Source organism: Mixophyes fleayi, chromosome 4 (assembly GCF_038048845.1).
Source record: "Mixophyes fleayi isolate aMixFle1 chromosome 4, aMixFle1.hap1, whole genome shotgun sequence".
Classification (NCBI taxonomy): domain Eukaryota; kingdom Metazoa; phylum Chordata; class Amphibia; order Anura; family Limnodynastidae; genus Mixophyes; species Mixophyes fleayi.
In genome coordinates, this window is record NC_134405.1 from 186,873,584 (window position 1) to 186,945,672 (window position 72,089).

General features: G+C 40.2%; 2 protein-coding genes across 2 annotated transcripts; both read right to left on the reverse strand.

Annotated features, from left to right (window-relative positions):
• Window positions 1-3,150: 3,150 nt before the first annotated feature.
• CAV1 (caveolin 1) lies at window positions 3,151-41,196 on the reverse strand. Its single transcript, XM_075208985.1, has 3 exons — window positions 41,077-41,196; window positions 29,122-29,286; window positions 3,151-5,729 (listed from the first exon to the last, which is right to left on the reverse strand). Exons 1-3 carry the CDS (start codon window positions 41,104-41,106, stop codon window positions 5,388-5,390), a joined length of 537 nt encoding a protein of 178 aa, XP_075065086.1. The 5' UTR covers window positions 41,107-41,196; the 3' UTR covers window positions 3,151-5,387.
• A 14,479-nt stretch (window positions 41,197-55,675) lies between these two features.
• CAV2 (caveolin 2) lies at window positions 55,676-61,046 on the reverse strand. Its single transcript, XM_075208986.1, has 3 exons — window positions 60,637-61,046; window positions 60,114-60,301; window positions 55,676-57,083 (listed from the first exon to the last, which is right to left on the reverse strand). Exons 1-3 carry the CDS (start codon window positions 60,778-60,780, stop codon window positions 56,933-56,935), a joined length of 483 nt encoding a protein of 160 aa, XP_075065087.1. The 5' UTR covers window positions 60,781-61,046; the 3' UTR covers window positions 55,676-56,932.
• Between the last annotated feature and the right edge of the window lie 11,043 nt (window positions 61,047-72,089).

The window sequence follows — 72,089 nt, forward strand, 5'->3', positions numbered from 1 at the left end:
AAATGTATGTAATTATGGCATATGGACATCCGAATTCAACTACAAGCGGCTCTGAAGAAACTTCTCTGGTTGAATACGGGTCTAGGTATGCTCTGCTCTGACAGATACAGTGCACTGTAGAATATGTCCAATACATATGTGGAATATAAAGTCCCAACAGAACACACAAAAAAAAGGAAATTCAATTATCATCACCTGTTAATAATATTGGGCCTGATTCATTAAGCTCTATGTCTAATGGAAACATTTTCTGATGTCTGCGGATACCCGTAAGGATGTTGGTAGGGTGCTCATGTCTTTAGAATCTATATGTCCACTACATGCTCATTTTCTTTACTTAACTTTTCTCCTGGACAAAACCATGTTACAATGCAAGGGGTGCAAATTAGTTTTTTATTTTGCACATAAGTAAAATATTGGCTTTAAATTACAGTGTACAAATAAGCTAACAAGTATTTGTGTGCTACATATAAAAACAGACAGTATTTAACTTATGTGCAAAATAAAAAAATCATTTGCACCACTTGCATTGCAACATGGTTTTGCCCAGAAAACTTAAGTAAGAAAACAATTTCTTGCTTAACTTCCTTAATGAATTAGGCCCATAGTCATTAATAAAAAATCATTTAAAAAAAAAATATGTTTTATTTCTCCCCCATATAATACATTTATCAGGATGTTATTAATGTCTACTGTACATGTTATAACATGCATATGTGATTGTCATGACTATAACTTTGCACTTACACCCAACCTGTAGTTGGTGCAAGTGATACGACTGAAAAACACCTTGGAGATGCATGAAGCTTGAATTGCACTCTGCTGCATGAGTTCGGACTTGGCACGCCCTTATTGTACATTGACTACGTGTATACATCCTTTCCCCTCCTCATTCCACCCACTAAATTGTAAGCTGTGTTCGAAGATTACCTGTGCGTGTGCGGTACGATTTTGCATTTAGCATTTATCGCCATTCACGTTGCTTAATGAATCAGGCCAGTTACGTTTTCCCTTATTAGCCCAACTGCTGCATTTTCTTTCATGTCCAATTAATTACTACTATATATATTTATATATATATAAATACAAAAACAGACATAGGTCCTCTGCACTCACCATGTAAGGACTGGGGTGCAAGAGGGGGTTGCCCACATTGTATAGGCAAGAAAACAGGGATACTCTGCACTCTCCAAACACATAATCAATGCTATATCAAGTACTGTTCTATATTAAAAACAGGGAATGTTAGTTCCACATATTGCAATATATGTTTAAGCTGACCAACTCACGCCAAAGTCTATATATATATATAATATGTATATTCATGCAAAGAAAAACAGCTTAAGATGGTGCAATGCGATACCCATATTTTGCATTTGTGAATTGTGTGTAGCTTATGTGAATTTGTCAGTAACTTTGACAGCCTTGTTCATTTTTTTTGTGTTCACTTGTTGTCTACATTTTTTAAGTATATTTATATCTACACTTTTATTGTAGCAACACCCTGTTCCAAGTTACATCTTGGATTTTCCTGTCCTGGACATTGCTAAAGAGATTCCTTTATTCCTTAGGGTAACATTACACTCTATGATTAGAGACATTTTAAGTTCTTTAGCCAACTTCAGCTACAAAAAGATTATCTATGGGGTTTGTCTGAATTTGGACCTTCTACTTTACTTATATACTTCTGGAGTCTGGTCTCAATCTGCTCTACTTATTTATTTCAAAACCAGGGAACTTTTTAATAGGCTCGTTTTGGCAAATGTGTATTTAAATCTTAGCAAACTAAGAATGTTTCCGAGAAATAAATCTGTGTAGTGTTGTCTGAACTGGCATACTGAAAGCATTAGGATCAAAGATCAAAAGACCTCAAAGACCACATATAGTAGATGAATGACGTTCACATGTTTGAAATATATACATATATGCAGTGTACTTATATATACATGCTTAACCAATAGTAGTAATAAAAAGTGCTTAAGAATGAGAAACATTTTAGATAAGTTTCAACAAAGTTCTCCTTTAAAATGTTTTTTTGATTCTTCCATGTGGTTTGGACTAGGCCTGTCTGACCATTCTTCCAATTACGTTGATGCAATTCTTCAGTCTGCCTGTCCTGTCTACACTATTAATCCTCACCTTCCTTGGTTGTGCCAAATAACAGGATCCCATAGCAAAACTTGGGGGGTGATGCAGATCCATGCCTGGGCCCTGCTCGTCTAAGATTGGAGACAAATAGCAGAGCTCACTAACTGCAACCATGGTAGTTCCGCCACTGCACATAAGCCTAGGAAACCTCAGAATACCTAGTAATTGAAGTTGTGTGGAAATGGGGGTAGTTGTAGGGAGAAGAACCCAGATATACACACTTTGGTTCTGGTAGTAGTCAGTTTTGCCTGGAACAAAACTGAAGAACATACTTTACATGATTGTCCCCTTTAACAATGATAGCAATGTATTACATTTTTGCAGGGTAATTTAATTATTAAAATTATACTTTATAATAATATTGATCCTATGCTATACAGGGATGGGAGACAGAGAAACACATTGAAAGGTCGCATACAATCTGAGAGTTCTGCTTTCTCACGAACCAACAAAAGTATTCTCATAAGTATATCCTATATTTATCATAGCCCTGCAGTCTATAGCAATCCTTGTATTATTTCATTGTAACCTCCCAAACTGTATGACAGGTTACTTTCTGCAATGTGATGTATCATGTTCTCTCATATGTTTGGTAGTGAAATTGAGACATTTGTACGTAGATAATGTTAAGAAAATGTAAAAAAAAATGCTTTGTGTTTATGGTAGATTTAGTTTTACAGCATATTTTAAAAGAGCTTTAAAAAATGTTCTTTCCCCTTCCAACAAAGTGAATTAAAATGAGAACACTGCAGCATTGCCATATATGTAGATTTTGCTCTGCCTTGTGTCCCGCACTTAACACTTTGGAACAACTTGGAAGGTTATTAAAACTAACCCTTTTGTTAACATAACTCATCGACCAATCACAACATGACCATCAGGTAGTCAGATGTGTACACTGTGAATTATTGAAGAGCAGCTCACTTCCCGTGGAACAAATAGTACTGACATTTCCAAACGACAGCATGTTTCCACATATTTATCAAATAACTTACTCTGAAACATATTAAACCTTTTATTGTGCTCATTGGTAGCTTGTACGTTACATGCGGTATGTGTTATACAATATCAGTACATTTACATTGATTGAATCATCAATTTCTTTACACTGAAAGTAAAAAGCTTACAAGACATTTAGAGTACATTTTGAAAGTTATTTTGTGGTGTTTATCTTTTAAACAAATTTTTATTTAAAAGAAAACTTCCTCACATATATACACAATAATAGAGGAGATCTATGCCCATAATCACATTTTCTGTAAAATAACATGTATCTTGCCCAGTATGGAAATGACGCGCTTCTCAGAGCACAGAAAAGATTACATCATGATTCCACGTTACACATGCCCTCGGTTGTCACTTGATCTATGTTGTCACAGAGCAGCTTAAATGATCACAGTATCCCAAGATCTGCTTATTATTTGGAGTAGGGTAACAAAAATACCATGACATATACGGGATAAAAGTAATGTATCCTTTGCTTTTTCACCTTAGCTTAACCATATGTGTATTGAGGCATTTTAAAGTAATTGATCATATTTTCTTAAATGTATTATGTATTTACTAACTACATTGCTTTATCTTCACTTTTCAGCATGTCTTTAAATCAATATGCTCCATTCTCAATATTTGCTGTCCATGGATATGACACAGACCGGCTCTCTGAATACACAGAGCACAGTACAGAAAAAATAGACAACTATGCCTAATTCTACACATAAAAAGGAAGCCAAGAGGATAAAACAATGTACTTAATAAAAATTGCAGGAGAACATGTACAAGTCAAGTAAGGTGGAAATGTCTTTAACTAGGCTACAGATGTGAAAATGTATGGTTGTAACAAAAACACATGAATGTGTAAGATATATTGTGTGCTTTGAAAATCAGAAGCCATTTTTGCCAATATTCTAATATTAATGAAAACTAGCAGTGTAAAACAGGCTACGTAGAGCTCTATTTGATGTTACATGATTTCTCTATGATAGTTTTCCATTGGCTATTTTGTAATTATTTTTGCAGCTAAAAGGCCTGAATGCATTGCCCTGGCTTTTGGTTGAACCTACCAGTAAATGTAATAAATGAAAAGGCTAAATAGTTGTAAAACTAAACATTCTTCTTCCAAATGATCATTGTTAGTTATCAATATACTAATGAATGATAAAATGTTAATTCATGGTGACAAATCCACTGGCACAAGCAGTATTTTGACATTAGCATAATTCTGAAGCAGCGTGAAGCACACAGTATTAGAAATGTACTTGAACTTTATTTCTGGTCTATATACATGAGTGTTAGAACATTGTACAATATGATTCAACAGTTTGTAATACGCCCTTGTTCCTAGTAATGAAACTTTTATAAACAGCAAAGTTGAGTTATTTTGTATTTTGTTAGGTAGGTTTTGCCAATGACAAGAAGTATCCTTTGCACTCACTCTTATGTCCCTTTGTACATAAGCCTCATTTATTTGGTCACATGACTCTTATTTAAAGTGTTCCAACTGTAGCCACATGTATTCAACAAATATTTTGGTTACAAAAACTTTATTGAACAATGATTTGTCTCTTTAGAATTACCAAAGTAAATTATGTTTAATATTTACTGTGCAATCCTCTGTCAGCAGGATTTTTACTCAATGATATATAAACTTGTACAGAAGATTCAAAGTGGCTAACATGATGCTTTATTTTGTCCTCCTAGCTGTGGGGAATTTGTTACTGCAACAACTATAGGCACAGAAAGGATGGAACCTAATCAGTTTTGTATAAGAAAATCAAATTATTTACATTTAATAGAATTCCTTATATGCAGTTGGAAAAAATATATAGCAGTTAGCACGCAACCTGTCAAGGTGTGATGTCCAGCTAGACTGCAATAGTTTTATACTTTTCACCCAGTAATAAATTCAGCATCAGCATCATATTATTGAGAAAATGATCCTCCATCTTTTTTTTGCATCATTATAATTGCAACATGTTAGCAGTATGTGAATAATAAAATAAAAACACAGTATTCCACACTGAGCCAAGAAAATGACATGTATGGCTGGAAACAGTAACATATTTTTTTTTTTCTCACAAAACAAACACTTCTTAAAATAAACATATTCTAAAGGGATAAATATTTTGCCCCGGGATACATACTCTAGTGACTTTGATTGTATTTCAGTGCTCATGAAATGTTGCTGCAATTTAAAACTTATACATAAGTTGTTACTATCTGCTCTTTTCGAATGTCATTTATACTTCTTTGCGTACAGTAATTCGAACAAAGCTGAACACTTTGCCAATGGCTTCAAAGAGTGGGTCGCAGAATGTGTGGATGCAGATTGAGTAGACCCGGCTGATGCACTGAATTTCAATCAAGTAGCTTTTGATGCATGGAACTACAGCCCAGATGTGCAGGAAGGACAGGATGGCAAAGTATATGCCCCAGATAAGTGACAAGGGTATGCCGAATATTGCAGACAGCAAACGGTAGAACCAGTATTTAGTGACGGTGAATGTAGTGAAGCTTGCTTTCCAAATCCCATCAAAGCTATGTGTCCCCTCAGGTTCAGCGATCACATCTTCAAAATCAATCTAAATAAAGGAAATAAATAGCATTAGATATAGATTTCACTAATACATCCATGATTACACATAAACAGAAACATACCATGTCATTTTACACAACCAAATTTTGTTTATGTCAACAGACATATAGGAGAGAAGGAATGCTCAGTATGGGGCAGCACAGTGACCTAGTGGTTAGCACTTCTGCCTCACAGCACTGGGGTCATGAGTTCGATTCCCGACCATGGCCTTTTCTGTGTGGAGTTTGTATGTTCTCCCCGTGTTTGCATGGGTTTCCTCCAGGTGCTCCAGTTTCCTCCCACACTCCAAAAACACACTGGTAGGTTAATTGGCTGCTATCAAAATTGACCTTAGTCTCTTTATCTCTCTCCTTGTTTGTGTGTGTTTATGTGTGTGTATGTTAGGGAATTTAGATTGTAAGCTCCAATGGGGCAGGGACTGATGTGAATGTACAGCGCTGCGGAATTAGTGGCGCTATATAAATAACTGATGATGATACATTGTTACAGTGATGAAAAAACACATACTTAGGGGCCTATGTATAATTGGCCGTATTTCCCCCCATTAATCATCATCCATTATTACGTCCATCTATCAGTCTGCTTTATTAACAGCTCTGAGTCCTAGCCCTGAGTCTTGACTATTTTCTAAAGGAAAGAGAATGAAGCCTACCAGAGAGCAAACTAAATAGGTATCAAGCTCCAAAAAGCTAAACTTTTCAGAGCTTTATAAATTGGACCAGGAGGCAGTCCCATTTAGAATTATGGGGACTGATGGCATTATGCGTTACCTAGAGTACTGCAGGATAGATCTCTGATATCTACTGTGTTAGAATTTTGTTAAATAACTAGGATACTAAATTATGCCTAAACCAATGTGGAAACAGCTGTCTTATGGCTTGATAAATAGGCACTAAAACCATAGCAACAAATCAGACACTGGATTACTTGTCTTGGGATGTATGTTAGAGACACATGGTGACACCTATTCTTAATGAACGCTGAATTATTATTTTAGTCTTGTAGCTGTAAAACATTTCTTTAGGAGACATGTTATTCTTAAAGTTTAGTCTCAACACCATTAACATTACTCTTGCTTTGTTCTAGGAAAGTGACATTTTATTTTATCTTGATGGATGAGAAAATACAATATGCAGTGTTAATGCTAACATATCTAAACTATACAAAAGGTGTTCATACAAATGCACATTTGTTTCTCAAGTGATAGCCATTTCAAAGGTTTAAAACAGCATACCAAAATAATACAGCAAGAAGTCATTAAAATCATATTACCATAATAATCTACAAAAGTTAGCCTCATCTGATATTAAATACATAAATCTATACAGAAAATAAAATTGCAAATAAGCCAGTTTTACACATGGGAACTACTTTCTCACGTAAATGACTTTCTATCCAATTTCTAAGCTCCATCTCAGGTAGACTGCTCTAGAATTTACATATATTTTCCTCCCATCTAATCCTTAGTTAGATAATATTTTTCATGATGAATTACAGAAATGAGTATCCTTCAGTTAGTTAACGAAGATGGTCTAAGGGCCTCACCTCAATCAGCATAGGTAGTAACTCGTATGTAATCAGAATGAGATGACACATTTTGCCCATCAGCAATGCAAGGGACCTTAGTAAAATTATTTAAGTTTGATATAGAAGCTGAACAGTATAAAACAAGCCGCTATATTGGGTGAGGGAACTGCCATTTCCTGGGAATAACATCAAAGGAATTCATAGATGAATTATTTCTCGGAATTGCAATTGATGTTTTATTAGTAAGAAAGTTTCATATTTTTTTCGATTTATTAAAAAAAATCTTAATAGCACTCAGACATACTAAGCCCTATAAAATGTCATCTGCATTTTAATATCAACCAAATGGGACACAGAAAGTCAATTAAAAATATAAGTACTTATTTACTGATATGGGGATTGCCAAATTATCCATTTTCCACACCTGTATGTGCAGAATATTTAGTAATATTGTTCTAATTCTGAAAATTAGCTCAGTTGTTGTGCAGGGTTGGAATGACAACCCAACATGCATTTGTCAAAATCTTCAAAAGACTATTTAAACCATGTTTGATTTCCTATTTACTTTATTTAATATCATTTTCTTTCTATTTTTACCTTTTTTTTTTCCTTTATTATTATATTTTTTGGGTGAAAGATGCACTGGAAGCCGTACATGTGTGATCTGGCAAAACTGTGGACTGGCTGGTGAGGCAATAAGTGTGGTACCGCTGCCAACCACTATCACAGTGGAGCGCAGTATCACTTCTTAGTAAATTGTAGTGACAAGAGCGTATATATACTCTGAAATCTAGGTGACAGGGATTGTGAGGGGCAGCTCAGCCCGGGGTATGAGATGGATTTTCATTGTCGATACTACATAGGTAGAGTGGACCTTACACTGGAGTTCATATGATTACATTCTATACAGTCATGTGCAATCACATCTTTAAACAGCTCCAATTTACTATAACTGCCTGGTGTAATGATAATTTATAAAAACTTTGTCAAGGATATACTTAAATTACATAATAAAGTTGCCAACTTCTACACCACAGTATGCAACTATACAAACTAAATGATGGCACTTATCCATGATGGCATTGTCTAAATTTGTATAGCAAGAGACTGGGATGAAGAAGAATTGCACTAGAAGTAATTAATCATAACGGTAGCTGAATGTTTTTTTTTGTTTAATCCAGGACAATTGCTGGCTGATCATGAAACAAAACCACAAGCAATGACTTTAGAAACCAGATATTTCCACCCTGTTCTGTTTATGTATGCACAAGTGAGGGCTTTGTAGTCCCATTATCTCATTTTCATCACAAATAAAAGATAACAGGGCTAGGCTTTCTAGTTGTTGTGTCTTTACTGACAAAATAACATAATTCACTCAGCTGGAAGAACTTGACAGATTATTAGCGACAGACACAATATTTCACATAGTTCTTCAACTTCTATATAGGCCCAACTGGGGTTATTTTTGTAACTGTTATGCTGAAAATTCATCTGCAGTGAAAAAACCTAATTAGACTAAGGGGTAGATTTACTAAACTGTGGGTTTGAAAAAGTGGAGATGTTGCCTATAGCAACCAATCAGATTCTAGCTGTCATTTTGTAGAATGCACTAAATAAATGAAAGCTAGAATCTGATTGGTTGCTATAGGCAACATCCCCATTTTTCCAAACCCGCAGTTTAGTAAACCTAGCCCTAAAAGTTGTTATACACTCTCTGTCCTTTTCTGTTGTGATGGACATACACACTGTTTCCAAACGCATTTGCCGGCCCCAAGGTGTTCTAGAAGTGAACAGCGAAAACTTGTGTCATAGGGTTAGAAATCACAGCGTGTATGTCCAGTTTTAACATGGGTATTACCAATATTCTGTAGTTATCTGCCACATATGCTTAACCTAAAGTACAACAAAAAACCCATAACAGAACATTTACAATGGTTTTCTCCCATGTACCGAAATTGGCAGCTGTCTATCTGATGTCTTTGTTTTGATTGCTCTGGATTAACACCGCTGAATTTAGGAAAATCATGAACTTGATAGATTTGTGGCTTGTTTTCAAGATCACTATTTTCCGTTGTGTACCAAAGATCCTTTGTGTATGTACATGGCAAAATACATCATTTATATTTATTTGTATTGTTTACTGTTTACTGAAAGAAAACTAGCCTTCATGATGAAAGAAGTATCAATATTTACAAAAACCAGTACCCCATTAATCCATAACACCCTTAAAGGTTCCATCAAAGAAAAAGACTAATGAAGTGTAAAACATTTTCCGCTTCATTATACTGTGGACCCTTCTGATATTAGTTTCCTACTGCTGGACATGAGTAAGACCCTTCCAATAGTCACAGCTCAGCAATGTGCCATGACTCTCCCATTCCACATTACTTACCAATTGCAGATCTGGCCTGAATCCCAAAATAAACTCTTGAGCCTGGGAAAACTGTCAGACTACTTTAACATCACTTAAAAAAAAAAAAATGTATTAAATGTATATAAAATGTTGTTTAAGTAATGGCAGTGAAATTATATATATTGTACACATCAGTTCTCATCTCTTCCATAATGTTTTAGTCTTTCGGCTCACTTCTCAGTAAACTAAAATACATCCAAAGTCTTGTATAGTAATAGATTTAAAGGTCTGATTGTAAATGTCATACTAACCAAACATTCAAATAGGAACTGGATCTAAATTAATATGGAAAGAAATTCTTTCACTCCAAATTAGGATAAAGTTTATGCCAACCATCCAAATCTTTGTCAGATAGTGTACGCAAAGCAGAGCTCTTGCTTATAACAGCCAAATGTTAGAATGTAGCTGGCCACGAGTGAGACACACACGTGTTTGTGCAACTAGTACCTAGCATTCCCTCTAGTCATGTGTATTAGTCTACAGTACTATACTTTCCTGCAGTTCACACAATCAACAACCTTGGGCTGGATCTACTGCGCTGCGGACACAATAATGTCCGTTAAATCAGACTCTCATTTAAAATGCAGGGTTTTTTAAGGGGGTTCCATTATCGCATATATAATATAGACACAAATATAAACACACACATTGGTTCAACATATGTATTTAATGGGCTGTATATAAGACCTCCCATCAACTAGTCAACATAGCTAGTTTCCACTAAATAAGCAAAGGAAGACTCAGTATTGCTACTGGAAATCCTGGTGGAAAGGAAAGGTATTGCAGGAACTATGATTTTACTCACCACATCCCAACTAGCGTTTGTTGGCAAAATAAGTGTCCTATAAACAGATATCAGGATCTGTAAAGCATTAGCATTTGTTAAACATAAGTAAAACATATGTGGAGCTTGTTCGATGAACTGAAATTGTTTCTTAGGAAATGCATAGCAATGCACTAGGGATCCTTTATGAGTGCTTTTCATAATATACCTTTTAAGAAGAATAAAGCTCAACTAGTGAGCAGTTTTCTATTAAACAGCTTTTTCTGCTTACATTGAAGCCAGTGGGGTGCAACAAAAAGAGGCTCCACCAAAGCCTTGATATCTTATAGACAGAGTGGTTTCTTTTTCAGGCCCATGGATACAACACAGCACAGCTCTGCTCTGTGCATTGTCACATCCAAGGGCAACAAAAATAAACAACTCCGTTTTGTTGGAAAACATGGGAAGCTAAAATATAAGATTCCATGTTTTGTAAAAGTTGCATGGGTCCTGTCGAAGCATACATACAGTAAACAAGTTTTACATCTCTGTGTATTGCTTGTTATAACATAATCTAACAGACTAAATAAGGGTGCATTTTTTAGGTTGTTCATAATATTCCGCTGACATGCTGGGTTATTTATTGCTATACTAGATTAGACAGTTTACTGCCATCTCCTCCCATGCTGTTGAAACACTGTCTGTGATCTTTGAGTGCCAAATTCATTTCTTATCATCTTTCGCAGAGAATGAAGCACTTTCACCTTAAGCTGTTATGGAATGTTCATCCTTTCTATTCTAGATTAGAAGTTATCAGCAGACAAACACAGGAGAAAGAATCTACTAATATTTTCATAAATAAAAGTTTTCATAGGAACACTATAAAATGATAAAACCAATAGAGTACTGAAGGGTTGATAGCAACGAGTCATTACAATGGATTTTCAAGGGGCAGAAATAGCAAATTAGAAGCTGCATATTACTAGTATAAGGAGTTGTTCAGCACAAGAGAAACTATGAGGTTCTGAGGCATAGATACAGATCTATGGAAAGACCATATGGGCCCATTTCTAGAGCGGAAGACTATAGCATGTTTCCTTGCAGGTTTTTGCTAAGATGTTGCAGACAGTTTATAATCCAATGTCTCTTTAAATGTCTTTATCTTATATGTACCTGTATTTTGCTATACATGAGAGAGGTATTGCCTCTTACTGCCAGCATTAAAAACTCAAAGGCCATAATAACAAAAGTATAAAATAAAATACTAATTACTTTCAGGAGATGGCATGTGGTGAGGCCAGAACCATGGAGCTCTAAAGGTCTCCAGGGTAATACAAATTTGTAAGTCTAAATGTACTGTTTCCATAAGAAAAAAAAAATCATCATGTACTTTTACCTCTAACTGGTTATAATGTTGTCGGTTAGTTGGCTAAATATCATTCTCTAGAATGTACTAGATAAATCATAGCGAGAATCTGATTGGCTGCTATGGGCCATCAGGGAATACCTTTGCCATGAAGGGGTGTACTGTACTTGGTCTGCAACAATGTTTAGGTAGGTGGTACTTGTCAAAGTAACATCCACATGAATGCCAGGACCCAAAGTCTACCAGCAGAGTATTTTCCAGAGCATCACACTGCCTCCACCGGCTTCCCTTCTTCCCATAGTACATCCTGGTGCCATCTCTTTCCCAGTTAAATGACGCACACGCACCCGGCTGTCCACATGATGCAAAAAAACGTGATTCATCAGACCAGGCCACCTTCTTCCATTGTTCCATGGTCCAGTTCTGGCGGTCACATGCCCATTGTAGGCAGCGCCGGTGCTATGGTCCTTGGCGCCCTAGGCACAGTGTGAAAATCGGCGCCCCCCCTTTAAAAATCTGCGCCCCCCCCTTTAAAAATTGACGCCCCCCTGTCAAAATTGGCGCTGCGCTTTCCTCCCCTCAGCTCCCCATGTCTTTCTTTAACTTAGCTGCATGAAGCTGCTCCTCTCTGCTCTGTCTTCTCCCCTCCACTCACAGACACTGTCGGGCCATGATGATGACATCATCACGGCCTGTCAGTGAGCGGAGGGGAGGAGACAGAGCAGAGAGGAGCAGCTTCATGCAGGTAAGATTCATAGCCCCTTCCCTCCTCTCCTCCCCGTGGATTTCCGTTTTAAATGACCATAGTCATTTTTTTTTAATTTCGAGGCGCCCTGCAGAGCCCGGCGCCCTAGGCAATTGCCTAACCTTTCAACAGTGGATAGGGGTCAACATAGGGACTCTGAAATGTCTGCATCCACGGAGCCCCATATTCAGCAAGCTGCGATGCACTGTGCATTCTGACACCTTTCAATCATAGCCAGCATTAACTTTTTCAGCAATTTGTGCAACAGTAATTCACCTGTGGGATTGGATTAGATGGGCTAGCCTTCGCTCCCCATGCGCATCAATGAGCCTTGGGCACCCATGACCCTGTTGCCGCTTAACAAGTTGTCTTTTTGTGTACCACTTCTGGTAGGTACTGACCACTGCATACCGGGAGCAACCCACAAGGCCTGCCGTTTTGGAGATAGTCTGACCAATCATCATTTTTTCACTCTGTACTAATATATCAATTATCAGCTTGATTTCTATTTTATATGATCAATTTAGTTACATTGATACTTGTATCACTCAATCATTGCCAGAGGACAATTGAGTGCTATCATTATATCATTTCATTTGTCTACTAGGGAAGGGATATTCCCTATAGTGAAGCTGCTCTTGCCCCCTAATAGAGTAGAGCGCTACCTGTTCTCCTTCTGATTTATGACCCAATCATCTAGCCTTCAGAATTTGGTCCTTGTCAAAGTCGCTCAGATCCTTATGCTTGTCCATTTTTCGTGTTTCCAACACATCAGCTTTAAGAACTGTATTCACTTTCTGACTAATATATCCCACCCCTCGGTACCATTGTAACGAGATAATCAATGTTATTCACTTCACTTGTCAGTGGTTTTGATGTTGTGACTGATCGGTGTATATACATTTTAAAGACAAAACATTTGTCAATATTTTTCTGAGCAACCTCACAAGTAAAACAAAACAAGATAACTAATGTGACTTTGTTGTTAACCTTCCCTAGATTGTGTTTACTTATTGCACATTTATGTTGACTTCTATTTAAGAACTTTCCAAATGAGATGTACCCTTTAAAGCACTGTTTACAAATACAATCAATGCTTTCTCATTCTGTGGGGAGTTAATATTTTCTTTACTGGGTTAAATGTAAAAAATGTCATCTCTGTTATTGCAAAAATAGCATTTTCACTGTTTTGCATTACCAACTTTACATATTGTACTATTTATGCAGCAATTTTTGTTTCTGGCTGTTTATTTTCCTTTTGCTTCCAAATAAAAAAAATCCAGTACATGTGCCTGCAGCTGCCTAACAACTGTTAGGAAAACTCTGCTCATATAAATGAGGCACTGCAGAGCATTTAAAGAAGTAGGTGTACTGTCAGTAAAACATGGCAACTGAGTCATCTTAAAGCAAAAGTATAACTAAAATACAACTTGATGTTACAAATACTTGTGTAATACATTATATTATATTCTTCTTGCTGGATGTTGTTTTAGCCTTGTAGTAGGACTTTTTAGTTCATGTTAAGAAACAGCCCTACTGTCCTGTAAAGCTGGAAGTAAATACAACAGGAAGAAGCTACTCAGACCTGATCAATAAGGTAGCATAATAGTCAACTCTCTGCAAGCTACACAACAAATACTAGATATAATTCTCTAAGGGGTATATTTACTAAACTGCTGGTTTTAAAAAGTGTAGATGTTGCCTATAGCAACCAATCAGATTCTAGCTATCATTTATTTAGTACATTCTACAAAATTATATTTAAAGTCTAAATGGTTGTTATTGGCAACATCTCCACTTTTTTAAAAACACAGTTTAGTAAATATACCCCTAAGTGTGGCTATATACTGTCGCTAGTGACACCACATGTGAAATGCGGTACACACTGTGTTTGCAATGCATTTCGTAATGCATATTAAAGTACAAGTAATAACACTTATACACTGCATTGCATTTATGTACAATATGCATTTTGCTGCTTTACATTTTATCTTAATTTGCGTTTTTTAAAATGATATATATGAATATTTCGAATGTGCTGACATTATATACATGTTAATGATATGTAAATAATTGTTCAAGTCAAGCGTATGTGAAGAAAAGTGTAAATGCTTCCTAACCTCATCTTACAACCGAATTTCCGCAGCGTTAAAACTATTACCGTTATTAACCCGGCTCAGGGAGCTGCAAGCAAAAAGCCAGCGTTGAAACTACCGTAATAACGGTAATAAAGCGCATTATTACCACAATAACGGTAATAAAGCGCATTATTACCGTAACGGTAATAATGTTCAGGCCGCGTTACTTTCACCCGTAACGCGGGCAATTAAATTCCCCATGATTTTTTTTTCGCAACTGTTTACATGAACTAACTTACTCATCTGAAATATAAGATTTGAATGCTGTTGTTTAGATAGCCTAAAGCTGCTGATTAAAATGGAGTAAAGAGTTGTTTGTTCCTTGTGATAGGGCAGGGGATGGGTGCAGGGCCGGATTAAGGGAATGGAGGCCCCTGGGCTAAGGGGGCCTCCATTCCCCCTTGAGGGCCCCCCCGTGATCCGAGCCGCCCCCTCCGGTGATCCAAGCCGCCCCCAAAGCACTTACCTCTTTCTCCTGGCATTGCAGTCCTTCCCCGACGCGCTGTACACTCTTTACTGAGGAGATCTCGTGAGAGTGAGACTCACGAGATCTCCTCAGTAAGGCGACTACAGCGCGCTGGGGAAGGACAGCAGTGAAAGTGCTCAGCAGCATTGATCGCGCCGGGGGCGCCCCTGCCCCCGACCGATCAATAATGCTGCTGAGCACTTTCAAGGGTCCCCTGGATGCCCTGAGGCCCCTGGGCTGTAGGGTTAATCTGGCCCTGGATGGGTGTTAGGTTAGGTGCTCACTCTAATATGAAGGAACCAGAGGAAACTTGTATGTAAATGTCATCGCATATAAATGAATGACAGTTGTAAAACTCAGTGCTTAAGTGAAAATTACAGCACCACATAAAACTACACTCATTTGTTAAGATTTGTCTCTTATTTATAATCATAGTAATAATTTAAAAAAATCATCATTTTCTTAATAAAAACCTCACTGATTGTATAGTAATGTGTGCCAGTACTGGAATAAGTATCTGGAGCAATCAAGATTGAAACACAATTGTTCTTCTTGCTGAAATAGTCATTGCCACGTCGATGTGTGAGCAGCACATCTTAACAATTGGAATAGGAGTACTCAGCTTTGTGGAAAATATGATTCACTGTATCAATTGTTTGAATCAAAGCATTTAAATTACATGTATTTATAACAGAAATCTGATGTGTTCCTATAATAATAATACTAATAATAATAGATGTTTGAAATAAAAAAATGTTTTCTTTTTTCGTGTGCAAAAGCCTATATGGGCAATTACTACCATCCCAGCTGTTTATATCACACTAGAGTCTAAGGCTGCAGAATGAGCATCATAGAAGATGTAATTGCAGCCAGGGGCATAAAAATGGCCACAGCAGTCCATGCGGATGCTACGGGGTCTGGAGGTGCAAAGGGCTGAGAATAAGGGCCCCTAAGTCTAGAGGCATATGGGCACATTGTGTGCCTATATACATTATCATAGGGAACGTTTATGCTGTTTTCCAGCACATGAAAAGCACTATAAGTGCTATATTCCTGACACACAAGCACTGCTTTGCTCTTTGAGTGCTGCAGAAATGAACATATCAGTGTTCTTGTTTCAGGACTGTGCTGCTTACACTGCCTGCTATGTGCAGAATCTCAGTATATAATGGCTAACAAACACGACTGCACAAGGTGCCCATATGCTGTTACCCTACTTATTAGTGTGTACATCTGCTCACAGCTGCTGTGAGCATTCTCAGGACATTTTTTCCATTATCTCAAGTGCTTCTGGAATAGCTGACTTTTTGTGACTTTAATAGATGTTTTTTCTGAATGTAAAGTGATGGTGAAGTAGGGGTAATACTTACACCCCTTAGATCAACTGCATTTCCCACTGATGGTCTTTCATAGTGATATCACAAATTTTCATGCTTCCTTTATCTGATAATATGTGAATTAACTACAGTGCAACATCTCTACTTATATATTAAAGCAATAGTTGCTTACTCTCTTGGAATGTCTGGGAGATCCTTGAATTAGGGGAGACCTCGTTGTCTCTAGAGAGAGCAAGCAATTCTCCCAGAGTGCAATTATCTGCTATGAGCTTGGCAGGGTCATGATGCCAATCACATTACCCACCCTAATACTATTTGTTATTTAGTACAATGAGCCTCAGAAGCTCAGCAGTAGCCTGGATTCCATGCTTTTGGAAAGGGAGAAAAAATGGGCCTCCCCAAAACTACCATGGGGCCAGGGTCTGTGTAGCATACTGGGCAGGCTCAGTTGCAATACTTACAGTGTTGCTGGGGAAATACATGCACTGCGCTGTTTCTATCTGTGCTAAGCTCCTTCAGTCAGGGCTCAGCATGTCTCACATGACAGAGACTGAGTAAGTATTAGCGATGAACTGAGGTAAGTGATCCTGAAAAGGAGTACTCATCCACAGAACAGTGGGTTAAAAACTGGTGATTGCAGAATTTATAATGATTAAACTCACCAAGTCAAGACTGCTCCATAGCAATTACAGGTAAGCAATATGACACCCAAATCTGTTTATAAAGCAATTATGTCTAAATAAGTATCTGATGTTTTGCAATTATTAAATATTGTGTTTGACATATGAGTCTGGTTACGTTCAGAAAAAAGCTGTGCTGCTCATAGTCACCAGTCAGAATATAATTTTTACAGTACAGTTTATAAAATGAAAACAAATATTTTATTGGTTGCCAACTCTCCTGGAATGTCCGGGAAACTCCCGAAATTCGGGTCGGTCTCACGGACTCCCGGGAGAGCAGGCAAGTCTCCCGCAACCTTGACCTGCCTAGCCTAAATTACGCGATTTGCAGTGAATCGCATCATTTTGGCCCCGCCCCCACAACAAAACGTTATTTACGTTGCGGGGGCGGGGACAAAATGACGCGTTTGGACCCATCCGCCCTCTAGTCATGCCCTTCTCCCGGAAGACTCTTGACATGGTTACCATGTGATATTGTCAGATTTGCATTGTGTAGTTTGTAACACAAAAAATACACCTCCTAACAGGCATATGTGCGTGTTTCTGCAGGTCTTCATGAGCCACATTTGCTACACTAGGCCAATGTTAGAATGTCCCTTCCCTCTATTATCCCACCTCTCTAGGTGCAAGTGGGTGTAAGTGTCAGAATCATAGTCCGCATAGGCACATATGTGTGCACCCAATTTCTGGGCCTGCACAGAACAATTTCAGACAAGATGTGCTACACAAACTGTATACGTCCACTCTGCATCAGGACTGATTACTGAGATTTGGGATAATGTGTATCCCTTTTGTAGGTTAGAGGGCGGGCCATGCGGCCCCTGAAGTATGTCTGGTTGGACACCACTGGAGGACCTGATAGAGAGGAGTATAGGCCATAAGCCATATCTTCCAGTAGGTCGGTGGCCTTAAGGGGCCACACGGAGGCCTCCTGATGTGCTTTATTTTTTCAGATTTTTTTCAGTGAAGGGGTGAGGTTTATAGCTGTTGGATAAAGTACATTTATTATTTTAAAAAATCGTTGGGTGCCACCTTAATTCCTTCCCTTGCAGGGGCTGTGCAGCCTATTCCCGTTCCTCGCGCTATGGCCTCGCTGTGCATCAGCAACAAAGAGAAGGAAATAGGAACAGCAATAGGTGAGTGGGATTAGGAAGACAAATGAGTATAATTGATGTAAATTAAGCTGGGTACACGCTACAGAAAATTATAGCAGATGCGATTTATGTAATGATTTTACCAACGGCTTAAAGTCCTGATGAGTGTGCAGATTTATGTGCACACCTACACAATTTACCATAAAATCTGTGCATCTTCATCTGCCCTAACCATCTGCTGAAAAAGATCATGACTCTGCACACTCTATAGAGATTTGACTACACTGCTGGTCGTGAGTGCATACACATAGCAGAATTTGACTGACATTGTTCCATCACTAAAAAAGATCTTTAGTCATTTTTTATAAAATCAAACAATACAATGTGTTTTGGTAGGATATAGCATGATCGTGGGAGCGTACACACTACTGCGATATCAGACCTAACAGGCTGACGTAACAGTGATTGTTACAATTATTTGCCCTTCTGGCAAATGTCAGAAGGGCCGATGGCTAGATGGGCCGGTCCGCATGCCTGCCGAGCAGCCGCACACTGCTCGTAGGACGGAGAGTCAGTGACTGCCGCCTCTGCAAGTAATCACCTAGGACGGCACCACGTGACAGGTGCCGTCCCATGTGATTACTTGCATAGGCGGCAGTCACTGACTCTCCGTTCGCTGACCAGCGCGCAGGAAGGAGGTGCTGCTGCTCGGAATGGGATGTAATAAGGAAAGTGTCTGTGTGTCTAATAGTGTGTCTGGTATGGCTAATAGTGTTTCTGTGTGTCTAATAGGTGTCTGGTATGGCTAATAGTGTGCAGGGCCATCTTTTCCATTGGGCACGATTGGCCGCTGCCCAGGGGCCCCACGGGCAAGGGGGCCCCAATGGCACGGCTCTTAATGAGAATAAATAATCCTGCAAAAGAAAAAAACCTGCAAAGAAAAACCTACAAGGGTCACTGAGCAAGTACATCTATCTATCTCTATCTCTATATATCTATATCTATATCTGTATCTGTATACATCTATCTATCTCTATCTCTATATATCTATATCTGTATCTGTATACATCTATATATCTATATCTAGGGGCCCCGATGCACTGCTTTGCCCGGGGGCCCATAATGTTGTTAAGATGGCCCTGATAGTGTGTCTGTGTGGCTAATAGTATTGTGTCTGTTTGGCTAATAGTGTGTCTGTGTAGCCACCATGTTGCTAAAGTGTTTGTGTGTTTGGTCATGTTCATATAGTGTGTGAGTGTGTGCGCGCGCACAGTATTTTAAATGTAGCATGTGTGTGTGTGTGTGTGTGTGCGCGCAGTATTTTAATATAATATGTGAGGGAAGGGAGGATCTTATTATATTGTGGGAGGTAGGCTATTTAATGGTGGAGTGTAGGTGGGGGCTAATTATTTAAGATGAGGTGAAGGAACCTTTAATTTAATGCTGGGGTGGTTTAGGGCTATCAGTTGAATATGGGTCTGATTTTGGGGAGGAGGGCTATTTATTAAATGTGAATATGAATTATTTATTGCCGGGGATGGTTGTGGAAAATGGCTATATTTATTAAACTTTAATGCTATTTAATTTATTGCTGTGACTGTTTGGAGGAAGGGAAATATGTTTTGAGTAAATGGGTATACTGTTAATTTAATGTTGGGACTGGTTGGAGGGAAATAGGTCTACTTGTTAAATGTGAATATTATTATTGTGGGGACTGGAGGGAGGCCTAATTATAAAACATGAGTGCTATTGTTTTAACACCGGGGCTGGTTGGAGTTTTCTAAATCTCATGTACCCATTTTTTTTTTCAAAATAGGGCATCCAATATTTCAGGATCAAGACAAGAATGAACTGAGCTAAAGAAACCAGCTGCTACAAGTGGTGAAAGTGACCAAGACAGGTAGGAGAGAGCAGGACAATCTGCCAACTATCATGAATCTGGTGGGGCAGTCCTGAATTTGGGTGACTGTCTCACTTAGTCAGGATTTGGTCTAACTGCAAGGACAGTTGGGAGGTATGTCCCGCTTCACAACGTACTGCTTGTGAAGGCAAAGCTGTGTGCTTCTAACAGTAGTGCCTGTGTATTTGTCTAAGATGATAACCATGTTACATAATAGGGGCCCTGATGTCTTAAATACCCTGAGCCTTAATCCAGCTCTGGTTAGGGGAAGGGAACTGATAGCTGCTCCCAGTTCCCGGACAGGAGACAGACTGCAGAGCAAGCTGAGGAGCTCTAAGTATCACAAGATTTGGTAATCTCGTGAGACAAAGAGCTTCCCTGCTCAATATACAGGAAGTTCCCACCCTTATGGATGTCAGCAGCACCAGAAGCATAGATAAGTACAATGTGCTTGGGGTGTCATAATGTGCCTGGGGGAATGGCGTGATGTGGCTGGGAGGGCGTGATAAATATAATGTTTTATTATAATGTATGTATCAATGCCCCATGTTGGCCACACCCACAACACAATGTGGTCACGCCCCTTTTCGACACCGCCACTGCGCGGTGGCACATGGTTTCTTTTTTGCTGGAACTGAGGTGGGCCTGTGTACTTTAAATGCCAGGGCTGATTTTTAGTCCCAGTCCGGTGCTGTTCTCTGTCCATAGATTGCAAGCTTGCAAGCAGGGTTCTCTTACCACTCTGTCTGCATGTATTACCCAATATTGTTTTATTATTCTTTGTTCCCAATTGTAAAGCACTACGGAATTTGCAGGTACTATATAAATAGATGTTGATTATGATGATGATGCATTGTATCGCAATCTCAAGAAGGCTCTCTGTATTGTATAGCAGACACTAGGATGCTCTCTGTATTGTATAGCAGACACTAGAATGCTCTCTGTATTGTATAGCAGACACTAGGATGCTCTCTGTATTGTATAGCAGACACTAGGATGCTCTCTGTATTGTAGAGCAGACACTAGGATGCTCTCTGTATTGTATAGCAGACACTAGGATGCTCTCTGTATTGTATAGCAGACACTAGGATGCTCTCTGTATTGTTTAGCAGACACTAGGATGCTCTCTGTATTGTTTAGCAGACACTAGGATGCTCTCTGTATTGTATAGCAGACACTAGGATGCTCTCTGTATTGTATAGCAGACACTAGGATGCTCTCTGTATTGTATAGCAGACACTAGGATGCTCTCTGTATTGTATAGCAGACACTAGGATGCTCTCTGTATTTTATAGTAGACACTAGGATGCTCTCAGTATTATATGGCAGCCATAAGAAAGGGGGCTGAGGAGCGGGGTGTGGTTGGTGGTGAGCAGAGTTGGAGGTGGACAGGGGGAGGGAGATGATAGCTGTCATAATGTGCCTGAGGAGGGTTTGTCATAATGGGCCTGATTCATTAAGGAAAGAAAGGCAAAAAAATGTGTACATTTTCTCCTGGACAAGCCATGTCCAGGAGGGGTGTAAATTAGTTTATAATTTTGCACATAAGTTAAATACTTGCTGTTTTCTTATGTAGCACACATAATGAAAGCTTTATTTTTACACTGAAATTTAGGCAGTATCTAGGCCATGTCCTACCCCAACTATAAATCTGCCATCACATTTTAAATTTACCTCCCCCTCCAATGCCACATGGTTTTGCCAAGGTGCGAAGTTACTCATTTTTTTTCTTAGCTTTCCTAATTGAATCAGACCCATTGTGTCTGGGAAGAGGGTGTCATAATTTATCAGAGGGTGTCATAATGTATCTGGGGCGTGTCATAATGTGTCTGGGGAGGGTGGTGCCATAATATGTCTCTCTGTCCAAAGAGGCCCAGCCACGCCCCATGTTGGCCATGCCTTGATCATGATGAGGCCACGCCCTCTTCAGCAGAATCACACAACCCTTTTCCTCCTCATCTGTGGAGGGGAGCCCCTGAAATTTACCTTATCAGAGCCCACAAATTCATCTTGGCGGCGCTGGCTTGCTCACCATGGATGTGATTAGAGCTAATAGGGGGGCAATTCAATTCCCTCTGAAGTAGCGCAGCGTTAAACCTATTACCGTTATTATGGTAAATTTAACCCGGCTTTCAAAAAGTTGAGTTAAAAGCAAAAAGTCAGCGTTGAAACTACCGTAATAATGGTATTTAAGCGCACTATTATCGTAATAGCGGTAATAGTGCGCAGGCCGCATTACCTTTTACAGTAACGCGGCCAATTGAATCCCCCCCTGTGTGCCGCCTATATGAGGCCACAAAGTTTCCCTGAAATTATATCACAGGGATTCAATGGTTACAGTCCATAAGACTTAAACAATTTAATTTAATTAATTGAATCACACAGTCTGAGACTAAAAACTAGTGTAGGCCTTTCGCAACCTCAGCCTGACTGAGAGCTGTAATTATGAGCTCCCTCAAAGTGGGTGATGCTTTTGCTTATACATTAAAAATAACTGTTGTTTGATATGACATGAAAGAAACAATTTGCTACAGTCACTCAGTGATTAAGGACAGCCAGAAATAAGTCTGCACATAGCAGCAAACTGTGATTGACATCTAATGAACTTTCTGATTAATCAACGTTGTTCTAACATGTAAGGAAAGGAAGTATTATACAGTGTACCATATTCTACAATATTTAAACATTTATATATATATATATATATATATATATATATATATATATATATATATATATATATGTTGTGATTTAGTTACACTTTAAGATTTTGCCTGTATTAAACTGAATCTTCAAAAATAGAAATATTGATATCTGCATCCTATCATCATCATCACCATTTATTTATATAGCACCACTATTTCCGCAGCGCTGTACAGATCTCACACACATCAGTCCCTGCCCCCATTGGGGCTGACAGTCTAAATTCCCTAATATACACACACAGACAGAGAGAGATTAAGGTCAATTTGTTAGCAGCCAATTAACCTACCAGTATGTTTTTGGAGTGTGGGAGGAAACCAGAGCAAACCCACACAAACACGGGGAGAACATACAAACTCCACACAGATAAGGCCATGGTTGGGAATTGAACTCATGACCCCAGTGCTGTAAGGCAGAAGTGCTAACCACTTAGCCACCTTGCTTCCCTATAAGAAGGTAAAGTGTAGGCTATAACACTACACAACAATACATATAATGTTGTTTTTTTCCTGTAATGAAATACATTCTACAATGACATTATATGTAATTTAACACTGATAAATAATGTTTTTTTTTCTGTTTGCAAACAAAATAAATAAAAATGCAAATAAAAAGTTGTGAAATCTCATCACTCTACGTTCAAGTGCCAAACATACCATGAAGGAACTCTGTGTCATACTAACATGAAATCTGTGCCATACTAACAATGAAACATGTTTGTCTCAGTAAGAAGTATGGGCCAAAACATGTTATATCCTCCCCACATTGTGCTCTAATCATAGACCCTATTAAACATGAAAGCTTTAAAGTGCTATAGCTATTATTACTGTCAGATTTATTTTGCCACTGAACCTTAACAGATGTATAGAAAACATAGCTTCGTGTTTAAATGACAAAGAAAATGATAAAGAAAGCATAAAACGTGTTTGTCTTTTCTCGCTGTAATAATAAAATACTATTCAATAAACTTGCTCATGCTGCCAATGACTTTTTACTTGGCAGTCGGGAGATGTGGAATTTAACATCACAACTGCAGAGTGGGAAGCTGACAGTACAGAATCCACAGCCCATTGTCCTAGGCACAGGCATGTTCACTTATTTAGCAAATATTTTCAATCAATGTCACACTTGTGTAAGAGTTCATTTGGAAAGAATGTATCTAATAAGGAAGACAATCTGGATTGCAGTTAATATTTGCCTGTGAAATTAGAAGAGCAATTTCAGATGTATCAAGTCTCTGTTAAATCACAGCATGGGAGCCTGAGTGTTAATTCTAGTTATACCTCCAATCCTACATCTCTATGTAATATTTGTTCCTCACTTTATATCAATGTTACCAGTAGTGTGTTGTGACCTTTACTCACATATGTGTTCCTGAAATGTGCTACGTTCCCATTTTACTATTAGTCTTAGGGAATGCTTTCAAGGTGTCGGTATAAGGCAGATTCCATGGACACCCCTGAATAGTTTTGTCTTTCACTGTAGATTTATATGCATTCACTTTCCATGTACTTATAGTGTTTTATTACTTTCAGGCAGAGAAAGTATCTTCATATTTTCCACGCAGCTGCTTTAGAGTTGAATGAAACCATATTACAAACAGTATGTGCTAGTGTCAGTGCAATGCTTTCCATATACAATATTTGGGGGTGATTTGCATAGCTCAGCCTGCTTACTTATATTAATTGTCTTAAGCTCCTTGTCTCTGATCTTTGGAACACTACAGAATAACAAACTCTATGATTTCATTTTTAATAGCATAATTATTATTAGCATAGATTTGTAAGGCGCCACAGTGCTCTGTAGCGCTGTACAGTAGGAAGAATAGGACATACATAAAACAGGGACATATAAGGTAAACAAAATAAATGCAGACATGAAAGCAAAGGGTATTGGGGACATTGATCATTAGAGAGCTTACATTCTAAGTGGGAGCGCTTACCACTGAAACAAGAGGAGCAAAAGTGGCTTTGAGTGGAAATTGGGACGGTTGTGAGGGTGTATTAGTATGAATAGTATTATTGGAAGATAAGCTAAGTTCTAAAAAAGAGATGGGTTTTCATAGAGCATCTAAAGATTTGAAGTATGTGGGAAAGCCTGATTGGGCGTGGTAGGGAATTCCATAAGTGGGGAGCAGCACGGGAGAAGTCTTGTAGGTGGGAGTGAGAGGTGGTTACCAGGGACGAGACAAGGCGCAGGTCAGAGGTAGATCTAAGAGGGCGGGAGGGAGAGTATTTTGATATGAAATTTGAGATGTAAATGTAGATGTAGCATGCAAACTTTTTTCTATAAATAGCATGTAAATGCATCATAACACAACACTGCATATGTTACAAGCTTCTAGTCTTAATAGGGAGCATGGGAAAGAAAATACATAAGGAGAGACTTAATTATTATTACTCAAGCTATCATTCTATTTTATAATGCCTATTCTCTCTCCACATACACATTCTTAATATATAAATTAATTTGGAAATTGTTGTTTCAATAAAAAGTGAGTACTACAATAAAGCATGGTCTATTGATTATTTGCCTTTTTAAACTTACATGACTTTACAATGCACAAAATATCATTACAAGAAAAATTAAGTTCTGCAGGGAAACAAAATGGCTGCACACTTCATGAAGCTGTGCATAACACATTGATTGGTTTCATTTACTAAGCACAGATCATTTTTTTAGGCTAGTGTTGCTTTAAGTGTTTTCTGTTCTTGATTGACCACAGTAATGTAGCCTGTGGGATGTGAACATCCAGTCTGACAACTGAATGATTAGATCTTCACATATTGGGTTTAGATCCAGCCATTCAGTGATCAATGTCAATTTGTATGGCTAGTTTAAGAAAGATTAAGTTTACGGTAGAGGGAGGACATCAGCTAGAAGGCAGAAGAGTCAGGGGTTTTAACTAGATGTGAGAAAGTATAGAGAAAGTATAGAAAGTATAAAGCTGACCATAATCAGCACAAACCTAGTACTGTGATCCAAAATTGATAATTAATTTCCAATAGATATGTAACATCACTGAATCACTGATCCATGGGGCAACAAAAGAATAACTAAAGAGGCTGGGGGCTGATTGGAAACAACCTGCAGCCCCGTCATTAATAGGGTTTGGCATATCCACCCCTATCTATATATATATATATATATATATATATATATATATATATATATATATATATATATATATATATTTATGTTTTTATATATATATATATATATATATATATATATATATATATATATATATATATATATTCATATCTATATATATCTATATATATAGATATAAATATATATATATCTGTCTATCTATGTATATATATATATATATATATATATATATATATATATATATATACTGCCATTTTATTGTGCTCCTCCACTAATTCAGTACCCTTTAGAGTACAGAGTGTGTAGTGGGAATAACAATGCCTTCCTTTATAGTGTGGTCATTTGGGAGTGACACTGAACTTTTGGTACTTGGCAACGAACTGATGTCAAAGGAAATGTTTCAAAAATACAAACGAAGAGAATAAACCTGAGCTTTCACCTGGAATATTCCTTGGTTGACTTTCCAAGTTCAAGCACAGACAGGAACTACAGGCACATCCTTCACAAGTTTTTATATGTGAACTGGTTTTACTATGTGTCCAACCCTCTGGAAAGGAAACAATGGACCAAGTAGAAAACATGTTTTTAGCCTGACTTAATGACAATGTTATTCTCTCTGTATAGCAACATAAAATTTGTTTCCTTCAATGTACTATAGTTCAAAGATGAGCAGCTTGTGCCCTACCAGCCAAGGACTATGCTGCGACTTAGCACAGCAGCGGGAGCCACAAGCTGCCTAAGCCTGCTGTATTTCCACTTATAGTCTGTGCTGCCCTCCCTCCAAGATGCACAGATGCAGCATATCATTCAGCTGTTAGTATAAACTACTGTATGTCACTGAACTGAACTGTGTGGTGAAAACAAGAATGCTAGATACGGACTTCTTATCGGGATTAGGTAAAAGCCGGAATGCCGGAACAAGTCAGCTTACTACAGCGTCCTCTGTGGAACAACTATTATACACATATTATATTGCATATATATTGTATTGTGTGTATGTGTAAATATATATAAATATATATATATATATAAATATATACAAGTAAACCCGTGCATGATACTCATGCATTCTAGTCAAATCAAGCTACTTAAGGTGTTAAAAAGGTTCTTGTCATGCATTTGGGCCTAGCCCAGGCCTCCTCAGGGGAAGAGCGTTACTTCCCGACGCAAGCGCCCTTTTTTAACGTGGTTTTGTCCACATGTCACCACCTCATCATTTTTCTCCATCACCTCATCCTTCATCTTCATCGCCACATCCTTCATCAAGCTACTTAAGGTGTTAAAAACTCCCCACTGTCACCCCCGGCAACCACCAACCACTCCCAACTGTCACTTCTCCTTCAAGAAATATATAGGTCAGTGTATAACTCTGCCCAGCAGGTGGCGCTGCAGCTTGTTGTTTTTTTTCCCACACACGGCACTAGGCATTTATATAGTAGATATATATATATATATATATATATATATATATATAGGGTTCTGGACACCTTAACCATCAATTCCAGAATGGGTCTGCCAGTACCTTAGCCATCCATTTCGGGTGTCGGAATGAAGGCCTGAGAACATTAAGCATCCATTCCGGTTGCCAGAATGGGGCACTGAGCACCTTACCCATCCATTCTTGATGCGGGAATGGGTCTGCCAGTACCTTAGCCATCCATTCCAGCTGTCGGAATGGAGCTACGAGGACCTTAACCATGCATTCCGGGTGCTGGAATGGGGCTCCGAGGACCTTAGCCATCCATTACGACTGCCAGAATGGAGCTCTGAGGACCTTAGCCATCCATTCCGGGTGCCGGAATGGGTCTGTGAGTATCATAGCTTTTCATTCTGGGAACCAGAATGGGGTTATGAGTACCTTACCCATCCATTCCGGCTGCCAGAATAGGTCTGCCAGTACATTATCCATCCATTCCGGCTGCCGTAATGGAGGTCAGAGTATATTAATCATTCATTCCCACCCAGAATGAATGGCTAAGATACTAAGAGCCCATTCCGGCAGCCGGAATGGATGGCTAGGCTACTTTGAGCCCCATTCCAGCATTTGGAATTGTTCTCTAAGATATTTAGGGCCCAATTCTGGCAGCCGGAATGGATGGCTAGGGTACTTTGAGCCCCATTCCAGAATTTGGAATTGTTCTCTAAGATATTTAGGGCCCAATTCTGGCAGCTGGGATGGATGACTAAGGTACTCAGGCATTCATTCCGGCGCCTGGAATGAATGGTTAAGGTACTCTGAGCCCAATTCCGGCAGCCGGAATGGATGGTTAAGGTCTTCGGAACCTCATTGAATAATTGTCTAAGATACTGAGAGCCCAATTCCGGCATCCGGAATGGATGGCTAAGGTCCTCGGAGCTCCATTCCGGCAGCCGGAATGGATGGCTAAGGTCCTCGGAGCTCCATTCTGGCTGCCGTAATGGATGGCTAAGGTCCTCGGAACTCCATTCCAGCAGACGGAATGAATGGATAATGCACTGAGAGCTCCATTCCGATATACATTCAGGCAGGTAGAATGGATAACTAGAATATATAGCTATGATATACAGAAATATATATATATAGTAAGTGTATGTCTACATATATATATATATATATATATATATATATATATACACACACACACACACATACACACAATATGATATATATGCAATATAATAAGTGTAATAGTTGTTCCACATATTACAGAGAACATTTCTGTGCAGCAGAACAGAATTCACTACAGAGGCAGAGAAAACACAGCAAGCTTCACTCAAGACACCTTGCAGCAGGGGGCGCTACAGGGAGCCAAATCATCCCGGCATTCCGGCAACTCCGGTTTTCACCCACACCCTTTCTTATCATATCCTAAATATAAAAAGCGTGCAATACATGAGCAGCATCATACACCACAATTCATCTATAGTATAGTTATTTATATTTTGGCAAGAAGTTTTCTAAACGTATAAAATACATTTATGTTATTTCCTGTAGATATGCCAGGTACAAAGGATAACTGATGAAAATGTTTCTTGTAAAACGTTCTCACTAACAATCCAGGAAATAACAGGTTACATATCCTCCAGCAGTAGTATAAGACCAGAAGAAAGCATTGCAACTCATTGCCCCCACCCACCCAGAGGTCTGCTCACCTTGACCACATCGTCATTCAGGTGCTTGGGATCCCTGTTAACCAGATCGATCTCTTTGGTATGGACATCATGGATATCTTTCTCATTGTCGTCTGCCATAACTTTGTTGTTTGGTTTGTAGATGTTGCCTTGATCTCTGATGATGGGTGTAGTGTATAGGACACCCTGGGGTGTATTCAGGTGGGAGATGCAGAGTAGAGAAAAGGAAAGAGAAGAGAAACACTTTTAGCAACGTAATACCATAGATGGGTGTAGGCAGAGTTGTCAGTTTCAGCTGAGCAAACTTCTCTAGTTCTGTACAACTAAGGCTTGGTTTATAAGAGGATGCATGCAAAATACCACACCCCTCTGTACCATAGCACTGGCTCTCTCCAGCAGGGGTCATCACATCGGGAAAATTCCTCATTCCTCGGGGATTCCGATCCCCCTCACCCCCTCCCAAAAAGGCAATCCCTGTCACACCCCCAGGCAGGAGACAGCACAAAGTTTCCATGAGAGGACTTGTACCACACCCCAAGACCCTTCCTCTCCCCTGACCTGATTGACTTTCCACACATAGCACAGGGCAGCTCATCATCACAGTGTGTATGTTATTCCACACAAACCTTGAGATTTGTTATACGATTTGTTACATAAGATCTGTAGTGTCTATGATATCACAGCTGTGTTTATTCTGTAGCTAAACCTGCTATCTGCACAAGAATGTGCTTCTCATTCTGCAAGACACTTGCAGATATACTAAAAAGGTATCTGTATCTGCTCCCATTATCCTAGCAAATGGTACAAAGCTACAACTGAAAATGGTTTTAAAATATTGCATTAAGTTGTATCATTATTATTATTATTATTATTATTATTATTATTATTATAATACCCAGTTTTTTAATCATGCCACATCTAATTTTAGCATACAATACCACTCGTGTTTTTCATTTAATTCTCCCCAGGACTTTCTATTCTTTCACTGGACTGGAGTTTAATGCACATAATTGAGCAGTCACTTCTGGATTTGTGCATCCCCTGTTAACTGCAGAGATCATCATTATTGCTTATTTGTAAGGCGCCACAAATCTGCACAGCACAAGACAGTGGGTATTATAAATCATACATAAAGAGATCCCCCAGCCTGGGGGAACCTTGGTAAGCATGTGCAGTCATCTTCAGCTTACAGAGAAAGCAGAAGTACAGGCTCTGGGACAGACAGTACGGGGGTTTCTTTGTGAAATTAATGAATTGTTGCTGTGGAATTATGTCACATCTGCCGACTGATCCATCCGTATAACAGTATTTACAGATCTAATAAATTACTGCTGTTTTACCATTGACACTCCATGAGTGTCTTCTGTCTCTATTTCTCTCTCATAGTTTTTTAGTGTCCACATTTGTCATTACACTGTGTGCCCGACTGTAAACTATATAAACATCAGATGTATATAAACTTTACCAAAAAAAATACGTTTTTTAACCAACCAATATTTAAATCCACAATCACTTCTTTTGTGAATTTGCCATAACTAATACCAAATTTAACTTAAATAGGTTTATTCATTTTTGGACATATTAAAATGACTTAGACTTATTTACCTATAATTATTTTCAAAATGTGCAACTTGCAGATAGGGATAACCCCTTATAAGATTTCCTTTGTCACTTTGCCTGTAGCAATCTTACAAAATGACAATAGACATTTATGATGCTTGAAGAGTGAAATGCTCAGCCCCTGCCAGTGTAAATGAAAGTGGGACTGTAACGCTGCAAATCCTTCAGATGCATTCTTCTAGCAGTATAAAACAGTCTCATACTTTCCGATGTTATTACATCACTGCAGGACTGCATACTAGGATCCCTGAAGATTCACCATTCCGCTCTGCTCTGGGTGCTCCCTGCTGGCCCAGCTCAGATGGCATTAGGTATAGCCATACTTGCCAACTCTCCCGGAATGTCCGGGAGACTCCAGCATTTTGCGAGAGTCTCATGGACTCCCGGGAGAGTGTGCAATCTCCCGCATCTGGCAGAATTCTGTTTGGCCACGCCCCTGCTGTGAAATGACGCATTTGCGTCATTACATCATGGGGCAGGGCCAAAATGACACGAATTTTGGAGCCCCCCCTTCCCCATCACACCCACCTTCCCCGGCAGGCTCCCGGAAGAAAAATTCAGCAAGTTGGCAAGTATGGGTATAGCATGGGGATGTTTCCCTACTAGACCTTTACTTGAAGCCCTGCACAGTAAGTAGTAGGCAATTTGGCACACACATAGTTGGATAGCATGCATATGTTAAAACAAACTGTCTGCCCTTGTACATAAATGTCAATGAGGTACTCCCATTTTTTACAGTATTGTCCCAGTCGGCTTACTGTGACAAAAATGGGCAGAACATATATTGTATTGTGGTATTAAAAAGCAAATAAACATACCATAACCATAACCATTTGTTTGCCTGTCAGTTTTGAATAAATATGAACTTGTACAGCCGTCGGAATAAGTGAAACTAGTGAGATTTGCACTGAATATGCAAAAAAATGAGGATTTTATATGCAGTTGATCAATATTGAAAAGAGGGACATTTGCAGAAATAAAATACCTGGGGACAGATCTTGAGCCTGTGCACTAATATATTAACAGATAATACTGACTAAAATACCACCTGTTCTCATTACACTTTGGGGCCTATTTATGAAGCCCTAAGTAATGCTGAAACTGCTATTTGCGCATGGTTTAGGCATGTTTAAGTAAAATCTTCATTTAATAGCTAGTGTGTATAGTTCTAAGTGTATAGTTACAAGTGTAAAAAAAAATGAAATAGCATAATTCAGAGTTATACTGGAGTTAAACAGGAGAAGAACATTCTGCCTATTATCACAGCTACACAAGGACAACAGTCAGTATTCACCAGAAACTCCATATTCTGCTCCTGATGTTTCCATCTCTCCCCTGGCTACAAGCTTCACACCACAAGAAGAGTGTTTTGGACTTTGGTCTTATTTTCTACCCAGCTCATGAAAGTTTGTTATGTCTGTCAGTTTATTTTCCCTGCAAAATCCCCTCTGTTTAATCAGCCTACTCTACTACTTGCTCAGCCACTCCCTACCCATGCTACAGCTATTCAAGTACTCATCACTGTGCTTTCAATTCTACTCAAGGCTTTGCCTGCCATCACAAGTAGAAAGAAATTAAACTGAGTTTGAACCACTCTCCTCTCTCATGACTCTGCAAGAACTGAGCTACTCCATCACCTGCTCTTTATTACTCTCCATTGAATACTTCCACCCACTTCCCCACATGACTCCCCACATCATTAGTCTATGCTTTTCAGACATCCAGGACTAAACTACATCTACCGCAGCCTCACTCTGTACTACTTCCCTGATTGCACAGGATATTGCAACTAGATAATTCTTTTAATTTCCTAATGTTTTGCTATTTTACTCATAAATCCCATTGGTTGACAAATAATTTTTCTTTCTCTCCTTTCATGGCATTAACACTCATGCACTCTTTTCCTATTTAAATTCAATAACTTTAACAGCCTCACCCTGTCGCCAGAAACTAAAAGGACACACACCTTACAATCATCTTTCCTACCTTTCTTCCTCCCTGCTTCTATTAGCTGGTGATATATTACCTAATCCAGGTCCCCCTTACTTCTCCCACACACATCTATCTGAACGTTACAGAAATCCAGCAAACCTCAAACGCATCACCTGCCTTCCCTCTCTAAAGTCCTTTAAATGTGCCCTTTGGAATGCACGCTCTGTTTGTAACAAACTTACCTCCATACATGACCTCTTCCTCTTTAACAAACTCAACCCTATGGCAATAACAGAAACATGGCTCACGCAATCAGACACTGCCTCACCTGCAACCCTTTCACATGATGGTCTCATCCCACACCCCCAGACCTGGAGGCAGACAAGGAGGTGGGGTTGGACTATTTCTCTCTGACCGTTCACAGTTCTACCAAATGTCCCATCACTCATGTTAACATCTTTTAATGTACATACTGTTAGGATTTTTTACCCATTCTCTATGTGTGTTGCTGTCATCTATCGTTCTCCTGGACCACACCAACAATTTCTTGAACATTTCTCTGCATGACTTCCTCACTTCTTATCCTCTGACATCCCCACCATCAACATGGGTGATTTCAACATCCCTATTGCTAATCCACGTTCCAATACTGCTTCCAAACTACTCTCTCTAACATCCTCACTTGACCTCTCCTCTAACTAAAATCTGTAATCTTTCTCTCTCTACTGGAATTTTTCCATCACTATTGAAGCATGCAGTGATTACTCCTATTTTGAAAAAACAAAATTCTGACCCAAGCTCTCTCAAATTACCGCCCATTCTCTCAGCTCCCATGCCCCTCCAAGCTTCTCGAGAGAATTGCCTACACTCGCCTCACACACTTTCTTACAGCAAACAACCTACTGGATTCTCTTCAGTCAGGTTTTCGCTCTCAACACTCCACAGAGACTGCACTGACCAAGGTTGTCAATGATTTGATCACAGCAAAAACTGAAGGCCATTACTCTCTTCTAATTCTCCTGGATCTCTCTGCTGCATTTGAGACTGTTGACCACTCTCTCCTCATACAAGTGCTACAATCCATAGGTCTTGAAGGCACTGTCCTATCCTGGTTCTCATCCTACCTAACTAATCGCTCTTACAGTGTTAATTTCTCTGGATCCACCTCTGCTCCACTTCCTTTATCAGTTGGAGTAACACAAGGCTCAGTCCTAGGTCCTCTGCTATTCTCTACACCGCTTCTCTTGGAAAAGTAATAAGCTCCTTTGGATTTCAGTATCATCTCTATGCGGATGATACACAAATGTATTTATCCTCTCATGATCTCTCACCATCTATGTTGTCTCGTGTTACAGACTGTCTTTCTGCCATTTCATCTTGGATGTCTTCTCACCAACTCAAACTCAATCTTTCAAAAACTGAATTAATAATATTCCCACCCAAAAACAGAAGCTTCCTGCCTGACATTTCTATTTCTGTTTATAACATGACCATAAATCCCACCCCGCAAGCTCGCTGCCTAGGTGTAATCCTTGACTCACAGCTATCGTTTATTCCCCACATCGACTCTATATCTAAATCATGTTACATACATCATAAGAACATTTCCAGAATACGTACATATCTCACACAAGACACTGCAAAAACCTTAATTCATTCACTCATCATCTCCCACATCGACTATTGCAATTTCATCCTTATTGGTCTTCCTAAAATCAGACTTGAACCCCTACAATCTATTTTGCATGCAGAGGCTAGATTGATTTTCCTTGCAAACCATTCTTCCTCTGCTGAGCCACTCTGTCAGTCTCTACATTGGTTGCCTGTGTTTCAACAAATCCAATATAAAATTCTTCTACTAACATACAAGGCCATCAACAAAATTGCACCGACATACATCTCCTCACTTGTCTCAAAATATCTTCCATCTCGATGCCTCAGCTCTGCACAAGATCTGCGTCTCTCTTTCACTCTCATCACATCCTCCCATTCCCGGTTACAGGACTTTTTTCGGGATGCACCGACTTAGTGAAATTTCCTCCCTTGCACAGTAAGACTTTCCTCCAGTCTTTAAACCTTCAACGTTCTTTGAAAACCCACCTCTTCAGACAAGCTTATGATATTCCTCAACCAGCATCTTAATCTCCATAGGTTACCCTATTACCACCCTCTACACAGCTAACACAAGACAACAACCCGCTGACCAACATTGCTGTGTGACTGATCATAGGGCCCACTCAATACTTTTTACCTTTGAATTCTAGCTGGTCCAATGTGCAATATGATGTAGCACATGCCCTTGTGTTGCAAACTCCCATTGTGCTATAGATTGTAAACTTGCGAGCAGGGCCCTCTTACCTCTCTTTCTGAATGTATTACCCAGTATTGTTGTATTAATGTTTGTTCCCAATTGTAAAGCACTACGGAATTTACTGGCGCTGTATTAATAAATGTTGATGATGATGACGATGATTTAAGAAAAGCATCTTCTGCATTATTCAAACTACCGCATTAAACGCAGTCCCCATAATAGTAAATGGGGATTGCACTCTGGGCAGATGATAATGCATGGGGCAAAATAATAAATGGACTCCTTTATAAATACTCCCATTGTAGTAATACACTCACCCATGTCATCCCAAATTTCTCTACTTTTCACTGGAAAAGCCTAGAAAAGTGTATATGTAAGACCACCCTTAGGGCCAGGAACTGCTCATTGGGCCCTGCATTTAGTACACATAGGGCCTGATTTTGAGTTAGGAGCAAAGTAAAAAAAAAGGAGCAAATTTGCACCTTGGCAAAACCATGTTGCTTTGGAGGGGAGGATACACTTGCAGGGACAGATTTATAGTTTGGATCTGGCATGTCCTAGATCAACTTTAATTTCAGCGTAAAAATAAAGCTATCAAATATTTGTGTGTTACATGAAATAACAGCCAGTATTTCCCTTGCCAGCAAAAAAATAAGTAATTTTGTACCCCTTGCATTGTAACATGGTTTGTCCAAGTGCAAAGTTGCTTCTTTTCTTTGCTTTGCTCCTAACTCAAAATCAGGCCCTTACTGTTTATACAGTCCATATAGTCAAGGATGACAGGACCGCTGCACAGTGACATCATATTGTATTTTAGAATGACAACTTCCACGTTCTCCTAATGTACTTTGGCAGATGTGGGCAGGAGTCTGATGAAAACGCAACAAATAGGGGTGATTCCAACCTCTACCAAGACCCAAAAGGTGTGTCACTAATTCAACCATGGCCTCTCAATAGCTAGATCAATTTATTTTTCCAGTTTTAAAATGCCCTCATGGTGCGAGACATTACAGTAATTTAGTGAACCCACCAACTTATTTTCATTAATCTCTAGTGATGAGCAAATGCTTCATGTTTCCCCTTTCTTCCGCTTAGTATATCCTTCATATATATATATATATATATATATAGAATCATAAAGATTGAGCTCACCCCTGGCTGTCAATCCCGTGACTCAACTGTAATAGGAGGAGAAGGTGTTGAAATAAAATGTATTTAACTTACAAAGGTGAGAAAAGTTAAGTATTCACTGTAGATGTCATTCCAATATTAATTTGATAAATAACCTCTGTATGATGTGTTTGAAATATATTGGATTATAGAACCCACTGAACAAAACCTTTAACTCTAAATTCTATAATAACCTGTCATGTGACCATAGGCAAGTAGCTTTAAGCCTACCTTTATTTGTTTATCACCATAAACAAAAATAAGTACCCAGTAAGCCAAATTGTATTTGCCAATTTTGGTAAGAATTAAATGATTAATAATTCAATGTTTTCTCATGGATGAATCACAAAGCACATAACTTAGACTGTAATCTCAATTGATCGGGGAGAATATGCCTATAGAATTTGGCGTACAGGCTATTTCCCAAAATTCAATGAACAATAATGTCGCTCCAACATACGTTGCATTAGAGTGGTGTTGAGTCATTGTGGAACAAATAAATGCATTGCAAGTTTGCTTTGCTCCTGAAGTAATTCAGGATAAGATCATATAAAAATTATGTGGTACAGCAAAAAATAAACAGCACAATAGGCTTACACCAATAAATGTAATAGTCAATGTGTTGTGTAGTTAGTTTCCTTTCTCATGCTAACACATAATATTAAGATCAGTCGAACGAGCAAAATGTGAGTGAATTTAGGTTGCAGTTATCTCACCTCTAGCTTTATTAGTATTTATTTTATAGATTTAGATGTACCCTTCTTATAAGAAAGTTTACAATATTTATTAGTTCCCCCCCAAAAAATGTAAAGCGGAATAGAGAAAAGATGAATCAATATTTCATTTTTTTATATTTTATTCAAATGTCTAAGGATAATGATGGTGAAGGGAAAGATGAATGTCAGGCTGACAACAGCTTTTATGCAGATTGAATATCATGTGTTTATTTAGCACACATTGAAATAGACCAATGTGTTTTCAGGTGAGCTTAAAGCTTCTTTCTTTATAATCTGACTTTTATATTGTCCTTAGGATATCTGTGAGTAGACTTGACCAATGTTGTTACGAGCACTAGCGCTTGGCTAGCAGGTGCAGTCTTATTTGTCTAAGTTTTAACACTCATTCTCCGCATGATCACCAATGACCCTTTGAGCATTGTACAGAATGGATATGCATATAGGTAAATGTAATGTCACTTCAGGTTTAAGGAAGGCTGTCAGCCTAACAACCCAAGACTATACCTTTCTGATATAAAAGTGACATAAGTGAATGATTTTAACTCTTGTTATTTATATGTAGACTATTGCTGGACTCTCTGATATCACCATACCTAGGACGTTTTGGTTTGACCCAGAGTCTCAGGGTTTTTAGGTACAACTCTGGGTCTGAGGTTCATGGCTTAAATCTGAGGACCAACCTAAAGTCTCTTACTTTATGTTATTCACTAACTTGTTGGCATCACTAAAATCTATTTTAGATCCTTAAAATTAGTGGTTTTCATACTTATAAGCCAACATTGAAATGATTGTGCTATTCGCCTACTGTAGACAGTTGGCAGCTGGCAAATTTTAACCTGGGGGGAAGACTCGACTCAGCAGCCTATAAGGAACATTTTAGAATGTAGGTGGGCCAGTGACCCAGCCCAAGGTAGTCCACTATGGGACTGCTCCAGGAGGGCTCCCCTGCCCCCCTGCCCAGACTGCCCCTGACTGTAGATGAATTTATTTATTTATTTTTTTAAATTCTTTATTTTGGTTGGTCATATAAGCAAATACAGGGAATAACACTGTGTTATTGTTGTACAGACGTATAGAAACAGTCAGAACAATCGAATCAACATTTTGTACATAGATGACATTTTTATATGGATAATTCAGGCATATTATGAATTCTGATTATAGGACAATGGGTGAAAGAAAATTAGATTATCTTCACTTAAGGCTGATATGATATTGTGATTGTACATTAGAGCTTGGGGTCAGCTTGTTAAGACATTCTCCAGCCACAGACTACAGTTTAGTAGCATGAACCCTGACACATATATATATATATATATATATATATATATATATATATATATATATATATATACAATCTACTGAACTCTGCTGAGAAAAAAATGCAATTCTGGTGCAGTTAAAGAATAATAACTAAATATTTGGTGTACTAAACCTTCTTCATTCTAACTACCGAAACATTTACAAGGACTCAAAGTTAAGAGACATTCTCCCTTACCAGTGTCAACTTCTGCATTCTGTTGATTCCTATAGGTTAAAATGTATGTTCTTGCAGATGCTACATGTTGACTCAGCTGTTTACATTCAAAAGCCAGGCTGTGAGCCCTGGATCATCAATGTACTACATGTGCTGGATGGTGCGTTTCTCCCAAATGGCCAAACCACTGGAATGGAACCTCTGCTGTGCTTATTGCCTAAAGGGAGGTTTATTGTCAAAGTAAAAATTGTGGGTGGATTTCCAGACTATTTATAATTACTGGGTGCAAAGTGAATTGCTATTCCCAGTGCCAACATACATACACTTACATATTTACTACAGCAGATAAGACTTGTGAAATTGAAAGTTCAAGTTTCTTGCTTGGAAACATTTATAAAAACTGGCATTCTTTTCTTCTTCTTTTTGCCTACTTGTCTGTGCTACAGTTTTTGCAAAATGTCCTCCAGTATTTTTTTTATATAAGTGTTTGCTTTAAAAGATCACTCTTTTGTGCTACATAACAACAAAGGGCCACATGTATAGTTAGACACTATTTCCATCTAAAACGCAGATGTAAATTGCATCCGAAAAAAAGACCCAATTTCCATGGGTACTTTGAGCCGGACGCATCTCAGCTGCCAGGTGCATATGGGTCTGAGTCTACATAAGCCGCATTTGCGGCAACAGAACCATAACACTTACATGACCCCTCCTTTCCTTCCCAGGATGTTACTCAGTCTTCATATGGTCGTAACTAGTGTTTTATGTGCATGCAAAGAAGTAAAATGCATTATGTGCAGAAAACCGCACTTTGCAACCAATGCTAGATGACCCCCAGAATATTTATATGGCAATATTTCTGTAAATGTGCTATTAGTTTCCAGACATTAAAATCCTCTTTTCATATCTTCACAAGTATGAAATTATTGAAAGATTTTTATTATTTATTATCATTTATTTCTAAAGCTCCACAGTATACTATTCAACAGTAGCAGACACCCTCTGCAGCACTCCGGAAACCCCTACATATTTCTTGGATGATGTCACTAGATTCCAGATATTTGTACCCTAGTTTTTTAAGGGCATCATAGCAAAATAGACTAACTGTTACTTGGTATTTTAATGACATCAGTATTGATTTATGTGGCAATGGCAGGTCCACCTTAAGCACAGATGCAATGTAATTGAGCCAGTAACAACACATTTTGAGGCACCGTTTTAAGAGTTACATAAGTTAAAGGTGTCAAAGAAAATTAAAATGATTTCGCCTCACTGTCTTCTTTATTTATATTTCCAGTAAACTAAGTTTTGTATTATGTAGATTCCGCTGACAGCTGTTGGTTATTTTTCAGAAGACACAAAGCTAATCTTTGTTTAATAATTCCATTTGTCCAATGGAAAGATTGACATTGTAGTGCAAAGGTCTCCACAGTTTGTTTGAGACAGTACAGCTATTTTATAAGCTAAGTGTGGTGGACTTACACCACTGCTATAACAAACTTCCTCACATTCCAACTGTAACCTACAATGACATACATAATGTTACATTTTTTTTGCTGTGGAAAATTAGAAACATTTTACATACCATCACGCAAAACACAGAAATTCATCAACGAGGTGAAAAATATCCAACACATGTCCTTGTTCACAGGAAAACTATTCCCTTTGGACAAATTGTGAAATAAAACCCTGGATATAATAAAGTCACAAAAACTAATTTACTGTGAAAAGGGTACATTTGCTTCTGTACTAGGCTCTAGTACATTGGAGTAGAAGAAACTGACTGAAAAAAATAGATTGTATGACACTGTGGGTGTTGGGACTCTTACCAGTGGGTGACTGAATGTGTCCCATATTAGGCTGGCTAGATCTACTGAAAAATCAGTGGAGGATTTAATGATTGTGTATTGCATGGGGTTCAGCAACAAGTGGCATATAGAGAGTACATTAATCCTTGCCATAGGTCTCTGCAACAAACTCTACTCCATCTGTGTTAAGTAATTATTAATGCAACTTAATTACTTTCAGCATTATTCATTCCTAAGATGTCTGAAAGCTTCACACTTACACAAATCCACAATCTCTCTGTAGAAACGTTAGGAGAAAAACATGATTTTTTTTAAAATGCATTTTGAGGGGTGGCAATAAAAAAAGAGTCTTTCCAGTGCAGTCCTGGAATTTATATGTTTCCAAAACCTCACTAACAATTCCTTCATTCACGCAGCTTTGAGGTTAGTCTGGATGTGCTTTATGCTAACCATGTGGGTATCTGCACACCTGTGCAAAACATTTCCCAGACTCCTTTCTGACAATATATCAATAGGTAAAAGAATGCCAAGCAGGACTCATGTAGAATAAATAAGAGAGCCAAGTTACATTCCATTCTCTACTCCCTCAAGCAAGGTTAGCATTACATAAACGTATTTTTAAGGAGGTAACAAGTTCGTGTCAGGCATATCAGATGAAAATGACTCTGCACAGGGCAGTACCACCTAGAAAGCCTCCATCTTTCACTGCAACAACCTTGATAATCTGCAAATGTTTTCATGTCATCAGTTGGCTTGTAGATTATTTTAATTTATAATATGTGATGTTGACAAAGATTTAAAGATACAGATACTAAAGAGTTTTACAAAGAACCTGCTGTATAAGATGACTAGCTTAGAAACTCCCAGTAACTCCCGAATAAAAGAACAGAGTGTACTTCCACACTCACTGAGCAGTCCTACCTCTTCATCTATGTATTTGCCACCAGACATGCTGTCCTTCAGTTACCAGGAACTCTGATTGAGATTTCACTGAGGTATGATTTAAGGGATCTGAGGGAGGAAGATACTGCATTGTGTACAGGCACAGCTAGGAAAGGAGGGGAAGGAGGTGGCTGTGAGCATGATTATTGCTGGCAGCTTTCCAATATTTGTTCTGCTTGGTTTTGGAATAGATGACAGCATGTTGAACTGAGACACATCCCCAGGGCTCATGAAACACCAGGACAAAATAAGGTGCTGTGAGCAACAAAACGTTTCATCCTCAGTAACATTATATACATACTTACATACATTACTGGGACAGTACATGTTCTCTCCTCTAAACAGCACTGATGTTATTGTACATTGTTAATCCTGCTCTTTATTATGGCTCCTGAAACTTTAAAAATGTGTTTAAGTTACTGATAGTTGGAAAAAGTAATTAAACACAATATGTTGCAAAGGGTAGCTCAAAACTGAATGAATGTACTGTTCATAACTATGTTTGTGTACTGCACGCATGCTGAAAAAATGCATACACATACATCCATATATAATGTTTAGCGTATCTTTGAATTGTGTACCCCTTTGTATAGAGAGGCAGAACAGGGGTGAGCAAGTTTAGGCATAGTACAGGAAGAGTGTTTTCATGTTATTGTGACACCTGGACATAGACACATCAGAATATACGCCCACTGGTTGGCGTATCTTTTGGGAGTGCTAGAAGCAAGGAGCAATGATGATAACGACTATCAGAAGCACTGTCTAGCTGTTTCTAATTGACTGATTGCTTACCAACCCTTCCAGCTAATAGTACTTTGATTATTAGTGCAGTGACATTTCCATTTGGAATACTAAAGAAGATTTTCATTTTGTTTTTAACTGGAAAACAACAGATGTTTGCATTTAATTTACTCATCATTGTGTTTGAATTATTACATTTTATATTTCACATTTTTTAACACACACACATCAAGTGGCATACGGACAGCAGTCAGAGATGGATGCACCTTAGAGCAACTCTGTTCTTAACTTCCCACAAACATAAAACATGTAATAACTTGTGACTGCAGTCTGAGGTTATTGCCAAGGAGTGTCATCATATTAGGGAAAAGGTTTTTGGAGGATCTGCTGAGTACCGTCTCAGGTCATCTGCTGGGCCCATTGAGTTTAACTGTCATTGCTGCCAAATGTCTTGAGTGTTGCATCTCTATTCCTCCTTTGCTGATCTTCACTGCTGCCTTGATAGCAGCTCCCATCGAATATGGGGAACAAATGTCCTGGCTCTATTTCCAGCAGTGTGTATGACACTAAAGAAGTATACTTGTTTACACACAGTGGGGTCTATGCATCATAAGATGTGGTGCAGCAAAATATGCATCACTGCACAACGCAGTGATGCATAGTTATGCACCACTTAAATGCACCATGCCGGGACTACTCTGTGAGCCCCGGCGAAGTGACCACTCTGATGCAAACACTTTTTCTTGTTTAGCATCAGCTTAGTGCTGCTAGTGTTAGGAGGAAGTGCTGTGCGCATGAAGAGCAGGAGGCACATAGAGGACCACACTGGATCTGACAAGGAGGCAAAGAAAAGAAGATTCTACTTTCCCAACCTCCATTCCAGCGCAGGTAAGTCTGGCCCCTCTGAAGTGCTCCCCAGCATTGGTGACAGCATACCTGAACAGATTTACTGTCAGCCAATCAGTGGCCAGGACGGTTTGTCAATCAGGGCTCACCTTTGGCCATTTGAATTTGAGCTCCGTGGCGAGCCAATCGGTGCTCGCTGCATTGTTGCTCTGCGCCCTTGTGACAGCTTATAATCCACCATTGCTAGTGGCACAGTTAGTCCGACAGCGGAGAGAGACCCAAGAGGAACTCCAAGGAGCTCAAGCAAGAATAGTTACGGTGAAATAACAGCGCCGAGTTCAAACAAGAATATGATGGGGCAAGTCAGAAGAGCTCCAGTGGAAGATAGATGATTTTAGGCACTGAAGAGCCAGATAATGTCGGGATGAAGAAAGAAGGCTGCTGGAGTCCATCCACAGGAGAAGCAGCTAAGGTAAGGCACTGAGCTTTCATGGTTCCCTGCCTGCTGCTGACGAAAGCTGCCAGAGACAGGTAAGGCACATTTTCGGGCACAAGGCTCATGGGCATATTATTCAGACACTAGGCCCGTGTAGCAATTAGTCAGGCACAAGGTCCATGAGAACCATTAGTGTATTGTAGTGCCCTTATTTCCTTACATTTAGAATGCACTTGTACATTCAGACTTAGAAGCCTGTGTGACACAGATTTACTAGGCTCAGAGCCTAGGATACAAAAACAGAACATTTTATATCAGGCATAACCTGTATCCAATATAATTCAGGCACTAGGCCTGTGGTGGCAATTTGGATGTTAGGCCTGGCTTAGGGTAAGAGGTTAGCCCCTGTTTATTTAGAGACTGTGTCTGCCTGATACCCCCTTTTCTACCCTCATGGATACTTTTGCAAGTGGTCACCTAGTCATGTGAGTAGCATCATGTATTGTGTCCCTGTACTCATAAGTCAAGCCCCCATTAAAGGTAGGCTTTTGTTATCTTATCCTGCATTTTCCCATTTCTCCTCTGACTGGCTGTCTGGAATTGTGGGTGTCTTAGATAGGGTAGTACACTACACCTATTGTTAGAGCTTGATGTTGTGCAGCATATCGATCACATAGGGGGGTATTCAATTGTTAGCGAGTTTGTAATTTCGAGCGAGTTAAGTCTTTTTTTCTTATTTTTTTTAGGGGGGGGGGGGGCGGGGGCGGTGGTTGTGCCTGACCACAGTCAGCTTTCATCAAAATTGTGAAATGTAGCATGTTATTTATTTATTTTTTAAAACCAAAAGCGTTTGCTCCCCACTCTATACTTAGTCTTAACCCTAGTGCTGGCAGGCTATTGCTGTGTGTGTTTAAATCTTTGAAAAATTTTGCGTAGGGTTCCCCCTATTTTCATTGAACCAGCACTAGGCAAACCAGCCGGGGTGATAGGCACTATAACGGGGGGGGGGGGGGAACGCAGTTTGGGTCCCACGGCCATAATGACTAAACACCCACAGACTGTTCAGCACTGGCCTGGATTCCCTAGGGAGTGTGGTCCGCTGAAAAATGTAAGCGGGCCACCCCCCTAGGGACATCCAGCCCAGTGCTGATAGCACTAGGGCTCTTCCTACTACCCCTGGGCTGTGGGTAGTAGAGTAATAAATGGGGATTTTGTATGAAAAAAAATAAATTTTTGACTTGTGGAACTACATGTCCCAGCCAGCCATGTTGGCCTAAATAGTGTGGGCATGCTGCTACTTGTCTAACTACAAGCACCAGCGTACCCATGGCACCCAGGGCATGTTTGCACTTGTGGAACCACAAGTGCCAAAATGCTCTTGCGCCCACGGCTGGCTGTGATCTGTAGTTCCACAAAGCAAAATGTTAAATAAAAGCACAACACCCTCATTCCAACCACAAATCTTTATTAAAAATAATAAAACCCCAAGAAATACAGTAAGCACCCACATGTACACCATAGATTTTAATTAAAAACAAAAAAACGCAAAATACTCACCATGGACGAAATCCTCAGTTTTCTGATGCTTTACCTACACACACTCATTTACACAAAGTCCCAACAAATATTTGTACCTTATAAATGTCCATGCTTGGCCAGTGTTCACGAAATGTTTGTAAATGGCCAAAAATTTACCTACTTGTAAAATCTATCTGCTGTTCAGGGAAGGGGGGGGGGGCATTGTTGCTTGCAGTGCTGGGGCCCTTCTTGATTGCAGTGTGGGGGCCCATTCTCTTGTGCAGTGCTGGGGCCCTACTTGATTGCAGTGTGAGGGCCCATTCTCTTGTGCAGTGCTGGGGTCCTTCTTGATTGCAGTGTGAGGGCCCATTCTCTTGTGCAGTGCTGGGGCCCTTCTTGATTGCAGTGTGAGGGCCCATTCTCTTGTGCAGTGCTGGGGCCCTTCTTGATTGCAGTGTGAGGGCCCATTCTCTTGTGCAGTGCTGGGGCCCTTCTTGATTGCAGTGTGAGGGCCCATTCTCCTGTGCAGTGCTGGGGCCCTTCTTGATTGCAGTGTGAGGGCCCATTCTCTTGTGCAGTGCTGGGGCCCTTCTTGATTGCAGTGTGAGGGCCCATTCTCTTGTGCAGTGCTGGGGCCCTTCTTGATTGCAGTGTGAGGGCCCATTCTCTTGTGCAGTGCTGGGGCCCTTCTTGATTGCAGTGTGAGGGCCCATTCTCTTGTGCAGTGCTGGGGCCCTTCTTGATTGCAGTGTGAGGGCCCATTCTCTTGTGCAGTGCTGGGGCCCTTCTTGATTGCAGTGTGAGGGCCCATTCTCTTGTGCAGTGCTGGGGCCCTTCTTGATTGCAGTGTGAGGGCCCATTCTCTTGTGCAGTGCTGGGGCCCTTCTTGATTGCAGTGTGAGGGCCCATTCTCTTGTGCAGTGCTGGGGCCCTTCTTGATTGCAGTGTGGGGGCCCATTCTCTTGTGCAGTGCTGGGGCCCTTCTTGATTGCAGTGTGGGGGCCTATTCTCTTGTGCAGTGCTGGGGCCCTTCTTGATTGCAGTGTGGGGGCCCATTCTCTTGTGCAGTGCTGGGGCCCTTCTTGATTGCAGTGTAGGGGCCCAATCTCCTTTGCAGTGCTGGGGCCCTTCTTGATTGCATTAATGTTCTTTTATTTTTTTATACTAAAATGAGTGCCTTAACCACTCCTCATTTCAAACTCGCTAGGACCAATAATAGAGCGCGAGGGGGTGGATGCAATGTTAACAATTGAATTGAGCGGTTTTTTTTTTTTTAAACGAGCGCTCGAATAGGAAAAAAAGAGCGCAGGATTTTCACCCGTCTCGCTAACAATTGAATACCCCCCATAGTGTATTGTTAGGACCAAGGCACTGTTGTTGTTCTTCTAATAGTTAATACTAGAGTGGGTAGTAAACATTAGTAAGGGTAGACAGTTCTGTAAGAGGAGAGTGCAGTCCCTACTTCTGGTCATCATCTCAGATGGGCGGCAGAATCCTCACTACTTCCTCTGAATTGCTGTCTTTCCCGTAGAAGTGGTGTGTGGAGAGCTGTTGCTGCAGATGACACTAGAGAGTAAAGATAGAAACTTATTGTTTTGTATATATAAAGTACACAGTAAACAGAAAACCTCACTTAAGGAGGACAAAAGTTGTAGCCATAGTTTGTTACTGTAATGTAAGTGAAACACTGGCACAAAACACACACTGGTCAAGATTGAGTTTGCATCTCTATTTATAAGGAGCCCACAAAGAATATATTTTCTGTAGTAGATTTGTGGCTTATATATGTATATATATATATATATATTAGGGATGTGCACCGGCGACTTTTGGTGTCTCGTGTTTTGTGTTTTGGATTCAGATTTTCTTGAGGTTTTGGGTTCGGATTTGTCTCACAAAACACCTGCCGAAAGGTTTTGGTTCGGATTTAAGGTTTTGGATTCGGATTTTTTTTTAAAAAAGCATAAAAAGTTCACAAATCACGTTTTTGGTCTTATTTTCACTCCTACGCTATTATTAACCTCAATAACATTCAATAACAATCATTTCCACTAATTTACAGTATATTCTGAACACCTCACACTATTGTTATTAGTCCAAAACGTTGCAACGAGGTATCTTTCTGGACTGCGTAGTGGAGTGGTCCCCACAATATAATAAGAAAACCACCAACTGGTCTTAATTACACCAAAAATTGTACCTGGACTGCGTAGAGGAGTGGGTTACCACAATATAATAAGAAAACCATTAACTGGTCTTAATTACACCAAAAATTGTACCTGGACTGCGTAGAGGAGTGGTCACCACAATATAATAAGGAAACCATCAACTGGTGTTAATTTCACCAAAAATTGTATCTGGACTGCGTAGAGGAGTGGTCACCACAATATAATTTAAAAACCCTCAAATGGTCTGAATCCCACCAAAAAATGTACCTGGACTGCGTAGAGGAGTGGTCACCACAATATAATAGGAAAACCATCAACTGGTGTTAATTACACCAAAAATTGTATCTGGACTGCGTAGAGGAGTGGTCACCACAATATAATTTAAAAACCCTCAAATGGTCTGAATCCCACCAAAAATTGTACCTGGACTGCGTAGAGGAGTGGTCACCACAATATAATAAGAAAACCATCAACTGGTCTTAATTACACCAAAAATTGTATCTGGACTGCGTAGAGGAGTGGTCACCACAATATAATTTAAAAACCCTCAAATGGTCTGAATCCCACCAAAAAATGTACCTGGACTGCGTAGAGGAGTGGTCACCACAATATAATAAGAAAACCATTAACTGGTCTTAATTACACCAAAAATTGTATCTGGACTGCGTAGAGGAGTAGTCACCACAATATAATTTAAAAACCCTCAAATGGTCTGAATCCCACCAAAAATTGTACCTGGACTGCGTAGAGGAGTGGTCTGAATTTAAAAACCCTCAAATGGTCTGAATCCTTCCAAAAAAAAAGTTTCTTGACTGCGTAGTGGGGTGGCCCCGGTACACAATTTTTTACCGGGACCACAATATAATTAAAAAACCCTCCACGGGTCTGAATTCTACCAAAAAAGTTTATGGACTGCATAGTGTAGTGTTCCCCACAATATTATTTAAAAATTTTGCAGCAACAGTCAACGTTGTTTAATATCTGATACACCTCTATCTGGACTGCATAGTGGAGTGGCCCCGGTACTAAATTTGGTATCGGGGCCACAATACCTCCTCCAACTTCCAAGTGTAGTGTTTATAACATATAAACACTACAGTAGTTCTAGCACGTCAATACCTCTTGTTTTAAATTATGACAGGGCATTTTACTTTTGGTTTATTTTTTTGAATTTGTTGACATTTTGTTTTACTTTTTGAACATGGCAAACGACTGTTGAATGGTCACATAATGCCAAAAAAAGAGTTGCAAAATGGAATTGTCCTTAGGCCCTCCCACCCACCCTTATGTTGTTGAAATAGGACATGCACACTTTAACAAACCAATCATTTCAGCGACAGGGCCTACCAAACAACTGTGGCTGAAATGATTGGTTTATTTGGGCCCCCACACCAAAAAAACAATTCATCTCTCCCTGTACAAACTAAACAGGCTCTACTGAGGAAAGATGTCGTCCTCATCCTCAACCTCTGATTCCTCTCCCCCTACAGTGTGTACTTCCTCCTCCTCACACATTATCAATTCGTCCCCGCAGGACTCCACAACCACAGGTCCCTCTGTACTATCTGGAGGGCAGTGCTGTACTTGATTGAGGAATTGATAATTCATTTTTATTAACACCATTTTTTCAACGTTCTGAGGAAGCAACCTCCTTCGCCGCTCACTGACCAGGTTCCCCGCTGCACTAAAAACTCTTTCCTGGTACACACTGGAGGGGGGACAACTCAGGTAAAATAGAGCCAGTTTGTACAGGGGCTTCCAAACTGCCTTTTTTTCCTGCCAGTAACAATATGGACTGTCTGACATGTCTATTTGGATGGTGTCAGCAAAATAATCCTCCACCATTTTTTCAATTGTGACAGCATCCAATGCAGCGACAGTAGACATGTCTGCAATGGTTGGCAGGTCCTTCAGTCCGGACCAGATGTTATCAGCATCCCCGCCACGGGTCTTTTAGGAAAACTGAGCTTTTTCCTCGCAGCCATAGATGTGGAAGAAAATGAGGGTGGAGCTGTTGGCATGTCACGGTCCTCTTCAGAGGACAATATCCTGACCAGCAGGTCTTTGCACCACTGTAGACTTGTGTCCGCCGGAAACAGAGACACAACATACGCTTTAAACCGAGGATCGAGCACGGTGGCCAGAATGTATTCCTCTGACTTTAAAAGAGTGACCACCCTCGGATCCTGGCAAAGCGTACGAAGGGCTACATCCACAAGAGCTACATGCTTGGTGTAATCGCAATGGTTTACCAGCTCCTCCCTCACTTTCTCCAGCTGCTTCTGCAACAGCCTGATCAGGGGAATGACCTGACTCAAGCTGGCAGTGTCGGAACTGACTTCTCGTGTGGCAAGTTCAAACGGCTGGAGAACCTTGCACAACACGGAAATCAGTCTCCACTGCGCTTGACTCAGGCGCATCCCTACTCCTTTGCCTATGTCGTAGGTGGCTGTGTAGGCCTGAATGGCCTTTTGCTGCTCCTCCATCCTCTGCAGCATATAGAGGGTGGAGTTCCAGCGCGTCACAACCTCTTGTTTGAGGTGATGGCAGGGCAGGTTCATGCTTTTTTGATGTGCCTCTAGTCTGCGGTAGGCACTGGCTGAATGCCGAAAGTGTCCAGCAATTTTGCGCGCCACCGCAAGCATCTCCTGCACACCCCTGTCACTCTTGAGGTAATGCTGCACCACCAAATTAATGGTGTGGGCAAAACATGGGACGTGCTGGAAATTGCCCATATTTAATGCCCGCACAATGTTACTGGCTTTGTCTGACACCACAAATCCCCATGAGAGTCTAAGTGGGGTAAGCCACTGGGAGATAATTTCCCTCAGTTTCTCTAATATGTTGTCAGCGTTGTGCCTCTTATTAAAGCCTGTAATACACAATGTTGCCTGCCTTTGCACGAGCAGCCGTTTTGTAGATGTTGCTACTGATGCAGCTGTTGCTGTTGCTGCGGAAGGGGATGCATCTACCCAGTGGGCTGTCACAGTCATATAGTCCTTCGTTTGCCCAGAACCACTTGTCCAAATGTCCGTGGTTAAGTGGACAGTGTGTACAACCGCATTTTTTAGAGCACTGAGGACACTTGATCGTACTTCTCTGTACATTTTTGGTATCGCCTGCCTAGTGAAGTGGAATCTCGGCGTGATTTGGTACCGGGGACACAATACCTCCATCAACCCTCTAAATCCCACTCCACTGATGGCGGACACCGGGCGCACGTCTATCACCAACACAGCAGTTACAGCCGCAGTTATATGCTTTGCAATAGGGTGACTACTATCGTATTTTGTGGTCATGGCAAACGACTGTTGGACGGTCAATTGTTTTGTGAAAGACTTAGCGGTCTTACGACTTCCCCTCTGGGAAGATGACCGACTAACAGCAGCAACAGCAGCAGTGGCTGTATTAGGCATACCGCTGCAGGATTCCTCGGATGAATCCCGTATTGAAGAGGACTCAGTCTGGCTGCTGACTTGGGCTGCAGGACTGAATCTGATGGAGATCGTGGAGGAAGTTGACGAGGAGAGTGTTGCTGGTGTGTATCCAACTGGACCACGGGATTTAGGTGTCCCTGTACCGATGACGGTCCTAGCCCCAGTTCCTGAACTAACCACTGAACTATGAAGGTTATTCAGGTGACGTATAAGGGAGGATGTCCCTAGGTGGGCAAGATCCTTACCCCTGCTTATTTGAGCTTTACATAAGCTACATATGGCCATACATTGGTTGTCCGGATTTGGATAAAAATAACTCCAGACCGAAGAGGTGCATTTTTTGGTCTTCTGACCAGGCATGACGATGGGCTTTTTCATCCCATGGACATCAGCTGTTTCCCCCCCCTTGTGCCTCATTTACAATAACCACATCACCATCCTCATCATCAAGTTCCTCCACAGCGCCAGCTACATCAATAGCCTCCTCCCGAGCCACCTCTTCCCGTACAGTGATGGGAAGGTCAGGCTTGACAACCACCAACACCCTTGGACTCGCCTTGGGGATTTGTGATAATTTCTCTTTAGAAGGCAGAGTTGTTTGCTGTTTTGTTGCTGACAGCATAACTCTCTTTAATTTTTTGTAGGGAAGGGGAGGAGGAGGAGGGCTAAGATCCTTGGGTGAAGCTGAACCACTAGTCATGAACACGGGCCAGGGCCTAAGCCGTTCCTTGCCACTCCGTGTCGTAAATGGCATATTGGCAACTTTACGTTTCTCCGCAGATGATTTTAAGTTTCTCTTTTTGCTACTTTTACTTAACTTGGGCTTTTTGGATTTTACATGCCCGGTACTAGGAGATTGGGCATCGGGCTTGGAAGACGACGTTGATGGCATTTCATCTTCTATGTCATGACTAGTGGCAGCAGCTTCAGCATTAGGAGGAAGTGGGTCTTGATCTTTCCCTACTTTATCCTCTAAATTTTTGGTCTCCATTATATGTAGCACAAGATACTGCAGAATGTGTGAACTTGGTAATATTGCAGTACCAATGGACTTATACTGCTGGATTGGTTTTGCAAATTTTGTTATAATTACTTTTTTTAAAAAAAAAAATTTTTTTTATAATTTTTTTTTATTTTTTAAAAACTTGGGAATAATGGGGAAATAACTATGCCCTTAGAAGCACAGAGCACAGGACACAGCACCACTGGACTGAACAGGACACAGCACAGAACCCAGCAGCACCACTGAACTCAGAAGGACAGAGCACAGCACACCGCACCACTGGACTGATACTGCAGAGCACAGCACAGCACAGCACAGAACTAAACAGCACAGCACGAGATCTACCAGGACAGAGGACCACCTAACACACCCTCCCTCTACCCTGATCAATGCCCGAGTGAAGATGGCGGCGACTAGCGGGGAATTTATAGGACCCGAGTATCGCGAGATCCGACAGCGGGATTATGACTCCGAGCCTCGGTTTCAGGTTTTCATTTGGCGCCAATACCCGGATCTGTCTCGGATCCGACTCGGATCGGCAACGTTCGGGTGGGCTCGGATTCACGAAATCCGAGTGCGCTCATCTCTAATATATATATATATATATATGTATATTATATATATTATATATGTATATTTTCATGCATATACTTGCTTCCCCAGGTCAAAATTAAAAAATACTAAAATTATTTTAAATAAATTTATTGCTTTAAATTTATAGTTTATGGTGGCCAGAATCTTTAAATGACCTCTGGAGACAAATTATGTGGAGGGACTTGTCCAGTCCCTAGAGGAGTGTGACCACTGGTATAGTCCTTGCTAGAGTAAGCTATTTTCAGAGCTATAACTTAGTGATAACAAACATATGAAGCACATTTGATACTGCCATTGTAAAGGAAATATATTCTTAAATTGTTCTATCATTCTAAGCAATACTGCACATTTCTATAAAGAAATCTTATGTGTTCTTCATCACTTGTAATAACCCCTTCCTTTTCTAATGGATTGTATTAAACTGCTGAGCATCAATAACTTTGTTTCAGAGCTAACCTCTTTGGCAAAGAAGGGGTTACTATATTTTGAACAGGCAGTCACCGAAATACTTATATAATTTTAAATCCACACAAATGAAAGGCATGGAAAATTCTCGAAATCATGGCAACTACTGGTAAGCATTCCTGTAAACAGAGAGGAAAATATTTCCATCAGAACGTTTTCCAGTATTCCATTCTTTTTCTACATTTGTGCCAAACTTTAAATTATACAGTATATAGCTTATGGCTTGGAAACCCTTACCTTGAAATGGAGGTATATTTTACAAGTTGAGAAAGATCAAGCTGTGATACTAGCAATGTTGTTTATGTAGAAGTTGTTACACTGCACAAAAGTTTTGATACCACTGACATGAACAAGTAAGCAAAGTGGATATCGAGTATATTATTGTGGTTTAACAGAGCATGTGAAATAATAGAACGTTGTCTATATTACAAGGGAGAGAGCTGATCCAGATAAATCTTGGCAGCTCTGCAGCAATTGGTCTTTTCTTTTTTTTTACAACAGTTTGATAATAGATCCTAAAAATAGCAGCTTTTCACTAACTACAGATATTTGGATTGTTTTACCAAATAAGGCCGAGGGATACATGATTGTAAAAAGGCAAAATATTTATGATCCCAATCTGTCACGTTGAACAGTATTATAATAAAACAATCCACCCAGGTATTATACTGAACATTTTACTTATGGTATCATCATCATTACCATTTATTTATATAGCGCCACCAATTCCGCAGCGCTGCACAGAGAACTCACTCTCATCAGTCCCAGCCCCATTGGGGCTTACAGTCTAAATTCCCTAACATACACACACAGACAGAGAGGGAGAGACTAGTGTCAATTTGTTAGCAGCCAATTAACCTACTAGTATGTTTTTGGAGTGTGGGAGGAAACCAGAGCACCCGGAGGAAGCCCACGCAAACACGGGGAGAACATACAAACTCATTACAAATGATCGGGATTTGAGCTCATCACCCCAGTGCTGTAAGGCAGAAGTGCTAACCACTACGCCACCATATCATGAGTGCTATAAAGAAAACAAGCTACAAGATCCACGTTTTTCATTCTATTGAATGGGAGCCATGGTTCATCCAGTAGATTGAAGCAATATAGAGTATGTTTACACTACAAACTTATCCATGTACTGCTGACTAGTGAATGTCACAGAATCTGAATAACACAGTCTTGAATGCTATATATGTACTGCAATTTAAATTAATGCAGATTAAGTATCCTCATTATACCAGCCTCAAAGAAGTTTTTCTTTCATCAGAGGTTGCTTCGGAATGTGGAAGCCTTACCTTATCAATTTAGTTGTTTTTCATTTTGTGTTCATCAGTTAGGTAATTTTTTATACACACTACCAAGATATAACATGTTTTGTGCAAATCTGTTTTTTTTTTATTTGCATGGAGGAATCAGTCTCAGCTTGTTACAACTATTCTGCACTAATCGCTAGAATATGAGAATTGTTTATCGGCTGTAACAAATGACACTATCTGTCATCCATATGCTGGAAATAGGTATTTCGCTCAAACACACTGTATGATTCATTTACCTTTGGCACTCTTGCAAATGTTATGAAACTGCAAGATAAGACATACCCATTTCTGATTGAACTGTATCACTTTATTTACTGGAATACGTTACAAATGTATTGTAATGCTCAATCTTGTTTTCCATTATATGTGCCAAGGGATGAAACAGTAGAAATGTACATAAATAACATGTCACTAAATGTTTCAAAATAAATGGAACAGTTCCTGAAAAAATAAGCACATTGATAACTGTAAACGGGGTATTTATTTACGTGACAGAGGTGAGCATTGATTTAACGTTACACGTAATATTGTAAAAATAACAGGAAAAAGACATAATCAATGTAAAAATGATACATATTTACCAGGTATAGGTACAATTAGCATGGCTGTGCTAGGCTTTTTTTTCTGTTCTTAATAGATATACTGGAAACATTATGCATGCACATGAATTTTCTGATGAGCTACTTACAAGGCCTTGCTCAATGGTCAACGAAAAAAATCCCTTTTTATTTCATTTTGTACCTTCATAGTACTTGTCTGCTTTGATGTGTCACACTTAATATTGATCATGTAGCTAAAATATTATTATCACAATAATTAAAACTTTTTTAAGTGAATTAAACAGTTTATTACAAATAAGGATAGTTGTAGTAGCTTGTTCCAACCATATAAATGTATTCACTTTGTGCATGTACATTTCTTATTTATGCTTATCCAGCGTATTATGTTTGTATGTTTGAGCCACCATAATTTTTGGCTGATCTACACAGTAGTTTGACTGATTTAATTTGCAAGGAAACTATTCGTTTTAAAAATCAGTTGTGTTTTTTAAACATAGTTTTTATTAAGGTTTTTGCAGTTTATAACAGGGACATGATTTAAATATAATTTTAATAGGCTTATACTGAAACAAAATGATTATGCCTTATTCTATTTACTCTTGTATAAGAAGGAACAGGAGAACATGCTCAGCTCATAATCACTTATAAGTATGATGTATAGATAAAATTAAACAGCAAATATAGAGTGTTCTGATATTACGGGAAAGGGAGGAATTAACTGATGAGCGTTACTTAAGGTACATACACACAACTTAACTTTTGCTCCTCTCTTATAGGGATAACGTGTTTTTCCGTAGGGACTGAGGTGGGGAAATATCTGCCAGACGACATACAGCTTGGCAGATCACCTTCATGCCAAGAATGTGTGGGGAAAAATAAGGCATTTCACTGGGTGATGAATTCTTACCTGTCAAGTTGTCAGAACTGTACATGATTTAGTAAATCACTCTTTTGCAATTTACTGTTGTGGACTTAAATAAGGTTTTTATATAAATATGTGTGTTTTTTTAATATTTCTTTCTTCACCCCAAAATAGAAGACACAGTGCTTCACAGGTTATTAACGATAGCGTGTAAAGTTTACATGTATTGATATAAGCATAAATGTATGTGTATGCACATACGCTAACACTGGGGGTGCTGTGGGGATAGCTATCTAGGTGTAATGAGATTCTGAGGCTCTCTGTCTGCCAGAGAAACCCAGCAAACAGATTATTATTATCTTTTTTATTTTATTGTAACCATTTACACCAACCCCAGTCTCAGTCGAGTTTACAGTCTACATTCTTTACCATACAAATACACACTGGCATCAATTTGTTCAAAACCAATTAACCTAACAGTATACTCTATCATTATATGGTGAGCACCGCCAAACGTTTTCTGCTGCATGCCGCTGGATGATACGGTAATTGCATTTAAATTTGGACTGTGTCAAAATAGTAGCGTCTTAGTAACTGAAATCCTGGCCTATTGAGAATTCCAGAATTGGTTTTGCATCACTGTGATAATGTATTTTTATTATCGTTGGATGGACATACAGACAAAAGACTACTGTACACAGATTGGAGTTTAAGATACATATTGATTTAACTTTGCAAATGCTATACACAAAATTTTTCTCTATATTTATTTAAAATGTACAAGCATAGTAGTTCAGTGCATTTCAGTTAATATAAATGAAAACCTTTCATTTCTTTTTAATGTACAGGCAAAATTCTTGTTAAAATAATGTGCAACGCAAAGAGGAATAAGTAATTCTGTCATATAAAGCCTGGCTAATAGAAAAAGGCAGAGTTATGGTTTGCTGCCTCGGTGCCCATCAAAAGCTTTATACAGTAATGCAAAATAAATGGTAAAAGGTTTGAATGTTTGCATATCCTGAGATACTAAATAACATCTGTGGAAAGGATTTCCAGGTTTCTGCACATCCAGTGAAAACTACATGAAGTGTGCTCTTAGGTTTTCCACTTGTGATCACTACCCCGCATTGTTATATGACGTCCCGGACATCCCTGGTACAGGAACTCTGCTCAGTCCATAAGAGACAGTCATTGCATCTTTCTGATTGGTGCATGCAGAAAATAATGATAGGATCTATCCACTAATCTTCTTAATCTAGGATAGGGTTCTCAACCACTTCAAAAATGTTTTGTGGATATCCCTATGTGTCAATGTGTTAGACATACTGTACCAGTTAATTAGGTTAATTAACCTGATCAATGTAATGCATAAAACATGACTAGTTGCGGCTTCTTGAGCAAAGGCTTGAGAAAATCTGAAATTGGACAATTAGCATTGGTGTAATTACTGTGGACACTGAGATCACATAGGTGACAGCAGGGTGCTAGGGTTCCATGACTGGACACCCTCTTCCTCAGAGACACACAGGGATCCCAGTGTAGTCTGTAAATATGGCATTCGTATTGAACCCTGCTTTCATTACGTAGAAGTTCCTAAGCACTGTGTTGAGCAATAAATATGTTAATAAGACTAAATAATTTTTGACCATAATATGTAATACGTAGTACTTGTTCCCAATAGAGTACTGCTTATATCCAACACTGAGCAGAGTGAACTGATCTAACACAAGTATTTGTAGTTGGAGCTAGAGTAGATCTGGAATGTACACATGGGAGTGTTAAGGATATATTCCATTAACAGCAAACATTGAGCAGAGTGAGGGACGAAGCAGTAATCATCACCATTAGTGTGACAGATTCTTAATATCAGAAATGTGTAAAAGTGCCTAATTCTGGTCTACTCGAACACTGACAGATGAAAAACACCGCCCCATACTTGCAAATAAAGGGGCTATGAGGCTGTCTGTAATGCCCTTCCATATTGCTTGCACAGACGGTAACACCATTAGACAGGTTCTCACAAATGGCATCACAATCCTGCAAATAAAACAATTTTAAGATATTTTAGTTATACATGGAAAATGTTTAAGTAGACATTTGACCAAAAGTACTGCATAGCTATATTATGAAGTTGGGATTGTATCTTTAATGAAGCAACCAAGAACATCACACTTAAATCAATCAGAAGTGTCTAACCTTTTTCTGTCTAGCTCAGTGGCATCGAATGGTCGATCACATGGTTTCCACCAGATTATCATGGGGTAGGGACCGTTAGATCGTATCTGTGGATTATTGTTGATTTATAGCCACACTTGCTGTCTCCTCTGATTGTGTGGTAAATTGCAGGGGTAGTTGGGGCCTCTATACAACAGGTGGGGTGGTGGGGTTTGGTTTATGTGCAACAATGTTGCTAAGAGTAGTTGTGGTCTCTGTGTAAAAGGCACTGGCAGTTGTGGGATTCTCTGTGCAGCAAGGTGACTGGCAGTAGCTGGAATGTTTAGTCTTTGTGCAACAGGTTCTGCGTTGGGAGTTCTGTGCAACAAGTGTCTGGCAAATGGGGTGTTGTCTTCAGGCAGTTGGGAGTATCTCTGCAATATGAGGTTTGCAATGTGCAATATGGTGCTTGCAATGTAGGTATATTTATCATGTTGTTTGAAAACAGGCAGATATTTTCCAGCAGTTGTTTGCAATGGAATGTCACATTATTATATATCCCTGGGCAATATATGTCTGGTGATGATGACCTATTTACTGTCTAAGCGAATGGCAGGAGAATGTGCAAGAGCTTTTGTGTTGTTGGGGTGCAAGAGCTTCTGTATTCAAATCCCTAAGTAACTGAATTAAGCCAGGACTTTCCTTAATTGGAGCTTTAGACTTATTCACTAAATCATTTGGTAGAACATATAAAAACTGATAAAACCCGTGTCACAAAAGTCTGGGCACCCATTGCTGCTCATGGACTACAAATCCCATGATACTTTGTTGACTGTTGGCCAACAACACTGAGGGCTAGATTTACTAAACGGCGAGTTTGAAAAAGTGGAGATGTTGCCTATAGCAACCAATCAGATTCTATCTGTCATTTATTTGGTACATTCTATAAAATGACAGCTAGAATCTGATATGGTTGCTATAGGCAACATCTCCACTTTTTCAAACCCACAGTTTAGTAAATCTAGCCCTGAGCCTCATTTAGAGCAAAACAAAATGGAGCAAATTTGCTCCTGGACAAACCATGTTATAATGCAAGGGGTGTAAACTCATTCATTTTTTTTCATTTAAAATTTTGCGTGCAGGGAAAACACTGGTTACTTTTGCTTGTCGCACACATATACCAGGATGCTTTATTTTTACACTGCAATTTAGAGTTGAGATCGGACATGCCCACTCCCAACTCTATATCTGTCCCCACATTTTAAATTTGCCCCCACCCATCCTCCCTGCAATGTAACATGCTTTGCTCCTAACTCAAAATTTAGGCCAACATTGTCTATGAACAATAGCAGAAATACATCTTATAGCTCCACTTTTCAAATGATCTGTAAAAAAGATTCTGGGAAAGTAGAGACTATTTTCACCAAGGTTATGGAAAAAGCAAAAATAGTAAAATAATAAGTCACTGTATTGAATTTAAGCTTATATTCACTAGATACAAATATGACTCTTTCTTATACACAAAAAGCCTATTCAGTTACCCATTCCTGATTATATGTAATAGGCACTGAAGTAGAGAACTGTTTTAAACTGTTACTGTATGCCAGAAGCATACCGTATAATCCATTGCTTCTTAATTGGAAGTTGATCCTCTCTAGGTTCAAGTACAGGTCAGAATAGCATAATATGGTTGACATTCTTTTGGGCTCATGCATTCACAACAGTTATGAAGATCAATAGTCTTATAGTTGAATGATTGAATAGTGGCCATGACTTGTGAATTTTGGTCATAAAGATATAACTTATTACTAGCGAATTGATAGGCTGTATTTTGTTAACATAGATTCAGATAACAAATAGGAAGCTTCAATTTACACAGGTAATAGGTGCAGTACATGTACCTAAGATGGCAGAGGTAACCCCGGTTCAGTGTGTGAGCTGCCAGAAGGACAAATTCAAATAGTTCCAACATTAATAAAATAATTCTAATAAAATGTACGATAATAATTATGCCCGCAGCAGGGGTGTTCCTACCCTGTTGCCTGAGGCTGTAATACTCATATTATATTTTCTACTCATTATTAGATCTACCTGCAAAGTTAGTATATATCAATTTACACTGTGGCAACTGTAAACATGACATTCATATATGTAAAAATGTGGAGAAAAGAGGATGAGGATGAGGCGGAGCTATTGTGTCTTTTAATAAAGCTCCATTCTTAGGTAGGATGAAAAAAATCACTCTACCCAGGACACCCGTCCCAAGAGTCTAAGGGGTGCTCTATTTCACCCGCTTTTTCCAGGGCTCCATGTTTTTCCCACAGCCTAAGCCAAAATCCAGGGGCTGTGTGGCACTGATGAGGCAAGTGTGGCCTTATGGACCAATAAGAAGCTACAATCACAGAGATTACAGATTTCTATTGGTCTTTCCGTTCAAAACCGTCTCCACGGCCATTTTAAGGTGGTGAGATGAAATGATTTCACCAAAACGGAAGAGCCTCACAAAAATTGTTTCAGCCTGCAACACCTTCTGCACCACTAAGGCGAAACAGCAGTTCAGCAAAATGTTCATGAGTAATCCACTCTCCCCCCAAAAATAGTAATTTGAATTTAAATAAATTTAGTCTGTCAGATCAGTTTAGGCTCATTTAATATTACTGAACCAAATGCTGTAAGTTATTTGGCCGCACAAGGAATATCCTGATAGACTGGGTTTGTGTGACCTCATAACAACAGAGTGAAGAAGCCCAAGTCACAAGTACACTATAATTTCTTTTCTGGCAGGTGGGATTGCAATCACATCTTTCAGCACTGGCTAATAATTGATTTTCTATAAGTACAGCAATAATTTCTATGCATATTTTAAATTTGCATTCATTCATACAATAAAAAAAACCAAACAGGTTAATTTACCAAATGTGCAGGCAGCTGAGGATAGCAAAGACTAGTCCTAAAACAAAGGCCAGTGGGATGGCGAGGACCACTGTGAGCACCTTGTAGATGAGGTATTTACTGATCTCATACAGGGCAGTACTGCAGATCCATACTTTATCGAAGCTGTGAGTAGTATCGGGCTCTGCAATCACGTCCTCAAATGACAGCTGTAACATAAAGATAATAGACACAAGTGGGAGAGCAGTTATTAGTAGCACAGTGCAGTAATAATATCAATAAAAGGCAAGATTATGCAAGGCGAGGCTCTCCATCTGTTAAACCACACATTCCAAAACCCCGGCCAGGGCAAGGCTGGCAGAGACTGCTGTGACTTGTAGTTCCACAACAGCTGGAAGCCACCTCGCGTCTATACTATGTGGGATAAGAGCAAAGACATTTCATCGTTGAAGTGCACAGGAGTTAGCAGCACTTTAAACGACTGATCACTCCTCAATCACTACTGGTGTCATACAGACCAACTGGAAACGTCACGCATTCTTACCTTCAGGTGGCTGTTTAACTTGTGGGGGTCCCGGTCCGGGTGATTATCATAGGTTTTCTCAGTCAGCATTGGGACAGAAGAGCGATTGAACTCGTCTTCATCCATGAAGATACGAGCGTCGGCTTTTTCCTTTTCTAGCCCCATAATGTCTCCGATAGACTAGTTAGAGCGATGGTCTGCGCGCACCCCACTTCCTGGATGCTGGAGCTGCTGCGCTGTCCCCCTCCTCCCCAGTGTGTGTCGGTGCGGGCTGCATACTCGGGCAGTGGGTCCCGGGACACGCCCCGCGTTCCACACCCTCAGCAGCCAGGATAGAGGGCTCAGGAGGGGACTCGGCTGCTGTGATCTGCGCGGCTCAAACACGGAACACAGTTGTTCAGTGGAACTTTAGAATAAAAATGTGATTTTACTAAAAGATTGCATTGGTATCATGCATGCAGTCATCAGCGTGCTTACTGCTTTGACTCAGCAGTGGTATAACAGACTTGAAAGATTCGTGAACTGGAGTAAGATGGTATAATGCTAGTAGTTTTGTCATTAGATGGGATAGTTCAATTTGTACCATTGTTTTGGAGTTTAGGGCTTGGTGAGCAGCTTGAGCATTTCAATATGTTTTAAAATCTCTTGTTAATATGTAGACTTATCATCAACTAGCAGTGGTGGACAAATTGGAAACTGCTCCAGACCAGACCATGATTTTGGGGGCTTAGAATGTAACCAAATCCTGCTCCTAGTGGCAAAATGTCCCTGTTTGCACCCTTGGGTACTTTCTAAGTACCTGACAACACAGGCAACTGCTCTTCTCACTGATGATGAGCAGTGTATTCCTGCAATGTGTACTCTGCCACTCTCTGGCATCTTTTTTTGCAGACACATGGCAGAGCTGTAAATTAAAATTTTAGCGCCTGGGGCGGGAAGGAAATCTGCCACCCCCCTGGCCTTCAATTTAAACCAAATTAAGCTAAAATATTCATAAACTGCGCCCCCCTTCAGCATTGCGGCTTGCACAGCCCCAGTTAGGGCCCTGTTGGGGCTCATTTAGAGTTGGATGCATGTCCTTCTTTTTGCGTAAAAAAGAAACCTTTTTGTACTGCAAATACACACCCCAAATGCTTATGCATACATCAGTATAATTTTTTTTCCGTATCAGGGATTTGTGTCTCCTTACGCTTGGACAGAGGTAAAGTAGGAGGGTATGGGTGGGCGAGGGAGACATAGGGGTGTGTTAACATAATTCCTACTCAATTATTGCTGCAATAAGCAGTGCTGGTTGCATATTGTGTGGGGAGGGCGCTCTGCATCCATATGTTGCATATAGCTTAAAAACGCACACAACATGAATGGGGAGAGTAATAGTGGAATGTGCAAGCCATAAGAATGTTTGTCTTTTAATATCACAATTTATTTGTGTAGTATCAATACCATAATTAATAAAGCATTATTTTATAATAAGATAATTAGTTGTCTGCAAAAAAAAGCTGTTTAGCGTGAAATGACTCGGAACTTTTTTTTAAAAAAAACATTGGCTTGCTATTGGTTGCTGACTACTTTGGGATATATTTTGAAATACCTGGCAAGTTATTAGGATTTGACAAGACATTAAGAGCATTAAGGAAACTGGGGAAAAATTGCAAAGACACAGTATGCCCAGGTCTGGTGCTACCATTTGGTAGCTTCCTAGGGCGCCGGGGTCTGGGAATTGCCACTGATTTCGGGCACTATTGTGTAATGCCGTGCAGCGGCTGCTGAGCTTAACTTCCACAGCTGCCGGCTGCCGCACAGGTTTAGATCCAGCAGGGGTGGAGTGATTGGGTTGATTGATCGTGCCCTCCCTACAAACTGCCGTAGGGACACACTGTCACTCCTCCATCCTCCATTCACTCCTCTTCCCCTCACTGACTGTCAGGTGTGACGTCATCATCACGTCCCGACACTGTCAGTGAGAAGCTGGACAGAGAGGAGCCACTGCCTCAAGAAAAGGCAGCAGGTAACTAAAGAATGATGCTGGGGGACAGTGTGATGAAGGGTGCACAGTGTGATGCAGGGGGACAGTGTGATGAAGGGGAAACAGTGTAATGAAGGGTGCACAGTGTGATGCAGGAGGACAGTGTGATGCATGGGGACAGTGTGATGAAGGGTGCACAGTGTGGTGCAGGGGGACAGTGTGATGAAGGTGAAACAGTGTGATGAAGGGGGACAGTGTGATGAAGGGGAAACAGTGTGATGCAGGGGGACAGTGTGATGAAGGGGAAACAGTGTGATAAAGGGTGCACAGTGTGTTGCAGGGGGACAGTGTGATGCATGGGGACAGTGTGATGAAGGGTGCACAGTGTGATGCAGGGGGACAGTGATGCATTGGGACAGTGTGATGAAGGGTGCACAGTGTGATGCAGGGAGACAGTGTGATGCATGGGGACAGTGTGATGAAGGGTGCACAGTGTGATGCAGGGGGACAGTGATGCATGGGGACAGTGTGATGAAGGGTGCACAGTGTGATGCATGGGGACAGTGTGATGAAGGGTGCACAGTGTGGTGCAGGGGGACAGTGTGATGAAGGTGAAACAGTGTGATGAAGGGGGACAGTGTGATGAAGGGGAAACAGTGTGATGAAGGGGAAACAGTGTGATGAAGGGTGCACAGTGTGATGCAGGGGGACAGTGTGATGAAGGGGAAACAGTGTGATAAAGAGTGCACAGTGTGTTGCAGGGGGACAGTGTGATGCATGGGGACAGTGTGATGAAGGGTGCACAGTGTGATGCAGGGGGACAGTGTGATGCATGGGGACAGTGTGATGAAGGGTGCACAGTGTGATGCAGGGGGACAGTGTGATGCATGGGGACAGTGTGCTGAAGGGTGCACAGTGTGATGCAGGGGGACAGTGTGATGCATGGGGACAGTGTGATGAAGGGTGCACAGTGTGATGCAGGGAGACAGTGTGATGCATGGGGACAGTGTGATGAAGGGTGCACAGTGTGATGCAGGGGGACAGTGATGCATGGGGACAGTGTGATGAAGGGTGCACAGTGTGATGCATGGGGACAGTGTGATGAAGGGTGCACAGTGCGGTGCAGGGGGACAGTGTGATGAAGGTGAAACAGTGTGATGAAGGGGGACAGTGTGATGAAGGGGAAACAGTGTGATGAAGGGGAAACAGTGTGATGAAGGGTGCACAGTGTGATGCAGGGGGACAGTGTGATGAAGGGGAAACAGTGTGATAAAGAGTGCACAGTGTGTTGCAGGGGGACAGTGTGATGCATGGGGACAGTGTGATGAAGGGTGCACAGTGTGATGCAGGGGGACAGTGTGATGCATGGGGACAGTGTGATGAAGGGTGCACAGTGTGATGCAGGGGGACAGTGTGATGCATGGGGACAGTGTGATGAAGGGTGCACAGTGTGATGCAGGGGGACAGTGTGATGCATGGGGACAGTGTGCTGAAGGGTGCACAGTGTGATGCAGGGGGACAGTGTGATGCATGGGGACAGTGTGATGAAGGGTGCACAGTGTGGTGCAGGGGGACAGTGTGATGAAGGTGAAACAGTGTGATGAAGGGGGACAGTGTGATGAAGGGGAAACAGTGTGATGCAGGGGGACAGTGTGATGAAGGGGAAACAGTGTGATAAAGGGTGCACAGTGTGTTGCAGGGGGACAGTGTGATGCATGGGGACAGTGTGATGCAGGGAGACAGTGTGATGCATGGGGACAGTGTGATGAAGGGTGCACAGTGTGGTGCAGGGGGACAGTGTGATGAAGGTGAAACAGTGTGATGAAGGGGGACAGTGTGATGAAGGGGAAACAGTGTGATGCAGGGGGACAGTGTGATGAAGGGGAAACAGTGTGATAAAGGGTGCACAGTGTGTTGCAGGGGGACAGTGTGATGCATGGGGACAGTGTGATGCAGGGAGACAGTGTGATGCATGGGGACAGTGTGATGAAGGGTGCACAGTGTGATGCAGGGGGACAGTGATGCATGGGGACAGTGTGATGAAGGGTGCACAGTGTGATGCATGGGGACAGTGTGATGAAGGGTGCACAGTGTGGTGCAGGGGGACAGTGTGATGAAGGTGAAACAGTGTGATGAAGGGGGACAGTGTGATGAAGGGGAAACAGTGTGATGAAGGGGAAACAGTGTGATGAAGGGGAAACAGTGTGATGAAGGGGAAACAGTGTGATAAAGAGTGCACAGTGTGTTGCAGGGGGACAGTGTGATGCATGGGGACAGTGTGATGAAGGGTGCACAGTGTGATGCAGGGGGACAGTGTGATGCATGGGGACAGTGTGATGAAGGGTGCACAGTGTGATGCAGGGGGACAGTGTGATGAAGGGGAAACAGTGTGATAAAGAGTGCACAGTGTGTTGCAGGGGGACAGTGTGATGCATGGGGACAGTGTGATGAAGGGTGCACAGTGTGATGCAGGGGGACAGTGTGATGCATGGGGACAGTGTGATGAAGGGTGCACAGTGTGATGCAGGGGGACAGTGTGATGCATGGGGACAGTGTGCTGAAGGGTGCACAGTGTGATGCAGGGGGACAGTGTGATGCATGGGGACAGTGTGATGAAGGGTGCACAGTGTGATGCAGGGGGACAGTGTGATGAAGGGGAAACAGTGTAATGCAGCAGGGGCAGTCATGAAGGGGGCAGTAGTGTGATGAAGTGGGAATTGTGTGATGAAGGGGGAATTGTGTGATGAAGGGACATATTACGACCTTGACAAAGACTTTTTACAAGTTGAAACGCGTTGGTATGCAGCAGGCGAAACCTGTGTTTTGTTTCTTGTGGAGAAGTCCAGTAAGATGGCGTCCAGTAAGATGGCGGCAGTCCAGGTGCTGTCAGTCTGATAATTGGATGCTCTTAACCATATACCATCTGGTACAGAGATTGTTCTCTATTATATGTTTTAATGATTTAATAAAAATGTGAGTTCTTTTTATAATTAGTATTGAGCAACTTATGTAATACACAATTACGCTATGGTATGTTGTTTCTCTCTCTCCTTGTATGAATATCACATTGATTGCAGTGTATGAATAAGCTACATGCACCGTGTATAGAGAGGAAACGCCTTGGAGATTTAAGCAGCGTGGATAATTGGAACCAAGTATCTATTGCATTCACATATGAGATTGTAGCTGGAGGAAATATTGGAAGATAGATTGTGGATTAAACAGCATATCCATCTGAAGAAGCCATCGACCAACGGTCTAGTAACTTTTTATTATTAACAAATATTATGTGGTATCCGATCAAGGTGTATTATAAAGATATATAGACCTGATTGGTGGTATTGTCTCTAGATGTTTATAGGAAGCACCAGACCTTATCCTCTTATTTGTCTGTGTATATTTATCATTTAGCATTTTTTGGGTATAAATGCTTTGAGGAGGAGGGGCTGCATCCTTGTATAGTGCGCCTGTTGAATCTGAATTTATCTTTTGTTGTATATTAGGGCCATCTATTCGGATTCCTGAAGATGGAGCAGTGTGATGAAAGGGGCAACAGTGTGCTGAAGGGGGAACAGTGTGATGGAGGAGGAACTGTTTAATAAAGGGGGAACTGTGGGATGAAGGGACATGTTAGTGCTGTCTGTTCGGATTACTGAAAGGGAAGCAGTGTGATGGAGGGAGCAGCAGTATGATGAAGGGGGAGCAGTGTGATGAAGGAGGAACTGTGTAACAGAAGTGACTTCATTCACTCCCCCCGCACGCTCTGTAATGCTGCTTAGGAGATGTGCAACAAAAAGTCCTATAATTGCAGAAAGCAAATTTCAAAGCTATTCATTGTACGCAACCCCTTAATGTTCCCTAAAGCCCTATCATGTAACCATTTTCATTATCACGCCAGTATACAATCACCACTGCTCGTCTTATCCCCAAAGGTCAGTCTGTAATGCTGGTAATGCAGTTTACCCAATAGGAACGGCCTGAAATACGTTGTTCAGGGACTTGTGTGGAAAGCTACAGAGGGGGTCTGGCTGATGTTACTGTCTAACACCTGTAGAGTAACCTTCACCTGCTGCTGTGCTACAGCTAGTGCTGTCCACTTAACCAGTGGCAGCCAGCGTATGGTTCCCAGCTGTTGTGAAAATACAAGTCTCAGCATGCACTGCAAGGCTTTGTTTGGACTTATAAATCCACAAGGACTTGATAGAGGCAGATATCTTAAGTCTGCTCTGATGCATATATCATTACTAAAGCCCTTGTAGTACTGACAGTGGTCTCCCCTCATCGGTTATGTTATACTGTTTTGTAGGAAGTTACATCTGCTCTGCAAGTATTGCATGTTTTAGTTTGGGTTTCCCCTGCTGCCTGGGGGATTATTATTATTACCATTTATTTATATAGCGCCACTAATTCCGCAGCGTTGGTGCTGGTGCTGCAACGGGCCAGAGGTAAGGTGCCCTTATCTAAATATCTGAAAGTGGGCTATGTTTTTTTAATGGAGGTTCCACTTTAATATTACATTTAACCAAGCCCACTCCCTAAACTAGAAGGTTGGGGGTCACTCTCTTTTTGTTCTTAGCAGGAGCACTGTTTATATATACAACTAGGACCTTTGCCACTGGAAACCCCCGTTTAAACAAATATTCAAGCACATGGAGAAGGTTTGCAATGAGGGTGCACTTGCTGGGACACGCTTTAGTGCCAGAGGTACTCAAATTATATTGCTTCCTTTGTCTGATGTATTTGAGTGATTTTTGAAGTAAAACTTCTTTGCTGGCACCTAGCGAAAAACATTTGTGGAAACGAAAATTTGTAACATAAGTGATGTCAAGTCTCAGCACCCTGTGATCTTTGTGACCAGCACTGTCACACTATAATCAGCTGCCATGTCCCTTCTGTTGCCTTCCTTGTCCATAGCTCTCATCTCCCCTGTGCCCTCTTTCTGCATCTCTCTGCCTCATGAGTCCTAAAGTTCTTTCAGGCAAGCCAAATCAAAATACATGTTCAGTCACAAAAGGTAAATAAGTTCGACTTAAACTTAAGCACAGGATTGCATTAATAAGTGAGCTGTGTTACAAAATACTTACCAACTTTTTTCCTCTGCCCTCTGGGAGATCCCGAAGGAGAAATAAAGTGCAAGTCCAGAGGAGGAAGGGGCACCTTGAATCGCATCATTTTGACCCCACCCTGCAATGTTGTGATTGTCTCATTTCACCAAGGGGCCGTGAAAAATTACGTGACTTGCAGCCCTATTCAGTAGGAATTGGACATGATGCAGAAGAATTACCTGCTCTCTTGGCGATCCATAAGACTTACTGGAATTCAGGAGTCTCCCAGACATTCTGAGAGAGTGGGCAAGTATGTGTTTAAGCACAATTTTTGGTTTGCTGTGGACAGTGGCGTACTGGGAAAAGAATATTGGTTGCCAGGGGACAAAGGGGGCCCACCCACAAATATAAGGATATCATTTAATTTTTAGAAGAAATAAATCAATTTTTTTAAAAAATACATAAGTGAAAAAAAGGTACAATTAAAATGTTTGAAAAATAAATGTATAATTTTTAGTAATTACAGTGTACATACATTGTACATATTACTGGCAGTATACAGTAGATGCTAAATGTAACTACAGAGTGTTATAATTTAATTTTTATAATTTTGCTTTTTATTTCAAATAAATGGTGGATATTTTTAAATAGTTTGCTTGTACTGAACATTTTTACACATTAAAAGGTAGTTCAAAAGCATATTTCATGCAATCCACTATATTAAGAGCAATTATTTGAATTCACTAGATGATTGTGCGAATCTGTCAATAATTGCTTCTGCATCCAATTCATCTAACAATTCCTTTTCAATACATAGCAACATGTATGATTCCAAGTTCTCATCACACAGTGGATTTCTTAGCCTTGTCTTTATGATCTTTAGCTTTGAAAATGTCCTCTCACATTGGAATTGAGTAACTGATACTGTGCAGATGACTTTATTAAGTTCATGAAGGTTATCATATTCCTGGTCATGAAGTCTCTTAGATGCCAGAATTCTTGTCCACACGATGGGTATGTGCTACACATTTTACACTTGTTGCAACTGGAATCCATATTCTCACCATCATTAAGCAATAGCTTTAATACATCAAAGTTCAAAGCAAAAGAAAAACAATTCCAATATTACTTGATCTTTGCTGATTTGTGGAGACAGCTTAATAATACCTTCCAGTGCTTCATCTTCAAAGCCCTTCTCTGCAATAGTTTTAAACTTTTCTGGGTCCAAGCGGGATTAATCTTTATTCAACTTTTTGTGTTGTACAAAGCGTCAATCTAGTGACTGGACATTGCGGTCCATTATTAGGTTAAACACATTTACTCCCAACTCACCTAGAGAATCTGAAAAATTTTCTTCAGGGTAGGATTCCCAGTGAAGCTTCATTGCACAGTCGCAATAGTAAAGAGCCAAGTCTGTATAGCGTATGATCAACTGCCACACAGATTCATGCTGACCTTCAGATACAAGGTACTACAGTTTCACTTGCACCATCTGTCAAGGAGAAGACAACCCATGTGACACTGGGTGTTTTGAATGTGTGCATGGAATTTGGAGATTAACAGCCCATTTTGGATCACAAAGTTGAACCTAGTGTCAGAAAGCTAGCTCTCCTTCGAAGGTCCTGGGTTTTCCAGCAGGACTATGATGCCAAATCAGGGGCGGATCTAGAATTTTATTTTACGGGGGCGATTTAAGGGGGGGGGGGGGGATGATTTAGTCTCCACCCCCTTTTTGACAGCTAAGACTGCCTGCAGCTTTACACTATGTGCAGGTCTGTTCGGCAGAGACAGGCAGGGAGAGTGTGCTACCCGGCTGCTATGATTGTGTGTTTTAAACACAATCAGAGCAGCCGGGCAGCACACTCTCACTGCTTATCTCTGCCAAACGGACCCGCACATAGTGTGCAGCGGCCAGCAGCGATCGCCCCCCCCCCCTGAATCCGCCACTGCGCCAAATACACTGAAATCAAGAATGGTTCAAAAAATGCTGAACTGTTTTTAAGTGGCCATCAATGAGTCCAGGGAGTAACTGTATTAATCTGCACTTCTTGCAAATCCCTGATATTTAGCAACTTTGCCAGGGAAATTTAAAATGTCAATAAAAAAAAGGCAAAACTTGTCACCGAATATCAGGAAGCGCAGATTAATACCCTCAGGTCTTTGATTAATAAATCACTAATGGGCTCAATGTTTGGTAAGATACACTCTGCAGCAATGTGTAATTGTAGTGTCAAGCTCTTGATGGAAAGGGGACTCATACTACTGTATATAATAATGAAACATAGTAAATTACTGGAAAATTACCATTTTTTAAATATTTCTTTGTTCTGACATTTATAGTAAGCGCATGATGTTTTAGTTGTTCTGTCAACTACGTTAGTAGTAGTCCAATAATTATAACCATTGAGCTCTCTCTCTCTCTTGTGCCAGCATGAATTATAAAGTAGTTTTCTTTTCTCAAGTGTTTGTGGAAACTTCTAAAGCCGGTGGGTGTGGAGCTATAATCTGAAAAGAAGGAATTATTGAACAACTCAGCATATGTTGCAAGAAGAATTAATATTTTGAATACTAAACCATTTGTTTTTTTATTTCTGGCCATCCATGCTTACATAGACAGGTTCCATTTTAACAAATATAGCGTATTTTAAGGGCATTGTATGCATGTGTTTGAAGCTATCACACAGTTTATCATTTTCCAGTGTTTTATCTTGTAACAAGTAAATTGTATGGTGGTATCCTATTATGCAAGAAAGGTTAGTCTGTATGTGAGATGAACCTTATATGACAGTAGACAAATTGGTGAGACTCATTGCATCTGTTCTAGCCAATACATACAAAATGATGGTATTGGAGAGTTTACTCATTTCTTACATCACATGGTATTGGAAATAATTACTGAAATTCAAACACTATGAGACGAGGTTCTCAATTAAAAAAAGAAGGGAGAGGGTGCACTTTACATGGCAGGCTTACATTCCACTTAACAGAGATGGTCCAATAAACCAGTGTCCCCTTACTACTGCAGTTACTGTGCTAAATGGAGGGGACACTCCTGAAAGCAATAAATGGAACTTGGGGAGAAAAAAATTGGGATTATCAGGTCGTGCATATGGGGATGCAGAGGCCCGAAAAGGTCTGTAGACGTGCTAGGCCTGGTGACATTGCAAGTATTGCAATACCTGTTGTAAGCCAGTGAGTAGTGGTACTCACTATTACGACATTGGAAATCCCAACACTACTTACCCGGCCATGATTACAGCATCCGATGACGTTAGATTGAAGGGACACACTGTCATCCGATCTCTTAAGTTAGTAACTTAAGGAAGCGCTGCTTGTAGAATGCACATGGCTTAGTAAAGAACCTTGTATAGAAGGTGGTTCACTAAACTACTACCTTAAAAGGTCAGATGACAGTGTGCCCCTTCAATCTGACGTCATCGAACGCTGCCTGGATCTAAAGCTGCTGCAATTTAGTAAAGTCTCCGTGTTAAGCTGTCTGTGTTTCCAGTCTGTCAAAACTACACCGTTTTTAAATAAAGCTCAATATATTACATCCAAACTACTCTGTAAATGAGTGTATGATGTAATTTTTGCAGTAGTTTACACTATTCTGTGTTAGTCTATATCTAAATTCCATTTGCTGTCACCCATGTGCAGTAAATTTCAAGCAAATGTGTACACATAAGCACGAACCATTAAATATATAATTTTGTAGCAGGATGATGTAACAAGATAAAACACAGAGTGGTACATTCCTCAGCTGCACATACGAACTTAATGCAGAGCAGATACCCTGTTAATAAACAATTCACTATATATTAAGCAAAGCTTATGGAGAGTATTTAAACTACTATATGTGCAGATTTAACACTATTCATTAAATAACGTGTATAGCTACTTAAAATATTAAGTAGCTTTTAATGAATAATTTTAGATAGGAATATTACAGTTTCTCTTAAATGCAAACACATGTTATGGCATGCATACATCTCTCCTATCAATTGGCACTTACATCTTCCCTGTAGCTGGTGCAAGTGATATTGTTAAAAAAACATGTACCTCGTGGAAGGCAGAACTTGAATCAGACAAGTAGCGCTGAGTATTAACATCATACGTAAACCAAGGCTGTTTTAGGATCTACTGAACTATCATTTCTATTTATCTGCTGGACCCTCCGAGTTCAACTGTCATTGCTTTTGTCATATTTTTTTGGCTGTAGTTCCCACTAATTTGACTTGTCATTGCTGTTGCCATCTTCACTTAGCTGCAGGTCCCACTGAGCTCAACTGTCATTGCTGGTACCATCTCTGTTTGATTGCTAGACCCACTAAGGCCATCTGCCAGTATCCTGGACCACACATCAAAGCTACAGTGACTGCCTTCTCTATTCGCCCAGCCTGGGGGCAATAAAGTAGCCTCCACCTCCTCCATTATACTGCTCAAATTTACCTCCCCATTCTCTC

Bases quoted from the DNA above. Each gene is read 5' to 3' on its own strand.
- CAV1 (XM_075208985.1), bottom strand. From the start codon at position 41,106: ATGTCTGGTGGCAAATACATAGATGAAGAG. The intron at 29,287-41,076 runs GTAGGACTGCTC...AATACACCCCAG, and splicing joins GCAAATACATAGATGAAGAG to GGTGTCCTATACACTACACC. The intron at 5,730-29,121 runs GTGAGCAGACCT...TCCTTTATTTAG, and splicing joins TGAATGACGATGTGGTCAAG to ATTGATTTTGAAGATGTGAT.
- CAV2 (XM_075208986.1), bottom strand. From the start codon at position 60,780: ATGGGGCTAGAAAAGGAAAAAGCCGACGCTCGTATCTTCATGGATGAA. The intron at 60,302-60,636 runs GTAAGAATGCGT...TTTATGTTACAG, and splicing joins AGTTAAACAGCCACCTGAAG to CTGTCATTTGAGGACGTGAT. The intron at 57,084-60,113 runs GTAAATTAACCT...TTTTATTTGCAG, and splicing joins CTCAGCTGCCTGCACATTTG to GATTGTGATGCCATTTGTGA.